The sequence below is a fragment of the Rhipicephalus sanguineus genome, chromosome 11 (genome assembly GCF_013339695.2).
Source record: "Rhipicephalus sanguineus isolate Rsan-2018 chromosome 11, BIME_Rsan_1.4, whole genome shotgun sequence".
Taxonomy (NCBI): Eukaryota; Metazoa; Arthropoda; class Arachnida; order Ixodida; family Ixodidae; genus Rhipicephalus; species Rhipicephalus sanguineus.
Genome location: NC_051186.1, coordinates 15,324,732 through 15,396,820, shown reverse-complemented (window position 1 = coordinate 15,396,820; position 72,089 = coordinate 15,324,732). Strand labels below are relative to the sequence as shown.

General features: G+C 47.2%; 2 long non-coding RNA genes across 3 annotated transcripts in view; both read left to right on the top strand.

The window, feature by feature from the left end:
* The window catches only part of LOC119373930 (uncharacterized), a 22,125-nt gene extending 8,318 nt beyond the window's left edge, over positions 1 to 13,807 (top strand). For both annotated transcript variants that reach the window (XR_005180022.1, XR_005180021.1), the window contains exons 4-5: positions 9,009 to 9,095; positions 13,638 to 13,807. This is a non-coding gene — a long non-coding RNA (uncharacterized LOC119373930). The remainder of the gene's footprint in view (positions 1 to 9,008; positions 9,096 to 13,637) is intronic.
* A 20,934-nt stretch (positions 13,808 to 34,741) lies between these two features.
* LOC119374307 (uncharacterized) lies at positions 34,742 to 47,457 on the top strand. Its single transcript, XR_005180133.2, has 4 exons — positions 34,742 to 34,914; positions 34,983 to 35,050; positions 42,240 to 42,317; positions 47,397 to 47,457. It is a non-coding gene; the product is annotated as an uncharacterized LOC119374307 (long non-coding RNA).
* The last annotated feature ends 24,632 nt before the right edge of the window (positions 47,458 to 72,089 follow it).

Here is a 72,089-nt window from a genome sequence, read left to right as displayed (position 1 = left end):
TCCGGTCTTACGTAACAGAGAGGCCGCATTTTCTGCGGGCCGGGCGCGATCAGTTTCGATTTCGCCAATAAAATTCGGTAATGAGTATCTGGAATTACGGGTAACGTTCGTGATTTCTAAAAAAATGGGTATGCCACAAATTGGCACGCACTACAACTTTCTAATGTAAGCATGCCCCTAAGTCAACAATTAAGAAGTTACTTAACGAGTTTTCGTTAATTAGTCTTGTCAATGTCATTTCAGCCGCGGCAAGGTAGTTCCGCCTCGACATAGAGGTAGTGATGCAGAACTATCGGTAAATTGACTATCGATAGTATCGATAGTTTCTTTGAAACTATCGATAGTGCAGACAAATTATCGATAGTACTACTATCGACAAACTATCGATAGTGCACTCGGTAGAACCATGGTAAGTATTACTAGCGATATTACTGCCACGCGTGTTTATTGCTTTGTTTGGATGTAATCGGGCTTCACCCACAAAAACTGTTAGCAACGTTTGATGCAGACCACGCCGTAATGTTTGAGAGTCTTCACGATTGTTTGAGATCATTCTCTTAAGGTTACGCGCGGGACGCGAATAGTCAAGTTTATTCGAGAGATTACGCGAGCACCTGCGATAACGCTGTAAGGTTTGATGACTGATGTATAAAAGACAACGCTTTCCACCGATGATCAGATTACTCGACGGCCGACGACTGTTCTCGCCAGTATCAGTGCGCAGCCTGTATCGCTTGTATTTTGAGTATTGATTTTCTGGTCACAAGATCGCCCAAATAAAGAGCTCCATATTTCCCAGCCTTGTTGCAGCATTCTTCACCGCCACAACCATGTGACAATACTATCGATAGTGGTGAGAATAAGGATGCTGTTACGGGTCGGCCATATTGGCAAAATATTTGTGATAGCCTACTATCAGCTTCGCTTAATTTATGAGCAATTCTTGGCACAAGAAATAAATTATTTCCGCAGTGAAAAGGGCGGAATATGCACATCAATAAATCAATAAATTCACATCCAAAAGCAACCAGTTACACCTTACAATTAACAAACTTAGTTCACGATATTTTTTGTATTTTGAAATCAAAAAGAGCAATATAAATTTCACGCTGCGCAGCTCCACTACATGTAACCCCTTCCTTTCCGCTACAACTGAATAGTTTGACTTTATGGTCATGTGTCAGCAAAGCACTCAGGCGAAGAACACAAGTATGTCAACTTTCTTGCCCTTCAGCCTCTTCTTCCGGCTCCCCTATGTACCGCGCGCGCGGGGAACCAAGTTTATTCTGCAATGAGTTCGTGCTGTTGTTTTTATACTATCGATAGTACCATCGAATTTCTTACTATCGATAGCGCTATCGATAGTATTCTTTACTATCGATAGTTCGATAGTGACTCAGCTATCGATAGTATCGATAGTGCCATCGATAGTTCTGCATCACTACATAGAGGACGTGCGCGAAAATGTCTGGAGCGTGACTGTCATAGAATTTTATCAAAAATCTGTATTATTAAAAAAAAAACACCCTGTGCACACACGAATATGTACTATGTGCATATATACTGCGCAAACATGACCTGAATACTGTTTCAAATCAATAGATAAGATTTATCTCTAACTTTCAGTGCGTGACGATGCTCCTCGCGGATATTTATATACTGTCGTCTTTTGCTGTTCTTGCGATCAATATAGAGCAAAAAAAATTGGGGGACGCTTAAGCTTCGCCTTTAAGAGTTGAACGCGATAGCGATATTCTGTTCCTAGTGCGCAGTTCCAACACTACGAGTGTTTAACAGAATGCGCGCACTAAGGTGTGTGCTTTATGTAATGGGTAGTACGCTTTAAACCAGGAGCTACTATGCGCGAGAAACTTTTTCGAAGTTGCGATGCACCCACTACATGGTCTTAAGGGAATACGCGCACTAATGTGTGTGCATTTTGTAATGGGTGGCTGTCTTTAAACCACGAAGTCGTTATGATATTGACATGGTGTGACGCCCGATGGCAATGTACACTTGTACCACGCAATATTACTGCGATATTACATGTCGTACTGTGACACCTGTATGCAGGACGCGTATTTTTGGGAAGCATGAAAGTTACTTTCAGTGCAGCTCCAAGCAAAGGCGTGGCTGTGTGTGTGGGAGAAAGACGAAGACGACGTTCCGAACGGTCGTGTTTTTGATGTTCTCCGCACCAATGGAATCATCGGCTTCTAGCCGAGGTACTGCTCAGGCTGCTGCCAGTAGTAATGAATACCGCACCGTACTTCCACGTCTGCCAACCGGTAAGCTCGTCACCGACTCTGTATTTCTTCACGCTGACCTAGCCGGCCGCCCCTATCGAGTTCAAGACTTCAGAGATGCCCTGCGGAATGCTATCGACCTGAAGGAGATAAGTTCAATTGGACAGTTCCAGATGTCGCATGTCTGGATGGTTACCTGCAAGTCGGCGTTAGCAAAGGCCAAACTCGTTGCACTCAGTGAAGTGGATGGTTAAAAACCGCCGCTGCATCGTCATAGACCCGGAGCCGGCGGAGGTCAGATGAAGCTCTTGTGGCTTCCAGAACGATTGGAGGACATCTATATACGTGAAGCACTTCAACCTTTCGGAAAAGTGACTTCAGTAAGCAGAGGAAAGTTGGCGTGTAGCGGACATGGAGGACATGAAGACCCTTAACCGTGACGTTGTGCTTTCGTTAGCCGATGGAGTCACTGTTGCGGAAATTCCACATGTGCTTACTGTCTGCGGCGTACAGAGTCTTCTATTGATTCCTGGGAGGCCACCTCTGTGCCTCCGTTGCAACAGAGTTGGTCACATACGTCGGCATTGCCGGACGCCTCGTTGTGAAAACTGTCGCCGTTTTGGACATTCTGCGGAAGAGTGTGTGGTGTCTTATGCCGATAAGCTAAGGCACCGAACCCGACCTCAAGAGGATGCCGTTAAAGAGCACATAATGGATGCTACGGAGGTCATTGATGCGAAAGGTGACCTTCCAACAGCTAACGCTATGGACATAAGCACAATGAATACGTCGGTACCAGCAGACGCGTCGACAACCAGTGTTACGTTATCCGAGAGCACCTCCGTGTCCGAGAGATGCGAGGCAACTGCGTGTCGGAGTGAGAAGCAGCCACTATGTGCTGATGAGGCGTCTCTGAACGTCAAGTCAGCCAACAACAAGGACATCACGGCAGATGCTGTCGTCGCTACGAGCAGTGCTCCTGACCAGCGACATAGCCAAGGTAATGCTCCCGTACCTGCTCTTGAGGTGTCCACTAAAATGGACACAGCAGTTCCCAAACGCCGCGCCTCCTACGCATCTGTGTCCTCTGAGGAAAATGACATCAGCGTGCCAAAGCAATCACGTGGAAGGCGACTGTCTCAACACAAAGAAAAGCATCGACGATCAAGGTTTAGACGGCCTGGTGGCAGTGCAAGGGAGGGTTCTCCCTCACCCTCCACGCCTGACAGCTTGGAATAGAAAAGCAGCGTGTAGTCACCATGGCGTCCATGCAGCTCACCTTCGCGACCTTAAATCTACGAGGGCTTAGGTCTCGGCAGAAACAAATGCAACTCCGTCGGCTGCTTACAGGCAAGCGTTTCGACTTTGTCGCAGTTCAGGAGACAAAGCTTGAGAGTGATGACGAGACTGAAAGGGCCCTAAGGCTCTTTCAGCATGATTATAACATATGTGTGTCACATTCTGTGGGTTTGTCGGCAGGTTGTCTTTTGTTACTTAAGAATAATCTCCCTTATTCCGCCTTCAGCTATGAGGTTGACACTGAAGGACGGTTTATACGTTGTGATTTTGTGCTCCATGGTGTTGCATGGCGTTTGGTGAATATTTACGCCTCGAATGACATAGGTAGACGCGTTGCTTTCTTTGAAAGTATGGCCCCCCTGCTAGATTGTGGTAGAGAGACAGTGCTTATGGGCGACTTTAACTGTGTTTGTGATGATAATGACCGTGTAGGGCCCAGTTCTCGCAGGGACAAGAGCGGTGAGGTGTTGGCTGAGATTACTGAAATTGCGGGACTTGTGGATATTGGAGCCTCACACAGAGGGAGTTGTTCGTACACGCACATTCAAGGACTTTCTCATGCACGTCTCGATAGAATTTACATCTCTTCAACCATTCTTTCGCGTGGGTGGTCATGTGTTACTGAACCGGTATCGTTTTCAGACCATTGCATCGTCATTGCTCAACTAGGAAAAAATTCCAATGTAAAGTTCCGTCCTCGTTGGGCTCTTTGGAAATTTAATTCCACCCTTTTAAGCGATAAAGCATTTACTACTGAGGTGTGTAAAACTATGACCACTTGTTTTAACGCTGATTTACCTTTATTTGCTGCATGGGAGTTGTTCAAGCAAGAGGTGCGCGCACTCGCTATAGAACAAAGTTCTGTAAAATCGTTCTATAAGAAAAACGAAGAAAAGATGTTAGAGAATAGCCTCAGAAGCCTTTATGAGATAGAGTGTGAAGCACCTGGTTCATGTGTTGAAGAAATTGCTAGTATCAAATGTGAAATTCAACATTTTAATGCAGAACGCTACAGAGGTGCGCGTATTCGCTCGCGCAATAATCGAGCACTAAATTCCGAGAAACCAACTCGTCAGGCTCTGCTTGACGAGCATCGAAACGCAATGTCAAAAATGATATGGGAAGTATACTCTAATGGTACTTTGGTGACCAATCCAGATGATATCATGGCAGAATTTGAGAACAACTACCGAACATTGTTTAGTGCTAGTACTTCTGCTCAGAATGTTCAACTTCTCGATCAATTCGTGTCCCTCATTAAGCCATTAACAGATGAAGATTGTTCACTTGTAAGCGGTCCTGTTACTCAGAAAGAGCTAGAACTTGCCATCGATCAATTGCCTTTATCGAAAACACCAGGCCCTGATGGAATATCAGGTGAATTTTATAAGGCTTTTAAGGGACGTCTATGTCCCATTCTAATGAGAATTTTCTCAGAGGCGTTAGAGATCGAGGCTTTTCCACAGTCTTTCACAAAAAGTCACACAATTTTGATTCCAAAGAGTGCTGATAAAGAAAAATTACGTCATGCTGATGGTTACAGGCCCATAACGTTATGTAACGTAGACTATAAGATTTTTGCCAAGATTTTAGCTAATCGGTTGCAGTTTGTAATGTCGATTGTTGTTGGACCCCATCAAACATGTGGACTGAAAGGCCGTTCTATACAGACTAACATCCACATCGCTCGTACTATTCTAGATTTTTGCTCAAATTCTTTTGACCAACTTGCATTACTGCAAGTTGACCTCGCAAAGGCATTTGATCGTGTTTCTCACTCGTTTCTGTTTTCCCTTTTAAAGCAAGCTAATGTGGGCTCAACATTGTTAAAAGGAGTGAAACTTTGTTATAATAATTGCTCTACCCGCCTAATAGTGAACGGTCATCTCTCGCAGCCTATATCTATCAGCTCTTCTGTTAAGCAGGGATGTCCTATGTCGCCGCTCCTTTTTTCTCTATACTTAGAACCGATGTGCTTGCATATTATTCAGTCTCACAATATTCATGGCTTCAGACTGCTAGAGAATGAAGTTAAAGTTTTAGCATATGCAGATGACATTGCCTTTTTTTGTACTGACAAACCCAGTATTGAAAGGATTGTTGATGCAGTAGAGCAATTTGGTAGCGTCTCAGGCGCACAGGTAAACTATTCTAAGAGTTCAGGTTTGTGGTTTGGGTCATGGGGATCTACACCTGATCAGTTTGCCGGTATTGAGTGGTCTGTGGTGCCACCAAAATATCTTGGTGTTCCACTAAGTGCACACAAGTCAAGCGCACAGTACTGGAAAGATAGGGTGGCAGGCCTTGAGCGTTATGCTAAATCTTTTATACCACATAACCTTTCAATTTTCGGTAAAGCGGAAACGTGCAACAAGTTTTTGGCTACAAAACTTTTCTATGTACTACAAGTGCTGCATTGTGCTAGAGCGCATATTCAGAGCTTTCATCGTAAATTTGCAACATTTATATGGTCATCAACATATGAATCCATGAGACGAGACAATCTATTCAGACCAGTTAGTGCAGGTGGGCTAGGTCTAGTACATCTGTACGTGTGGCAAATTGTATCTCGCTACTTCTTTTTCCGCGACGCTTCTCACCCTATTATTCGAGCATTCTTGCAGGTAAACCTGGTTAATGTGCTACCTGATCTAGTAGTTTCATCCGATTCTTCTCCACGACCATGTTTATGGGGATTTATGCGAGAAGTTTATTTCTCTGTTCGTTTTTTAACAGTTAGGTTTTCAAATGAATATTTGTACTGTGTATCACGCAAAAATCTTTACAGAGATTTAATAGCGATGCTGTTTCCGCCACCACTTTATCGTGCAAAATACTTGGGACTGCCAGGACATGATGTCTTAGATCGAATACGTAAAATGCCGCTGACACCATCGACAAAAACGTTCTTTTTTAAATTACATTCAGAGACTTTGCCTGTGAAGACTTGGCTTCGTTCAAGAGACATTTTTGTGTCGTCCGTTGATTGTCCTCTGTGTGATGTGCCAGAAACAATTGAACATTGTTTTATAGACTGCAGAGATGCAATCTTATTTTGGGATGTGCTCCAACGAACTCTTCAAAAAGACTTTGTGCTAAATTCCCATTCCGTGCGATATCTCTTGCCAGCGAGTTGTAATGACGTACCATTCGACATGTTTCTCCTCATTGGAATGCATAGCCTGTGGAAGACGCGCATGTTGCAGAGAAACGCAGAGCCGATAGTTTCCTCAACAGCCCACTTCATTAGGTTGGTCACTCAGCTAAGAGATGTCTACGAGCAAATGGAATATCAACCAGAATGGTATACGGCATTGGTGAGGTGCTTATCCTTACCGCTGTTCTAGCACACAATTGAAAAATCAGTTATGTGATGTATCCGCTATAGAGGTGATTGCGAATTCTGTAGTGCCTTCTGTTCGTCATTGTGTTGCGATAAGAGCATAATCAACATATTAGTTCTTTGTCTGTATTCAATTGCTTTCAAGTGATATCCTATGTTGAATAAATACCATGAAAGAAAAAAAAAAAAAAGAGGCGTGGCTGTGTGGTAGAACACCTGCTTGCCACGCAGACGGCCTGGGTTCGATTCTCACTCGGACCCGAACATTTTTATTATTTATTTTATTTGCAGCTTTTTCGATTTTTCGGTCACGGACAAGATGATTTTTCGCTCACAAGCAACGGCCCCGACGCCGACGGCGGAATTTCTGTGATACGAGCTCTTTAACGCTATCGCGTTAAATAATTTATACGATTGTGAAATGGCACCAGCAATGAAATCATTAAAACGTTTTGACGTGCTTGAAATGGTATAGCGCATTACGGGGAAGAAGAAACGGCCTAGCAGACCGACACAAGAGGACAGAGCGCTATGTCCTCTTGTGTCGGTCTGCTAGGCCGTTTCTTCTTCCCCGTAATGCGCTATACCATTTCAAGTACGACGAACCAACTCGCCCAATCTTCAACACTTGTTTTGACGTGGCTTTTTCACGTAGCTCTATAGCTACGCTACCAAAGAAGCAAATAGGAATAATCTGCCCAAACTGAGATTTCAATGAAGAGCCTTGTGGAAAGCTGGGAACATGTAGCTACTAGCGCGAAAACGCTTAAAGCTAGAAAATGTGGGACAGTACATAACGCCATGCTTCAGCGGTTGAAGTAACAGCAATTATGTGCAAGTAACTAGTAAACTGCATGTCACACAAGAGGCATCAGGACAATTAATCCAACATTCTTTGTTACTTAGCTTGCTCAAAAGCATGTGAAGCAGCAATCTTCGTGTTATCTTAGAATTCGAACACACTCTAAGCAAAAAAAAAAGAGTATACGTGACTCTTTTCGGAGAGTTCTGACTTGCCACGTATACGACTTTCCTTAAAGGGGACCCTAAAGAGCAAAACGATTTTTCTCGCATTAGTAAAGTAGTCTTCTACGATACCAAAAACACCACGCTTTCTGCGCGAAGACGCTTAATAGGCGAGAAAACGCGCAGAAAGAAAATACAGGTGGCGACGCCACCTAGGAATTCCCGCACCATTTGCCATGACGTCACATATTTTTGACGGCGCCAGCTTGGGCCTACGTAGTTCCTAATCGGTTAAATCGAAGTACATTTTCCTCTGAGGGGGCCAGAGACTTGACATAACGAGTTTGTGGAAATTTCGTCGAGCCAGCGGCGCCAAAATACGTTAAATGATCTTTGAAGTCTCTTACGTCACGAATTACAAAGTTCGGCGCGAAATTTAAAAATGAAACTTTGAACTTGGTTTTCTCCTCTAATAACAAACCTATGGTGGTGAAATAAACTGCACAAGAGTTCTCCGAGCACACTTTGTCAATCTAAACCAACTCATTGTTTCTCTTTAGTGTCCCTTTAAGAGGCACAGTGACTCTATTGGTGGGTCGGAGTCGGCGCGCTCTGGGAGAGTACCCTCACCCTCTAGGAAGAGTGGAATGACTCTTATCGGAAGGATCGCATTACCACGTATGAGGGAATCAGACGACTCTTACCGGTAACACTCTTACGGGGGCCAAATGACGCCCACTGAAGCGTTAGGCGACTCCACAACTATTCTAAGTTACTCAATTGTACGGCGTATACGGGGGCGCCTTCATCACGGAAGGCAACCGAAACGTTCTTCACGAGAGTGTCATGACTCCTGAAGAAGTGCTAACTCTCTTTTTCTCCTTCTACCTTCCAAAAGGGGTCAAATGGATACCCGAAGATGGTCACGGTGCCGTGACCCTCTTTTTACTCTTTTTCTCAGAATGTACATCCGTTCTCCTAACCCATTTAGTACTAATTTGGTTGTTGCAAGCAGTGGTTGTTACAAGCAGGGTTCACAGCCGTGCAGGAGACAAGGTGGGGCTGGAAAACATTATAATTGAAGCATTTGATCCTGTCAGTGATAGTACCTACATTTGGTCATAACACTTGACACGTTTTTCTTCTTTCCCTAGAGATAATCTTCACCGACACCGAACAACAACAGTATGAAAGTCATGATGGCACATGCGGAATGTTTTTGGTGTCTTCCATCTCTGGCGGTGCGTATGTTTCACTAGCATAAGGCCTCACATGTTTCCGCGGCCTATCACAAGGTCAAGCTGCACCAAACTGCACCAGCTGGCTGCCGCCACTGCTCAAAACCACTCGGAACCATGACCAATACGTTTTCTGGTACCATATGCGCATCGTTTCAAGGCGAAGTTATAACTGTTGTATAGCGATTACGACATAAATGGAAAATAATTCAAGTGCATGAAACATTTACATTCCGCAGGCAGGGACCGAACGGAAAACCTTCGGAGAGCGCGTCTGATGCTCTACCGATTGAGCTACATTGGCGATCGCTTTCCACATCCCGTTTATTGAGTATTCATGTTTGTCTATTCCTGGGAGTTTTAGGCAGCGCCGTTTGCAGCCGTGACGGCGACTGTGTAACCCTCTTTTGTTACCAGCTATTGTGTTAACAAACAAATAAGACGCTTGTAAAACTGCAGAAAGCTTCAGTAATTGTGCACGAAATGAAACGGCTGTTCCCATACCGCACGAAATGAAACGGCTGTCCTGCTGTTCCCATACCCGCTAGTAGAATTGATTTAGTTTGGGTAGCACTGTTGTAAGATGGGCTAGCCTTCTTAGCTAGCAGGACATTACGGTGAACGCCAACATATCCCCAGAGCCAGCGGTCGATGATACAGCCAAATTTTTCCGGATGCGATTATGATTGTTTAACACTGGATATCGTCCTAATATGTGCGGTGACGTAAAGCAGATTTGATGCATTGAAGAGGTCGTTATGGGTCACGGAACAAAATGACATTTTTAGCCGGTTGGTCGGAAGCATAGTTGGGCACTGTTATTTTCGTGTTCTGCCGCTATATCCGTGGTTGCCTATTTTATTTTTTCTTTATTCGTGGTCAGATCTGCTGGAACTACAAGAGCGGCTGCTGACGTGGTAGGCAACCCATAGATTCCCAAGCTTCTGTAGAAATCCGCATGCAGTTTCTGCATGTTTCATTTTGTACAAGAGCAGTGTCGTCTGCTACAAAGCCAGATATAATTATTTCCTTACTTGATGAATAATCAGGTGCGCATTAGACTCGCTGAAACACCAAAGTAGAGACACCTTGCCTGAGGCGTTTGAACAGTTTGTTTACTCTCCAGGCCAATGGTGAGACGTAGCGAAAAACTAGCACGTGATTGTTGTTATAACACAGAAACTATGTGATGGTGTCCTTGCAAGACGGAGAATGTACGCTATGAGTGAGTAGGTTGCTGCTTCCGTTGGGAGAAGATGGTATCTGGCATGGGGGTGGGGCTAGGGGCCGCCCCCTCCCCGAACTTTTGGTGAAGTAGGTGTTTTTACCAAAAATAAATAATGAAAATAAGTGTTTCGCTGAAATAGTCAAGGTTTTCAGGAAGTGGGCCCCCCCGAAAAAAATTCCTGGCTACGGGCCTGTGACGTACGTCATGTGCGTAAAGCGTCACTTCGAGTGGTCTGGGGAACGTGGGTGTTCCTCTTGCATGCATGCTTAATAAGACTGTGAGTGTGACAGACGTGCCAAGAACGATGCTTTCTTTGAGTGCAACGTGCAGGTGCACCCGAAGGTTTACAGCGATATTTGTTTAGGTATATTTGTTTTGGTATACTTTGTTTTGTTCAGATATTTTGTTTAGGTATATCAAGTGGAAGCTCCATAAAATGTTACTGTGTAAGATGACCGGATGAGCAAATCAGAATTGTGCCATGTTAGTGGCACAGTGAATAAGTTACTCACTTTTGTGAACCTAGCTTAGAAGCACATTCACCTGAGGTTCACTTAAACAGAATGCTAGATGTGCAGAACGTAATTCAGCCGGTTGATGGGGCTGCTAAGGCATGCGCATTGTGGAAGGGGACGTCCTGTAGTGAAGGGTGAGTGATCTCATGTTTCCACATGGTTTACGGGAGTACTTTGCTAGCAACGGGATAAATCAATACGGTCTTCTCTATAAAGGCGACCTGCTGGCCCTTCATAGTAGGAGAGAGATGGAGCACCGTGATGGGAACTATAGGATGCAAACTATACTTTTTATAAGAGGTGGTGTTAGCTTGTGTTTAACGGTGATGTTATCGCCTATAGTCCGTGACAGCCTAAGAATAATAAGGAAAATGTACCGCTGTCCATGTGCACTATGCGCGTGCAATTGTGGCCGCTCTTTTCTATAACGTAAAGGTTAAGAAGAACCAAAACAAGAACAACCTTGTCGTCGCCGACGACCCCTTGCTTCTCGGTCGGTGTCGTCTCACGGCGTGCGTCGTTCGTACTTCATAGACCTCCTAGGACCTCTCTCGTCCCGCCCTTCTTCGCTGAGCAGCATTGGGCACATTAGCCTCTCTCTGGCTGCTGCTGTCATCCTTTTCCGGTCGTTTCCGCTGTTCTCGGTCACTGTCGTCATAGCTGCTGCTCTTCGCGGACATGGCAGGCGTTGCTCGAGGTACGCGCCACGTCTGGCGCCTTCGAGCAGCCCTGGATGAGTCTTGATTTGCCTGGAGGATGCACCGGAAGCAGTGGCTTCATTCTGCAGCCCCTTCTCGCTGACTAACGCATCCTTGACATGCAACTCGGCTTTCTCATTTTGCTGCATGACGAAACTGTTGTTAACGAAATTAACGAAATTGTTGCCCTCGTCTTTCTCTTCGGTCGGCCCACTTCCGCCAACGCCTGTGTCCTCCTCCTTACTGCCCGCCTCCTTCTTTTCTTTCTTCTCTTCCTCACCTCTGTTCTTCTCACCGTCCTCGCTGGGGTTACGTTCTGCATGTGCGGCTGTATCGCCGCTGATGCCTCCATCCTGCGTGGTCCCGTCTTCTTTGTCCTCGGCTTTGCCGTCAGCTGCTCCTTCCTAGCTTTCAGCGCCGCCTTCATATCCTGCGTTCTCTTCGGATTTATCCAGTGGCACCGTCCTTTGGGCAGCGAATAAACGAGACAGCGTCGCACGTGAAGCCACGGCTCGCGTTCCCCGCTGGCGTCGATTCGAGTTCAGCCGTCTCTTTCCTTCTCTCCTGTGGCAAAAGCCTACAACCCTCTTCAACGACCTCCTCTTGACGATCCAGGGACTTCCGGGCCATTTCATCACCATGCTGCGGCTCTGCCTCCTGTTCGCAATGCCGAGACTCACCGACCTCTTTTTCAACCATCTCCTCGTGCACCTCGGTGCCCTCCCAACGCTCCTTGCCGTCGTCAGGTTCCGCCTTGTCACACACGTTCTCCGCGTCAGCAGCGCCGCCCGCGTTCTCCTCAATGTCCTCCTCGGCAGTCTCAGAAGGCATGGGATCTGCCTCAGCAGCGTTGTTGCGACTCTCGTGCTCTATCCTGTAGTCGCCAGCAGGCGCCAGCGTGCGTAGTTGCCCCGCCGGCCACGGCCCGCCAGTCGGGACTCCCGTGGCCTCGAGGAAACCGACGGTCGTCGCGTCGAACCATTGTAAGTGCCTGGAGCAGTCGTGCCCACTTGGGATCCATCCGTCCCGGGGGGATCACGTTGGGCCCCATTGTGGCAGAGGCGCAATTTGTCACGCGTAGCCAGAAGAGGAAACACTTTTATTGCCCCAGCCCCAGGTGCCAACCGCCCACTCTTCCGCCGAGCTCGAGCGCCTCTTCTCCCTAGCGCCTCTTTGGCGTCCTCTTCTCCCTGGCGGCCGCCAGCGCCCCCACATTGACCTCTTCAGCGGGGTCATACGCTCTTCAGATAAAAGTAATCATTGCACACTGCACAAACACTCCTCATGTACGCAAACTACAGGTGCGCGGGCCTTCGTTGGGAGCCTTCCACCCACAGATTGTGCTCCGTGTTTCTAGTACTTTCTAAAACCGTAGCCCGGCCGCGCAAACGTGAACTTTGACGCAATCTTGAATTAGTGACGAAATTATGGAAACGCAAATTTTCTGTATTTAATGGTACAAATAAATATATTTTAGTTTTATGTCTGCTTCACTGCAAGTGACGAAGGCAGCGACCGGGCAAATGCTGTTTTTGTATAATAACGTCTTTTATGCATCACAAGAACACATTCAGTGGGACTGGCCAGGGACAAGGAAGATTACAAACACGAAACACTGAATTTCTAAGAAAGATAGTGATGTGTGTCTGTCATCCTGTCTGCCCCAGACAATCAGCGCTACACCATGTCGTTATGAATTCTAACCAAACTAGAGAGTCTACGTGGGTAAGCTAAAAGTTACCAGTCAAAAGAGGACAACTTATCTCAGATATTTTCAACATCGATGCGTTCATTTGCGAGGAAAGCATCGTGAGAGCATACCGTAAATTTACTTCGATAATGTTCATATGAGCTCTGATTAGCTCTGAGCTTGCCATAAAATAAAGGCTACGCGAATATATTTCAGCCATTCAAAACAGCGTGCATATTATATGAAAGGTTAGTCGCTGAATAAAACGACGGAATAAAATGAATAAAACGTCGGCTAAAGCCAGGAAATCTTATCAAGTGAAAGTTATGACAGCCGTGCTAGATATTTCTAGAAGCTCAAATTTTTGTGCCAGCCGCCAAAAAAGCTAAGGCAAGTTAATGTTTTCTTTTTCAGATAAACATTACGAGGTCCGTGTGTGGAATGTTTCTGTTCGCCATCTCGATAGAAAATGTTTGGAATATTTTCATTATGTTGCGTCGCAGAAGCGACTGCTGTACAAAGTAGTATACAAGGACTCCTGCCAACAAATATTGCGAAAATAAACACTACAACTTCGTGTCACATCCTGCATCTGAATCTATGGGCTGATTCCTTGCTGAAGTTCCTTAAGTCATCTTATCGACTACGAGTAATTTTGGGATTACATATGTTATGAAAATGTAAATTTTTGGTCACTGAAAAGCATGCTCAATGTTTTGAATCAGAAAACCACTTGAGTGCATACACAAGTGTCGTTGTTAAGGGGACTGACAACCGATTTTTTTATAGACCCACTTTTTTACGGCGCAACAAAAAGCCCCCTCCCCCCCCTCATTACTGGTTAAACCTGGAACGCTGGATTCCGAAAAGCGCGTTGCTACTTTGTAAACAGAATTCCTCGATCTGAGACACCACTAAAGAAGTTACAGTCCCTCTTCCAGCAACGCTGAGAATGAATAGCGATGGCGATAGCCCTCCTCGCAAGCAGTTCATAATGCTCAACGTTCTGCTTAGAAAATATTATAAGGAAAAAAGTCTACTGCATTCATCTTGGTTGAAACAGCGCTCACTGAAACGACGACGAAGTAAATGATGAACGCATACCAACTCGCTCAAGCTTCCATTCTTATGAAGTGTACTGCATTTCAGCACTAGTATACAGACCATTAACCACGTACACCAGTAAAAGACAACGTGATTGGCTTCTTATGCATCTTCCCTTTTTTGCCGAGTGGGGCAGCCAAAAGTCATTTACCACAACTTTAGCGAAGAAATCAAATTATATATCCGTGTATAAGGAAAAAAATAACATGGTTGATCCCTCCGTCATAGGAATCGGTATAACACGAAAGTCAAACGTGTCTTTGCAAAAGTAGTTGAGTATTCATTGTACTACGTTGATAAATAAGGGCCTGCACAGTGTCTGTTCGCGTTTGGCGGTTATAGCACCGTTTGATGTGGACGCACCTACGTAGATCCTAGTGGCACATCTTAATCCGGGCGACTAACGTCAGTGATCATTACTAAACCTTTGTTGGTAGCTGAAGAAGTTAACATAAACCCGGACACAGTGTATGGTGAATCCCGCGCAAAGATGGTACCAAGAAGCACATGATCACTCTTACTCGATATGCGCTCACGAAAAGCGTCGTCATTTGAGGCGAGTAACGGCAAGGTGTGCGCTCTCCAGCAATCCGGTAACCTACACCTCTGCTCATGCATACAGTACCACACAGCGCTTCAGGAACGCGAGAGGCCGACCTCGTAGCTGCAGCCCACTGGCGTGTCTCTCACTGCAAGGAAGAGCTCACAGAAAATGTTATGAAACGAAACAAAGTTGGAATCAAATGGGGAGCCAGCCTCCGGTGCGCTGAGAATACCGAGTGAGAATACCGAGTGTCGTTAGTGTCATGATGCAGTACTTCACTTGATCTCTCCAAGACGGCGACGCCGCCCCACGCGAACCAAGGTCACCGTGAAAGGCAGGAGGTGGGAAGTATATAAGGCGCATTTGTAAAGGCGCATGCATTAACATCTCTATTAGTCTTTCTATTAGCCTTTCTTTGTCATCTGTTCGCTAGCATTTCACGACGTCACATCCGTGACGGAAATGATATCAGTGAAGTCTTGGTGGACCCCGGCATAAAACACTTTGGTGTGAAAACAGGGCTCGTTTTAGCCGATATGAGAGGCAATGTTTCCATTAGTAGGAATTATCCCTATTCCTGCTCTGAGCGGTTGCCTGTCACTATAGCGAAAAAAAAGTCACAGTTTCGCCTCAAGGGCGAAGCAATGAATGCGAAAGCAAGGAATGAATAAATGCGAAAGCAGGAAGAATGCGAAATGAATGCAATGAATGCGAAAGCAGAAAGAACGGAAAGCAGCTAGAAACTTGCTGCGCGCTGCTCAAGCACAAAGAACGCAGGAAAAGAAAACACACAAGGCGAGTGCGAACTAACAACTCTCACAACCGGACACTTGCATCTCGCTGCTCAAACACAAGGAAGGAGGCACGAAAAGAAAGCACAGGTATACAGAGGACGAGCGCGAACTGTCACAGTTGTTACTTGAACTAACCCCTACTTTGGCTCTTCTAGCTAGTAGATCACTCCTTTCGCAAACGCGGCCGCTGCAGCGAGCGAAGGGACCTTCGTGCGGTCTATATCTTCAACGCAAACTTTGCGGTGAAAGCACAAAACGTACAAAACTCCTCCTCAAGAGATAATCGTGCGAGCACGGTGGACCACGCCCTGTATGCCAAAGTAGAAATCGAAGGCGCACATCCCAACTCCGGTGAGACACTAGACAGTTTTAGAATTGGGGACCCAAGAGATTTCGAGGTGCCAGGACACGTGCGCAGAACGCAAGCCACTCTCGGACTCTTGCGCACGCGTTATTCCAAGACCCTGCAGCGCCTTCCTTTGGGCGGCAAACAAAACCGCAGAGCGCGCGACCTCAAGAGAAGATAATAATGAAGGGGCTTGGACGTGGCACGCGAAGTCAGGGCTCGCGTTCCCTGTGGCGCGTCGATTAAAACTTCATTTGGGTCTGGTTGGTACAGATTCCTGAGGCTAAAATTACAGCGCAAACGCACTTCTTTGTCCTTCTTACTTCTTTATCCCTGCACCCATGTGAATATAATTTCATACCTTCGCGTATCTAATACACTATCATCTTACGCGTTTTTGTTGAGAGCTATTGTTTTGTGCGCATGTGCGGTAAGCTTCCCTTGGGCTTATATATCAAGTGGCGTATAAAAGAATAAAGTAGTTGATGGTCAGCGCTTGTGTCGTACATTTCTTTTCTTCGTGTGTATCTTGGGCGTTTGCGCAGTAATTCTGGTCGCGTTGTAACATATATGCTGGTCTTCTGGTTCAGCCGTCTCGTTTTTTTCCTCCTGTGGCATAAGTTTACAAGAGCCAAAGCGTTCCCACTAGCTCGCGCAACCACGAGCCACGGGACGCTCTTCTTTTTCCCTGGCCGACTGGTCACGAGTGGCGTGGTGCTACAACCCCAAAATGAAAAACTAGCGTGGGTCGCCAGCGATACGACGAAAACGCAGCGCGGGCAACGACGCAGCATGGCCCGCTTCTCGCATATTTTAATTTCGCCACGTGTGGCGCCCGGTGCGTTTAACCCAACGCCGCGCTCGTTTGTATTTTGCCGTTAGTGCCCTGCACAACGACTAAGGCATGGTGTAATTGTCTAAGGCAGCTAGCTCCAGAGCAAGGGGTCACAGGTTCGAGCCCCCGGTCGAGCGCTTCGGAATCTTTTTTCTTCTGAACTTTTTTTGGCTTTTACTTATATATACATATACATATCCGGGACATGAAGGCGACGGCAAAAAACCGCCGAGAGTGTCCACATAATTGCTATCGCAATGAAAATTCACGCGAACAGTGGCACAAAGAAGACAGCACCATCACTAAATGAGACAGAGTAAAGGCGAAAGCTTTTGTAAAGTCCTGTGGCAAAGAAGAAGAAGTTCTGCTCATGAATTGGTTAGTGCGGACACGGCTTGATGTGGCTGCAACCTTTTGTAGCGTCAGCTACACTGGCATAGCCGAGCCAGTTTCGCGTGGCTCCTGAAGAGCCGTGCTGCGCATGCGCGAGGATCAGTGATGTCACGCACCGGAGCCGGCACCTCCGGCGCACTCCGCCGCCGCCGCCGGTCTGCGCTTTCCGGAGGAGTGACGTAGCCGTGACAGGCGTATTGGCGCCGGCGCGCGCGCATCTATTCGCCTTCGCTGTGCAGTGGCCGTCTGACACTGCGCTGGAGCCGCTTGACAGCGCCTCTGACTAGCGTTTGCCAGTGTGGTTTAGCCATGGAGGACAGCGCAAATGCTGCTCAACGGCGCAGAAAAGCGGAGGAGCTTAACTCATAGGATTCCGAAGTATTTGCCTGGCAAAATAAATATATATGTGCCACATAATACATATACCGTGTGTGTGTCATTGGAGCAGCAGTAAGCATGATAATCAAGCTAATCCTAGACAATCAGGAAAGCTAAAAATAATCAGCTGAACCCTTGCTAACGCTACGTTATCCTGGCATAGCCAAGCTAAGCCACTGCAACATTTTTTTTTATTTTGTTTATGTTACATTGCAGGTGCCAGTAAAGGTCCAAATAGAAGGACCCTAAGTACCAGACAAAATGATGTTATTGGACAGCCTCGTGAACAAAATCGGGTCGGTGCTTCACCCGTCTGGGTGTCATGTAAGGGTACGAATAAGACGAATAGTACTTAAAAGAACACGGAGGCATTGAACTTCGCGAGCTAACCACCGTCGCGTCAGCCGCTATAGTTCTTGCAAATATTCTGTAAGTAACGTCGCTCTTCGTGTATCAGTGCATTTGCGCATACCTTTGCGCCATCGCTGTCTAGCATGTCCATACGTCAAAGCCTCACTAGTCTGCAAGTAATGCCCATGTTACACAGGCAAAGCAAGCGCGGTTACGACCAACCACGGTTGACCGCGTTGAACAGCGGTTAGCGCCAACCACGGTTCGCCGATGTTACACAGCGCGAAAGCATCCTCGGTTATAAAGCCCCTTGATCTAGGAAAGTAACGACACTCTCCTCCGCGCGCGCGTTTCCTCCTCGATTCTCCTCGCCCGCCGCCGGCGCGCGCTGCGCACGGCACCATTTTTCGCCGGCGCTCCCGCGGGCGCGCCGTAGAGATCAATGGAGGCGCGTGATGTCGGGCCACTTTCGCGCCCCGGTGCTGAAGAAAACTTTGAAAAATGGTGATAGCAAGATCGAGAGCACTGAAATGAACGTTTATTAAAAAATTATTAGTTTCTTTCGAAAGCCGTGTAAATGGGGCATGCTAATTTAAAAGGAGCTTTATGCAGCGTTCCATCATGCAGCCGTTTTTTCTGCCACATGATAACACGCTTTACATTTACAAGATCTGATATAATTTAGCTTGCGCCATATCCGCCTGTGTCTGGATTTTTTGTCTCTTTCCTGTGCGTGCATGTGTATCAAAGGTACTGACAGCGTGGCATCTTGAAATGACTTCGTGGATAATACATTGTCCATCCGTGTGTTGTCTGACGTGAAAGTAGACATGCGCGGTGGTCTCCAAACTGAACAAGACGCTTGCGCAGTGTCAGTACGATCAAGCGGCGCCAACAGTAACTCATCTACCGCAATAACAGAAGCGCCGGAGAAAGATTTTTCAGAATAGTCTTTTGGCGTTCGTGTCAAAGAAACTAGCACTAGGTTTATCTGTGAGAGCAGACACTCCGTACGAATGTCACAACACATCGTTGCGATGATTTTGGTTCGTGTTACATGAACAGAAAGAAGCTCTCCACAAAACCGCGGAAGGGTGATTTGAAGCCATTTGCTATCAGAGCGAGAAGTTTTGGCCCCTGGCTCGAAGCCGATATCGACAGCAAGCGAGCGCGATCAGTATAACACCCCCTTCACGTCTTCTCCGCGAGAAAACCAAATTGTAATCGTATCCCAGTCATGCGTGCGTGGCATTCAAATTCAAAAGCAAGCTGAGCTGACGTAATAGAAAAAAATCAATGTTAGCTAGGTGGCGCTGCTCATCTACAATACCTAGGGTGCCTTGATGCGCGTTTTGTTGCGCACACATCGAGGCACACTAACAATACCGCTATAAGAATGTTATTTTTTTTTGTGCGTTGTGCTTGTGTTTATTTTGTTCTTGCGACTGATCGCATTTGTGTCACGATTTTTATCTGAGAATTCTCTCCCCCCCCCCCCAAAAAAAAAAAAAAAATCCTTCATTTGGGAACCAGCGCCAGTAGGTGTCATCTCTATTCGTCCATTCGTTTGCTTTTTACACCAAACGTTCACAATAAACGGAATCTAACAATCACGACAAGCGCGATCGAGAAGCTGTATCATCGCGCGTAATTGTTCGCAGCGGAAAGCGGATCCTATAGTTGTGCACTTTAGACTGAATAACAGTTGCCGACGTGCGAGGTGATGGACTCTCAGCTGAATAATCAGCATATTGAGGACAACCCAATTTTTTAGCAACGTGCAAATAGCCTAGGAAAAAAAGACGTTGATGAGCAGGCCGGAACGATATTTAAAAATTGGGGGACGCTTAAGCTTCGCCTTTAAGAGTTGAACGCGATAGCAATATCCGGCCCCTAGTGCGCATTTCGAACACTACGAGTGTTCAACAGAATGCGCGCAATAAGGTGTGTGCATATGTAATGGGTAGCATGCCTTAAACCAGGAGCAATTATGCTCGAGAACCTTTTTCGAAGCTGCGATGCACCCACTACGTGGTCTTAAGGGAATACGCGCAGTAATGTGTGTGCCTTTTGTAATGGGTGGCTGTCTTTAAACCACCAAGTCGTTATGATATTGACGTGGTGTGACGCCCGATGGCAATGTACGCTTGTGCCACGCAATATTACTGCCATATTACATCTCGTACTGTGACACCTGTATACAGGACGCGTATTTTTGGGAAGCATTAAAGTTACTTTCAGTGCAGCTCCAAGCAGAGGCATGGCTGTGTGGTAGAACACCTGCTTGCCACGCAGGCGACCTGGGTTCGATTCTCACTCGAACCCAACATTTTTATTATTTATTTTATTTGCAGCTTTTTTCGATTTTTCGGTCACGGACAAGATGATGATTTTTCGCTCACAACCAACGGTGCCGACGCCGACGACGGAATTTCTGCGATACGAGCTCTTTAACGCTATCGCGTTAAAATGTAGCATTCGGCGATGCTTTGATACGAGCAATAGGACAGGCGTCTTACCTCGCAAAGAACGCTGTTCTTTGTCGCAACGAAGTTTCTTTGGTCGATGTTTTGCAGCCACTTCTTCTTGCGCAAGCCACCACGCTTACCTTGGGGAATCGTAAAAAGTGCATACCCGTTTTGCGCTCTCGTTATTGCAGTTATAGGCGCAACAGCACGGCATAGCGCCTACACAAGGCACAGAAAAGAAAGCGCGCGCAACGTTCGCTACGCGGAGCCCCGGCGTAAAATGGCGCGAGCGAAAAAGAAAAATATCAGCAAAACTCAAGATCCACGCGTCTCCGAGGGCAACGGCGAAGGAGACCAATCGTTGGCGCGGAAAAGCGGCGGAGAACGGGAGGACGCTAAAGGGGCAAGGAGGGAGAGAGGAGGACGCGCGCGCGGCGGCGAGTACAATGAATGGCGGTACTTTCCCAAGATCAAGGGGCTTTACTCGGTTAAGGTGGCTAACGCCATCAGGCGTAGAACAAACTAACTGACGCACTAATCAATAGAGCGACGTTTTGTTTACAAATATGCCACTTATTTCTTGCATAATGTTCTTCAAACGTATAATTATGCTTTGGCGTCAATTGGTCTGCGTCGGGCGGAAGTTCGGCGTTTAACTCGGCTGTAATTGCCGCGTACACCTTTGCATTGCGTGACGTGCTCCGCAGATCACGCAAATGATTTTCCCACAACCTTATCAGGCTTTCCGTGGTCCGTGTCGTCCAGTTCGTTCGTTTTTCACGCGCGCTCGCCAGCATGCACTCATCGGTGGTGGGCGCCGCCATTTTCTCGGTTATCTGCCTAACCGAGGTTGCCAAGCTCGGTTTCTTAAAACCGCGGTTAGCGGCATAACCGCGGTTTCGTGTGCCGTGTAACATCAGCGAACCGCGGTTAACGTAACCGCGGTTAGCGTAACCGCGGTTTAGGCTGCCTGTGTAACAAGGGTATAAGACGAATGTCCGCTAATCGACTACCCGTCAATGGTGCTAGCGTAGTATGGCAATACTTCATAACAGGAAACAGCGCGGGCGAACGGGACAAGAAAGACTGACAGGAGTTGGCGCTGGCTATCAACATGAGCGTTTATTTCGTAGGTACGAATATATACGCTTCTTGGGAAAGGGAAATAAGAAAACTTGGAGGACGCTTGAGCTTCGCCTTCAGGAGTAGAACGCGATAACGTAATCGGGCCCCGTGCGCATCGCCTTCTCATTTGCTGGTCAAGGGCGAGAAGGGTTTAGTGGTGCCTACTGCGCGCAATGCGGCTGGTGTACCTTCTTCGATGGGACCCGTATCTTAGCTAGACGTTGCAGTGATAACACAAGAATCACATTGTAGGAGCAGCAATTACGGAAGGCAACTCAGCAAGCGATTAGGTACATTAACAGGCAAAGAACTAGCGTTCTTGAAATCGTGCATTAACTCTTGTTCGTGTTTCGATGATGGTTGTGTTTCGCTGAATTTTGTTTGATAATGGTCACACTGATATCGGCTATAGTGTTTTGGCTTGGGGCATTCACTAACTTTCTTGTAAGTAGTTATTTATGCTCGTTTCTTCGAAATGAAAAATATCCCCTGAAAGCACGTATGCTTGGGCATGTTGGTAATCCATGTTCACCTTTACAGCGGACTTAATGAACACGGGCGGAAAAGTAGGCGCTACGTCTGCGTCGTTCTTTTCCGTCCTTCTTTGTTCCGTGCACAATAAAAGTAAACATAAAGATGTCAGTTTGAGGTCAGCGCTAGTCTTTGTCGTTCTCAGTGTCCTTTCGCCTTTCTCTGCGCTGTACGCAAATTTACAATGCAGGAAAAAGACTGCTGACTATGACAGCCTCTGTGTAAATAAATAAGAAAAACAGCTCAATTCTGGATGTTTGCCTGTACACCTCGAAGCTCTCTATAACATGGGCTTCCTCGTGATTCCTTGGATTCGTCATGACTTTCGCCTTAATTATAAATCAAGATTATGAAACGGCGCCACGAAAAGGCACGAAACATCGACGATGAAGAAGACACGAAGACAACGTCAGTGTTTCATCGGCAGTGTCTCGTGTCTTTTCGTTGCACCGTCTCATAATCATGAACCCTTACCAACTCGCCCAACTATCAGTGCTAATATATCAAGCGTCTGCACAATACAGTGGCGAAGGCAGAACTGTGTCTCGGGGGGAGGGGGGGGGGCGCCCTCGATCAAACATGGGGTCCGGGGGTCATTGTTTGGTCGAGTGTCATTTTGTGGTCCGTACCCCGTGGGAGACAAAAATTCAAGGGGGAAAAGAAGGGGGGGCATGGGCCCGGTGCTGCACACCCTGATTACGCAACTGGTAAAATCTATTTAGCTGGTTATTTGAGATAAGTTACTTTGTTTCCGAAATTTCTCCAGCTCTCGAAGGATATTAGCAGCACCGTCGTCGCACCAAGTTTATTACTTTGCGGAATATTCGTCTGCGAATATTGCTAATGAAATGCAATATCTTTGCATGTCACAATTTTCAAAAAAACGCAAGCCTCAGAAAAAAGGGAAAACAAGCTGCACTATGACAATGCACAAAAGAATTTAAAGCGACGCACTTTGTGTGTGCCAGGCACATGTACTCCGTACCTTTCTGTGCTTGGAGCGCTGCAGTCGTGCGCTGTGAGCAATCATTTCCAGTGAAAATAAGCAGTCGCTTCGGAAATCCACTATAGTTCAATTTCATGTCGGATGTACTGCCGTGACTTCAAAAAATGGCAAGACAGCTTCTTGTGTCTCTTCTGCTTACCGCAACTATAGTTATGTTGGAGTGCAAATTGCCATCGCTGAAAAGGAAAACCTGGAATATAAGAACTGTAATGTATCACCTCTTTACAACTGAAATATCTATTTTAAGCAATGAATGTAAGTTCTCTAACGAATGTTTGTCTCTAACAAACCCGTGCGAAGGTCAATCACGAGCTGTGCGGCTCTTCTGTATTATCTACCGGTGGGGTGCTTTGTATACAGCTCATTCGAAACAAACTTTGGTTTCGTTTAATAGACATTTTAGAAGACCGCTTTCAGAAAAAAATGAAATAAAAAGAGGACAGCACCCACTTACATTACGAAAATGCTTTTTGTTCGCGTGTAGCATAGCAGCGGTTGTAAGGCTCAATGTGAAGTAAATAATGCGCAGAGTACACAGTACACTCTTACGGCGATAGAAATTGAATATTTGGAAATTTCAGGGAATCACTAGCGATTGCATGTGATGCTTACATGTGAAGACTCCACAACATCTCTTATTTTCCGGCGCAAAATAGAGAGCACCAAGCGACAATATGGTCACGCAGTAGACATCACACTGTGCGATTCCCAAGTAATGTAGCATTGACACTACGAATGGCTAAGAGAAAATATTATCGAAGATTATCTCACAAAGTTACAGTTTTCAGATAGTATTGACCTGTTCAGCGACTCTCTAGAATAATTTCTAGAACACTAATGAGACTCTTATCAAAGGTACGGCAAATGCATGCCTGAAATTGTTATTCAAGGTTAATGCTCATAAATAAAATTCATGATTTGAAGGCCTCTTGGCATAGTACGTATTTGCTTGACATAGTACGTATGTCGTACTTCACGAGCCAAGATGCACTTTTTGTAAAGAATATGGATAGACCACACAATGAACGAAACTAACTAAAGAACGGCGCAGTGGTATGTCAATATCGTGTCAACGAACAATGCTTTCTTCGCAAGCGCCTTACGCGAACTGAATTTTTGTGTCCGCACTCATTTACGGAATACTGAGAACTATTACCGTTATCGCCGACTAAATGCAACACTGTCTAGGAGAGCACGGTAAATTGCGTACGAAATTAAACATGGGTATACCAGTTGCATCCACCTCGCTGTATCATTCCTAATTATTTTTTCGGCGTTAAGAAGTTGTGCTGAAAAACGCTAACAAGGACGCGAAGTGGGCGCGTAATGCAGAGTTACCAGATGCTACCGAGCCAACAAGCAAATGATGATCACGAAACAAGCCCATGAAAAGTGTCGCGACTTTCGCGAAGAAGCCCAAAAACAGCGGAAATTTAATGAAGCCGCCCATTCTTGAAAATATTTTTAATTATAAACGAAATGTCATTCAAACACAAAGCAAAGTTTTAAAAAATCACTTTAATTATTCTCTAGAGCGAAAATAATGCCCAACAATGCACGAAAGTACGTGTTTACTTTTTAACATTGTCTGCAGGGTAGTCTCTGTTAGGTTGAATGCACGTTGGCCAGTGCATCATTAACGTTACTTGTTGGTTCCATCGACATATGTTTGACTTCAGCACTCAACTACTCAAAGTCATCGACATACGCGTTATTGGTGAACTTGATGGTTACAATAATAATTATATTTGCTGGACAAATGCAAATAAGCGCAAAAAAACGCGACAAGTGACTGGAAAATTGTACAAGCGACTCGGCGAAAAAGGAAGCCCAAATGCGCCTATTATACGCGGAACTGGCAAATCTGGCGTGATAGTACAGTGCTTTTAAAAGTTGTTTTAAAAAAACTAAATACACTCATTGCCTTACTTGAAAATCCTGAAACTTTGACAAGATTAAACTATTAGGTAACACTACAGATGAGCAGCATTGCGGTGATTCGTTTGTGTATGCGCAGTCAACACATTATTGTTAACGAGCGAGCACTTTCTTGCAGTACATCGCTTTCAGATTCAGCGTCGGCGGCGTGCCTTTTAAAAATTCTGTATTGCATTGTGCTGCGCAGAAGAAAAACAACTGATTTATATTTCTTCCTTCCACCGAGCACTTACGATAGTCGGCCTAAGCACCGCACGAGTGTGACTGTGACAGTGTTACGCGACTTTTTGATCGAAGCGGCGAACAGCTGCTCTACTGCCTTCTATGTTTGTCGCGGCTCTCTTGCCGTCTAACACGGAGCACTAAGAAAAAATCAAAGCATATCCACGGAGTGAACGATGATGAGTGGGCGAAGCTGCGGAGGTTCATCGGTAAACCGTGAATCTTCCGTGAATTCTGCCCAGTACATCATCACCGACGTGAGATCGGGCGCATTTATACTAAAGGTTCGATGAGAGTTATGACGACTTGCAGCTCACTTTAATTTTACGTGTACGCTGTGAATTTTCATTGTTTAGAAAACCATTGCTTTAGAAAACATCTGGCGTCTTTCGTTAAGCAGCTGGCGTCTTTTCGTTTTGCTTTAGAAACATCTGGCGTTCTTTCGTTTTGCTTTTAGAAAACATCTGGCGTCTTTCGTTGGTTTATTTCATCAATCAACGGCGTTTTGAACAAAATTTTTATTGTTTAATCACGCACAGGAGAAATCTCACCAGGCACTACCTTGGAGGTAAACAATGGCTGCTAATGGGAATGAGAGACAGAAGAAGTCGGCTTTTAGCTAACACTTACACTTCTACTTCTACTAACGTTTCCTACTGGAACATGCCAATGGCTGCTAATGGGGAATGAGAGACAGAAGAATTCGGCTTTTAGTTAACGCGCACGCTGCGAATTTTTTATTGTTCAACAACGCACAGGAAAAATCTCCCACCGGCACCACCTTGGAGGTCAAGATCTGGTACTAGCGTTGCGACTGGTTACGCACTACTACGACTACGAGGGACGAACGGGTGCCGCCTTAAGGAGCTTCGTCCCTAAAACCTCCCTTGAGTGCGATGCTATCACGCCAGGCCGAAGAGCGGGCGGGAGCTCAGTTCGCAACGTCTTTCGCGTTCTGACATAGAAGTTTTGAAGCACAGAAAACCACATCGCAAGAAAGGATAGCTGCAAAAAATCTCGCATTGAGCTGTAGAATGGTCATGCACAAGACAGCGCGCGATCTTATGCACTTATCGATGTCGCGACGTGATCTTGCAACGACCTTTTTACGCCAACAACCGTACCGAGTTGCTGAACCTATGCTGAACAGCATATTATCAACGAGCAAGTCGATGACACGCTTAAGCGCGGCGTTCCAGAGCCTCTGGTGATATCCTGCCGTACTTCTGCACAAAATTAATGGATGCACGGGAACTTATGCTGACTATCACCTCCCCAGTGAGATAACAAGAAAGGATGTGCACCCGTTTCCGAGCATTTATGGTGCTCTCCGTTGCTTGCAAGGGACAGAATAGCTCTCTAGATGTACGCTCGGGTCAGTGGCCTCTGCCGGTGGCCGACACCGATCATTCGAAGACTGATTTAGTCACTACTGATTGGCTGCGTCAATTTAACCTCATGGCCCCCGTATTGTGCAACTCTTCAGCCACAGTCGCACGGACTATCGATAACATCATTCCCGGCTGCAAGCACACTGTCTGCCTCTGCTAACATGGCGACATTGTTCTCGTTTTTCGAAATTTTTTCTACTCCCCTTATTCCTGTTCCTGGTATACTGCTGTGCCGCACATCTGCTCGCCTTCAACTGAGCGTAAACAATTGGTGCCACTGTAGCAAACCGCACGCGAATATCTGATTAACCTGCCGGACTTTGTCTTCTCTCTCTCTCTTGATGCGCGCCAGCTGGCGATAGTGGGCCTCGTCGTCGGCAAGGAAGGCGTTCTTCCGACGCAAGTGTTCCATGAGGACGCTCCGAAATTTCATTGGGCACTGCTCGTATCTCCGACGATTATTGAGGGAGTTTGGTTTTATCATCGCTTCTCTTAGCAATCTTCTGACTACCTGAAGTCTTGGCCACGAATGTCCGACGAATCTTTTTTTGACGCTACGGCGCTTACTAACGTTGCCTTCAATACTTGATAGTCAAAATCAGATTTAGCTACAGTAATATCAAGTTAGTTATTTATTTTTTCATTAATTCATGGCACCTTACAGTGCCTAATAGGGCATTCAGTAAGGCAGCCAGTACAAAGCAAATATCAGAGAAAAATACATTAATAATTACACGGAAGCAAATAAAAAAAGAAGGGTACAGTGCAGTTAAAGAAAACATTTTTGTTCTTTTTCCCTCCATTTTATTTTTTTAAACGCGGCAAAAAAGAGCAAACAATACAGACTCATATATATATATATATATATATAGTGCGCAGCATTTTAACGAAGAGGAACATCATTTCTTCTTCCATGAAAGAAAAATGTTCGCCAATCACACATACTCGCAAAAGAAAAATTGCAGGAAGATTTCGCTACTTCTAATAATAATAAAATAATGGTGCCGACATGTTGGTATTTCAAGAAATGCTTATGCAATAGATCAAGAAATGATATATGGTTACTGAGAGATGCAATACTGTTGGGAAGATCATTCCATAGAACAATGGCTCGGGCAAGTGCTTATGAATTGAAAGCGTTAGTTCGTCCACTTATGCCTTTTAATGCTATATTGATTATGCAAGCGGCGTGATATGCGTGAAGGTTAGAAGATATGTATGTGGGTAAATCGTTAGTGTATATTAGGAACAATAAAGGACCAAGGACACTGCCCTGAGGCACACCTGATGTTACGTCCCAGAGAGAGGAGGTAAAAATTTTGATTATGTAAACTGCTGACGGAAAGAAAGAAACTTACGAAGCCATCCTAATGGTAAAGAATCCAGACAGAGAGCTGATAATTTCGAGAATAAACGTGAGTGTGGCACGCAGTCAAAGGCTTTAGCAAAATCTAAAATCAGAACACAGGAGGAGGTCCCAGAGTCAGATACTAAGTTGGGACCTCCTGTACACGGTAAACATTAAAGAAAATTGGACGTAGTATAGCATCGACTGGAAGGGAGGAAAATGACGATTTCCATCTTGAGATAAGTGAGCATGCACAGTTCAGACACATAATATAAAAACATGGAAACACGTGATGTATTCACCAATAGCTAAAAGAGAAGATTTGCATACTAGACTATATAAAAATGTGAGTTTACTTTAGCAGTTATGTAAAAGAAATCTTATGTAATGTTATATCAGTCATTGAGGAAATTTCTTAATTCTTTCGCAAATGAGCTTAGTATCATTGATTTTAAGACGGATGGCAGTGAATTCTATATGAAAAATACGCTAAAATGAGCGATTTCATTACCGGAGTTAGTGCGGATTTTTGGCAAGATGAAGATTTTTTTTTTGTGTGTGTGAAAAGCAAATCTAGTATTGTTAGAGTTAAGAAGGGAAGAAGACGGGATGATGGTAATGGGGAATTCATTACTGATACAGTATAAATCGACCATTGCGTTCCCGAGTGATGCATTTTCCGGGCTGTTACGTCGTCTTCGGCCGGCCCCAGGCATATATCCCATTGGATGCAATGCACTGGGAAGCCCACTATTACGACGCAGCTGTGGGACCATTCCGGCCTTGCACGTTGCGAACCGGCTTTCGAGGCGGCCCAGGCGGCCATGCCAGCTTTTCACGTGATGGATTTTCACGTGGTGGTTTGACAATAGAATTGGCCGCCAGAGGGCAACATCTATCATGCATTTTCAAGCCCCGCCACCAGAAACACAGCCTTCGAGATCTACATTTTTATCTAAACAGGGCGCCTACGACGCGTTTGGCTTGATGCATTCAACAAAGGTACGAACTTCGAGATTATTTTTTGTTGCCCGAAGTCGTCCTGTTTACGTGGAGTCATCCTGTTTGCGCCATCCGCGCGATTTTGTTCGTCGATGATGTCCTGGCCGAGAATACCGATGCGTGCGTCAGTGAAGACGAAATTGAGAAGGTAGAGCAGGTGCCAAAGCAGTTGCCGGAGCCAACGGCTTCATCAGCCGTCATGGCACGGGACTTGTTGCGTATGTTTGCGCCTAGTGACGACGCCAAAAGCCGCATGGCACTGCAGGTGCTTGAGAGACGTCCTGTACTGATCGGGCGTGAGAAAATGGGTCGGGCGACGCTGCACGATTTCTTCAAGTGAAAGGTTTGAGATGAAGTTGTGTGCTTATCACCACTAATTTTTCATTTTTTTTCCCGTTTCTGGGCTCTTATGTTCTTTTTTTACGGTCCAGCGGGGTTCTACTGTATAATTAACTAACCAGATGGTTAGATTGAATTCAACTATATCGTGAGCTCTAAAGTACTATATAGGTGTAGAATAATTGTTTGGAATTGGTGTCATATGAGCTAGAACTTAGTATTATAATTACTTTGTTTTGATCAGTTTGTAACGCTGCAAAGCGAATATTGCAAGTTTTATCCCATGTAAATATTCAGTAGTTGATATGCAAATGAACAAATGCGTAGTATAGTGACGAGAGAATGGAACGTGAAAAAAAAGGGCGAGATCGAATGAGGATACGTACACCATAAAACATCTTCCTTTTAACTTGGTCACATTGAACCTAATGCCCCTACGATTATCCACACTGGAGCCATGGATATCAGCCTTGGTGCAGTATCCGCTCAGGCAAAACCAGGATACGAAAAATACGCGGCTTCTTACGCAAGTCGAACTCTCAAGCCAGCCGAGTTTAATTGTTCTGTCGCTGAGAAAGAGTGCTCCGCCAAAACATCGGCTTTGTCTAGATTTTGAACGAACGTACGTTTATGGCTGCCCTTTCTAAGTTGTCCCGGGCCAATGCACCTATGTTGGCTCTCATCGCTAAAAGATTGATTAGAACACCTCGGTCATTGGGAGCTTCGCCTTCAAGAACACTGCATTTACTATGTAGCGTTCCGATGCAATCTGAAGCACACGGGCGGCGATGCACTGTCCCGCTCGCGGCTTGCATCTCACACACCTTCTCCGTCAGAGCAGGTCGTTGGGTCAAGCTAGTTGGTGTTCCATACTACGAACTTTTTAATAGCGAAGCTGTTTAGCAAATCGTTCCTTGCGAGTCGATCGCAGAACACTATCATCATCATGACGGGCATGTGCGGCTACCTGAGAACAAGTACAGATATAGAGAGAGACAGAGAGTAGAAAAATTCCTGCGGAAAAAAGTTTTCACGAGGCTGAATTCGAAGCCGCGTACCCGCGATGCGAAGGCGAGCGTCCGAACCACTCGGCTATCCAAGAGCGCTAGCCGAGTATAGCATAACCTTGTATAGCATAGTATAGCAAGTGCGGTGGGAAAGGGAAATGAGCGTAAGGAGGAGAGATGTGAGGGTGAGGAGGAGGGGAGAGAGTAAAGCGTTGCACAGAAAGAATGAGAAACAGTAATACCGAAAAAGAAATGCAGAGAGACAGAGAGAAGATCAACGAAAGAGAGGAAAAGGAGTAGAAAGAGAAAATAAGATAGAATGAAAGTGGAAGCAAGGATCGCGCCATCTAGCGACGGGATACAGCACCGTCTGAAAAAGCCGCGCATGCGCAGTAGCTCAGCCACGCCCACCGACGGAGACATGGCGCGCAACTTCCGCTCTATAGTGCACAGCCTGGCTACGTACTCCCGAGGAGGAAGCCGCGAGTCTAGAAGCTAGACGCGCTGGTCGACGGGGAGTACGAGCGGTGACGGGTCCTTGCTTCGCCGTGCCAAGCTTTGCGTGACTTGATGCAATCTGCCCACATTTTTTTAGCGCAGAAATTGCTTCTTCACAAAATCCGAAGAAACTAGTCATCACTGAAGCTGACGAAGTCAGCGGTGACACTGAAGCTTCTTCAACTTCTTTGTCGCCACTGACTTAGCTGAAGCGCAGTCAGAGCTACGCAAGCATGTGTGCAACACTTTGGCTTCCCGAGTGATCCATCAGCTTCACAACTCGAGAAATCTCTATTGTGAAGGTTCTCATTTCGCTACTCGATTGATAGCCGTAAGTGGCTGCTAGTGATACCTTGCAGCTTCACCAAGTGCTACGTGATTTACTGACACGTGCACGACTCGGAACATCAAGGGCGATCGTCAAAGAACGCCGAGTGTAAAGCCGCCAACATCGGGGCAAGACCTAGGCTCGTGTCGTGTGGCTACAGAAACGTGACGCGGTCCTTTATCTATTTGCCTAAGACAACTGGATGGCAAAAGGCGTCTTCTTATTATTCCGATAGCAATTATATGGACTAAATCGGCGGGATTTTGCCAACGCCATCGCCGTCATTTTTCGTGCAAAGTCCGAATTGATAACATAATGCCCCGCGACGTGTATTGTACCCGCGAGCAAAAGCTTGCGAGCGCTGGAGCTGCTGAGGCGGAGATGAAATGAGCCGGCCGTCCCCGTCGCACAGAAGACGCATGCAATAATCATCCCACGTGCGTGGCCTGCCGTTGATTGCTCATGAAGCAGAGAGGAAACGCTACGTGCGTCTTTCGTAAGGAGCATCAAGGGACGCCGAGGGAGTGGAGGGGGTAGGGGGCTGCAACGCTCCAAGGGCACGGTCGCTGGCTCGCGCGCTATCTCGACAAGTATTAGGAGACGGCTCATAAACTTGCTGTGCTCTCACCGGTTAGTTCGCGTTTAGAGAATTGGCAGCACGAAACCCACGTCGGGCCCTGGAGTGGCCGTATTCTCCTAAAGCAGCGTTTTATTGAGTTACGCGAGATCCTATCCAAAAGGGTTAGCTGCTAGCCTTACTTCGTATAGCATTACAATCTGTTGCTATCGCATTCATTCCTTAGCCCTTAATCGACACTGTGATGTTTTTCTCCTTCCCTTTTCGCCTGAGTCTATTTTATTGAACATACCTCTCCGCATGAAAGCTTGCTGCGCTTAGAGTGGATTTGCACTGCCTTCGGCATCTGATCCACTGGAAACATTCCGCACCTCACACCCATCTTTGACCAAGCGACGGTGTCGTTCGATGGCGTCATATGTGACGACTTGTCGTGACGTCATGATGATGTCGCAAAAACTGGCGATCTGTGACGTCATAGAGCCGTATTGTTATACTGAGTCCATATGATTTTGATACACCGATGGCACACACAGAATCACTTGACTATCCCGTGACTTTTGACCGAATTTCATTTGTTTTTTCGTATCCCTCACGTCGCTGCCGACGCCGCCGACACGTTCTCGCTATGTATCGTCAGGTGTCATGAAATCTCGAAAACATCTTGGCTCATCAGACATATCTTCTCATATCGCTAACATATGTGCTTCTTCTTTTCGCAAACTTTGTACACGAACTAAAGCAGGCGCCCTCAGAAACTAAACTTCAGGAGTATAAAGAACTCCTTAGGCATAAATTTGAATACTCATGCACCGTCTGAGATCTCCACACTAGCCATAAGAATAATGCGCTTCAAAGGGTTCAGCTCAACGCTGCCAGATTTATTTTTTCTAAATTCCCTAACATCCACTCACCAACAGCCATCATGCATACTCGTGGAATACAAACTTTAAAATTACGACGAAAAATACTAAGGCTTAAGTTTCTTTTGCTCCTAAGAAAATTACACATCTTCTCCCTCTACGGGCAACCATGGTGGGATGCGAAGGCATCGCGGGGGTGCGCTTCAAGTTTTCATTTCTCTTATGTGACTTATGAGACCGTGGTTGGCGAGGAGTTTGAATTACCGGTTGCCGACGCTGACGTTTACGTTCGGCTTCCTGAGCCTTCTACTGCTCCGCGGCGGTGGCGCTGCCGCTGCAACTAGCGCCGACGTTGACGTTGTACATGGCGTTTCACACACCGTTGCACAGAGAGAGAATGACGGAAGCACAGCGAACGCGCGCTTTCGCAGCCTCGCAGCTTCGAGATTCGCCTGCCGGCGTTGCCGTTTCCCTTCAGCTTCGCGAGGGTCCATAGCGCCGTTACGAAGGAGAGTGCAACGCTTGCCGGCGTTGCCGTTTACGTTCAGCTTCGCGAGCGTCCATAGCGCCGTTGCCAAGGAGAGTGCAACGAGAGCGAGCGCGCGCCGCATTAAACACGAGCGCACAGCTGTGGCGAAGAGAGAGAAACGGGAGAGGAGAAACGAAGCGGAGGCAGTACTCACGCCACCTCCTCCCACCTTCGCGCGCTCGCACGAGGAGGTGGGAGATGCTGACGCCGCAGAACGGACACAGCCCGGAGCATAAGATGCTTTCGCATCTAAAATAACAAACTCTCTTTCCTTGCTGTTCCATATCTACGCCTGTTCACAACAAGACTAAGAGTTGTAGGTCGGCGTTTGTGGTTTCCTCACTTTTCTTTTGTCCGTGTTTGCACGGCCTATCTTTTTGGAATGAAGACTAACCAGGCATTTTCACCCTGCATCCTTAGCTCCATATCAAACAAGAACACGTTCAAATTTTCTGTTTTTCCTCGTACCATTGACGAATGGTGCGCAGTACCATTATCATTGATTAAATCAGTCGACTCGATTGGCCTGATCAATTTTTTATACATTAACTTTGCAACTGAGATGTTAGTGTTTGTTTATTTTTCGCCTTTCGGAATTCTTTCTTTTCTCTTGTAATTTTACCTCTTCTGCCTGGGCCCATGTAGGCCTGCAGTATGTACCAGACAAATAAATAAATAAATAAATAAATAAATAAATAAATAAATAAATAAATACGGCTTTCGCCTTAACACTCTGGCTTGTTTGCTCCGTCGTCTTCTCCTCTTCTTCGCTACAAAGTGCATAATTAGTGATTTAAGCAACGTGTTTCGGAATTTGAAGATTAGGGCTTCCCAAAATATTCATTCGTTGACCACGCAGGCCAATAAAACACGGTGCGTGGCATCGTTGTACCTCAGCACGTGTACTTTTAAATTCTTGAGCCGGGTTAGCTTGGACTCTATGCAGAGCACTGTTTTTGCCAGCAGTCTTTTTGTCGCACGTTCTTCAATTAGAAGGGTGACAATCAGCGCAAGAACCTGAGAAGGCAGGAACATAAGCAGAGCGCTAGTGTTCTTTCTTTATTTACTCCTTCTCACAATCTAGCGCTATTCATAATTATTTACTGTGGTGCGCCAAGATGTTCAGTTTGCTGCGGGAGCGAACCTCCTGTGAACCCATGAAATCATATGAATGTGTTTTTCCTTTTCGAAAATTATAATCTGTGTAATCGACGTGACGTTTATAAAGCCATTGACCGATTTGACTACGATGTTCGGCTATGTGTCAGAGGCTACGTAGAGCCACATTCTTGGCAATATGACAGGTCTAACTTAGACATCTGCGGTCAGCGTTTTGTTATGGCACGCATGCACAGCAAAGTTCTTGTTAGCTTACGCTGTTTAGATGCCCAGGTAGACAAGTTTTCGAAGTACAGACAAGTTTTTTAAGACTTCTAATTTAATGTGACGATTGACACCTGAAGATTTCTTTGAATGGGTCCCCCGCCTATTTCAGCTACTTTTTTATGGTAAACGATTTTGACTAGTGTATCCTCTGCCCAATACACTGATGAATTGCCATCACAGCAAGGTGGTGTTTAGAGTACGAATCCTGTTTAAAATAGCAGTGACTGATTTCCTGTTTACGCTCATTTCAGTTCGTAGATACGACAGAGAACATCTGGACATATAACACAAGTGAGAGTACGAACGTTATATGTAAAGTGGACAAAGCACAGTTTGCGACCAAGGCATCACTCTTCTTCCATCGGCTATACATAATAGCGGCGGATAAGTAATGCACATATTTCGCACAGGCTCAAAATTAACAACGCACTGAACACTTCTTTTATTTACTTACAGGTTTCACATGTGCTTCATCGCAAAGTTTGATACCCAGCGAAAAGAATGTATGCTTGTCGCTAATCAAGGTAATGCCACTCCAGGGGTCTATCGCGTGTTCCATAGGTCGACATGCCTTTGCAGTAGTGTGAAGTTTGACTTGTTGGTGCTGCGTAATCTATGTTCACGTGGCGCAAAAATCTTTTATGTGTTTTCCTTGTGATAGCGCCCGTCCTCGTCCCTTCTCTTCTGATGTGTCAAAATTTTTGCGCTGCGTGAACAGAGACGATGCATGCGTCCCGAAGGGGAAGCACCATCTCGATTACCGCCGCCAGCGGACGTCATTTCTCGCGAGCGGCGTTTCTGGAGCATGATCATTGTTCTCGCCATTCTGTGACGCCGTCTTATAATGATGGGTCGGTTTAAGCGGCGTGTAAATAATTGCACCGCAATTTCAAATCGGGCACTGCCAACAGTTTCGCCTTCTTATAGGCGCCGCTTCCTGTCGCCGACATAGGAGAAGACAGCCACGGTAGATAAGGGGTTCAGTGCTGTCATCGTGTCAGGAGGTGGCAGGTACAGCATAAAAAAACACAGAAAGAAAAGAAAGAAAGAAAGAAAGAAAGAAAGAAAGAAGGAAAGAAAGAAAGAAAGAAAGAAAGAAAGAAAGAAAGAAAGAAAGAAAGAAAGAAAGAAAGAAAGAAAGAAAGAAAGAAAGAAAAGAAGCGACAGTGGCTGCGAGTTTTCAGCTAACTGCAGAAGCACGGCTAGCCGTGATAATCAAGTTGGGTGGACACCATGTTGTAAGACGCGTGGCTCCACCTATAGGACGTCAAACACGCGAATACCAGCTTCGTGACGCTGCTAATGCTGCACATCCTCTGCAAGAGAAGCACTTCTCTGAAAACTTGTTTCACCAGGTCCGCATTGAGGATCCGCAAAGTTATGTCGAACTTCCAAACGGTATTAATTAGGGGTGTGCGAATATTCGAGAGTTTCAAATATTCGTCGAATATTACATTCGAAATATTCGTATTCGATTCGAAAATCGTGTATTCGAATTGTTTCGAATATTCGATAACTTCGAATTTTCGAAAAATTCGAATATGCGATTCGGTTATCATGCATAAAATAACTCTTAGAATAACAGAGAGTTGAGCTAGTTGGTACGTATTCATTCTAAAAAGAGACAGGGCGTGCAAACACGGACACAAGAAAGAGATCAGGACACCACAAACGCCGACTAACAACTGAAGAGACGCACAACGGCTGAAAAGAAAGAAGGCACGAAAACTTATCTGCGCATGCCCATGCAACCGGCGAACCTATCAATCCGGCACGCGTGGCGGTCTACGTAGAAGATAACTGTTAAGGCATTTGAGTTCATCTTTATGCAAGTTAATCGACGGTTGGCTCACGCATGCGCTACCACTATTCTCGATATGCCATGCTTCAATCATCATTTTGTGTCCGTGTTTGCACGCCCTGTCTCTTTTTAGAATAAAATAACTCGTCTTCCACATTTCTGCTGCGTTCGTATAGCTAAAAACGTTGCCGAGAGGAGCGATAAACATTGTAAGTACGCGGAGGCACGATATCTGCCTGCGACGAGCACCCCAATACGTATGATTTATTGCTGGTGCATCTCCGACGTGCAGCGCTGTTGGCGATCATGTAACCATACATTTTCAATATTATGCGGCCCCGTAACGTGCCGCACTACCACTCGTTCACTATGCGGGAGCAATTCTGAAGAAAGACAGTGTCCAATGTGACTGGTGGCGGACTGTAGGCACCTTCAGATACTCCAGTCTGGCAAAGCTTTGCCCATGTACGTCCCTATACCAGCCAATTCTGTTCCAAGCGAGCGTGCCTTTTCAGTGGCAGGGGGGGGGGGGGTTGGCTCCGTTAGAAGGGAGCGCCTTCTGCCTGATCATGTGGAGCAACTAATATTTCTTCATGATAGCATCTAGTCATTACTTTCATTGTGCCGTGATATTTGCTTGTGTTGTGATGTGCATTGTGCTAGCCTGGACATTGTGTTCTGGAGATAGCAGTGTATGTTGTGTTGCCAGTCAGGCTGTTAATGTTATTTTTTTTTTTCAAATAGCTACATGGTAAATAAAATATTGTTACTGTGGAGGCATTTTTTCTTTGATATTCGATATTCGATTCGATATTCGAAGGTGGATATTCGTATTCGATTCGTATTCGAAAAAATTGATATTCGCACACCCCTAGTATTAATAGTTTGAGGGCCTCAGCCTTCACTTAGGGGTGTCCGTAAGCCGCAACCGGTACAACGTAGCCAGCAACGCAAGAAACAAGTGCCGTTTTAATTTCTAATCCGAACAACCGCCGTCGCAACCATTTCGTTCCTTCACTCACTATCTTGGGGAACGCCAGTGAAACTTCGCGCAAGAGGTCGCGGGCGTGCACTTGGGTTTTGAAAGTAAGCCACTTGTCTCTCTCAGTCAACAACAGAAGCCGACATACTAACGCAAATACAGCGTGTTCCACAATATTCAAAAAAAAAAAAAATGCCAGGCCTGCGCTGAAACCGCAGCACAGTCACAGCGAAAGATGGAAGAGCGGCGTTTCTAGAGCCCGTTAAGCTCTCTTAGGGCTACAATACAAGTACACTAGAAAGGTACCCACTACGCCATAAATCACAATTTTTGCGAACTTAGGAAGCACCTACTAAGCCATTATTCGTCATTCTGCGGAGAAGCGAGGCACCAGCTACACGTCTGTAAGGCATTATGTGCACTTTGCTGACGCGACGACTGATGACGATGAAGAATTATGGCTCAGCACTTTGTAATGGGTTGGAATCTTTAAACGGCCCACCAGTTATGTTTTTTGCATTGGGTGACGCCCGATCGCTATTTCCCTCTCCCGTCATGCTGTATAACATACGTTGACGTGGGAGAGAGACGGGGCGGGGGGGGGGGGTAGTCGCGAAGAACTTTACTGAGACCCCGAGGAAATGGATCATGCGCTTATGGGCTTCCTTGGCAACCAATACAAGTGCATTTGCGAGGAACCCACTACGCTATAAATCAGTGTAATTTTACTGAGACCCCGAGGAAGTGGATCATGCGCTTATGGGCTTCCTTGGCAACCAATTCAAGTGCACTTGCGAGGAACCCACTACGCTATAAATCATTGTAGTTTTTGAGAAGTAGGGCAGCAGGCACTGTGCCATTTTTCGTCATTCTACGGAGAGCGTTGGTACCTGCTAAACCCATGTCAGGCATTTTGCACACTTTGTTGATGCTGTGCCTGATGACGATGAAGAATTATGGCAGAGTCTTTTGTAATGGGTTAGAAGCAATCAACAACCTACTCAACAATTCGCATTGTGTGACGCCTGGTTACAGAATTCGCGTTGTGCGACGCTTGGTGCTTATTTTACTCTTCTACCACGCTATATTGCATATGCTAATGTGGTTCCTTCCCGACATGAAGCCTGTATGGGACCTTTTTGCAAAGCAGTTTCAAGCACCGGCATGGCTCAGAGGTTGAATGCTGGGCTCCCACGCAGAGGGCCCAGGCTCGAACCTCGTTCCATCCTGGCATTTTTTTCTTATTTCGTTTTTTTTCTTATTTCGAGCGATACTGGTTACGGGCACCTGTGGCGGCGGCGGCGGCGGACAACTACGGCGCCAAACACGGCCGGTGAAATGATCTCATAACAGCTTTCGCTGTAAAACCAACCGAAGCAAGAGCAACGTAGGACATGGTAAATAGACGTGAAGGGCAAACAAACAAGCGAATGCTACCAACAGGAAACAAACAAAAAAACTCGCTTTGATAGACGCTCCATACTTCGGTTGCCCTCGCTCCGCCGCCTGTCAAGGAGAAAACGCTCCGTGCGACGCGTCACCATGCACATCTCTTGTGAAACCCAGAATCCAACAGCCACCGGCGTCGCATCACCTGCCTTCTTCTCATGGGCAGCCTCCATCCGAGCCACCGTCTTGCCGACTTTTATACGTCATTCTGTGTCATTCTGTGGCTCGTATGATGGATGGTAATGTGGCGCGCGCCTCAAAGAGGTTTCGGCCTGTACGTGCTGCAGAGGAGGGCCCAAAGGCCCGATGCTCAAGCACTATTAAAGGTACCAAACGCGCCTAAGCTCAGATGACACGTACACAAAGGCATGCGCCTTTCGCCAACAGTGCCTAGCGAGGAGTCAAGTATGTCCACACCAAAGGAACAGCAGCGCACACTAACTCAAGGCTAGCCAGTCAACAAACCCCATGGCAGATATCTAGTAAACTGTTGAAACTGAAATAATGCGTACGTTCATATCGATATGGTAGAAGCATGTATAAGTAATTTACACTAAATTTATTTCCCCTCGCGCCGCTCTTTTCACAAATGCGAATTCTGTTTTCACTCACGCTGTACATAATGCAGCAAATCAAAGTTCAAGTTTCCAATAGCGACATTCATGCATTCATCGCAGCGTTGGCGGTGGTGCAAAACATTTATTTGGACTATGTACGAGTGATAGGCCTTAAGGGCCGACCCTGTACAAACTCTAGGAGGAGTCCCTATTCTGGGACCCATGTGGCTTCCACGGCAGCACGCGCCCTGGCCACGAGGGCTCCTTGGCCCTCCAAGGCCGAGCAGCCGAGCAGGGAAGCCTCCCAGCTTCCTCGGGGAGGGGGGTGATTGGGGGGAACCCCGGATTAGATGGGCATGCCTACACCATCTGGAAAGTATCCGCAAGCGGATGATCACAGTGCGGGCATTCCCCGGAGAAGGCCTGATTGAAATGCTTAAGTATCGCCGGGCACAATACTGTGTTGGTGTATAGATGTAAGAGCCAGCACTCGTCAGCCTTACCAGTCAGACGCAGCGAACGTACCATGGAAACTGTCGGCTGCATTTCTTCAAGTTCTTCATTCTGTGTGGGAAGATACTGGCAAGTTATCGTTTCTTTATTTTGCAGAGGCGTAATTTTTCAGCCTGCTTGAAAGTGCTGACATTTATATTGCTTTGGCTTTCTTTTCGTGCTCCTATTTCCGTTTAATTCAGTGAATCAATAAATGTGTGAATGTCCATGTAATTTATTAGTGATCAAGAAAAAATGACAGTTTTGCCGCAATGGCGAAGCAATGAATACTATAGCAACAAATTGTAATGTAATACGAAGAAACTGTAGGAGCTTGACAAGTGTTGATGACGGGGCGAGTTCACTTGTCGTATTCGAACTAGTACAGTGCATCGCAGAAAATGAAGAAACGCTGGAACCGGCCGAACGAAAGGGCAGAGCGCTATGCTTTCGCTCCCCAGGGCTGTGTCCCCTCTCCTTTGCCCGTCTCGACCGTTCCTTTATTTTCCGCGTTGCGCTGTACCAGTTGAAGCTATAGCAGCTGACTGATTTAGCAAACATGCCCGCTGCAGCGAGCGAAGTGTTCTTCGTCTAGTCTATAGCTTCAGCGCAAACTTTGCGATGAAAGCACAACACGTAAGAAGCTACGAGCCGTCTGTTGAGCCCATCCCAACACATAAGCGCGCGAGCACGGTTGGCCATACCATGTAGTTCAAGCAAGAGGACCGGACGCGCGCAGCCCTTGAAAGCCCGCACTTTGGCCCTTTGCTCCATCTGGCGGGTGATAGTGAATAAGCATCAGCCACGCTGAAGCACTTCAGTGCCCACCACTAACGGTAAATGGTTCATATATATAGCTCGCCATTTGTGTGGTAGAGGGTGTACTCCTTTGTGTGTTCTATATATATATATATATATATATATATTATATATATATATATATATATATATATATATATATATATACACGCCGAGGCAAAAACCCACCGAGACGACAGTGCCCATATAATCGCTGTCCCAATAGGAGATGGAAAATTAAATTTTTCACGCAAGAACACGTCGAGCTTGGCTTTCCCCCACTGCCCCGGTAGCAGATGGGTGCTGATTGTATTTTTTAATAGCGAAGCTGTTCTAGCTCGGCGTAAAATGCGTGGCCGTACCCGATAACCATCATTATCATGAACGGGTATGTGCCACAGAATTTGGGCAAATCCCACTACTCACCTCTGCAGCGTGGCCTGTAATAACCCTGATGGGTGAGAGAACGAATACAGGGGAAGAAAGAAAGAAAGAAAGAAAGAAAGAAAGAAATACAGAAACAGTGACACAAAAAAAGGTAACAAAGAAAGCAAGAGAGAGAGAAATTCCCGCCGGAAAGGAAATCTTCACGAGGCGGGATTCGAACCCGCGAACCCTCGATCCCAAGGCAAGCGTCCTAACCACTCGACTACCTGGGCACGCTAGGAGAGCATAGCATAGCCTTGTATACTATAGTGTAGCAATGGGGGTAGGAAAGAAAAGTGAGCATGGGGAGGAGAGATCTGATGATGAGCAGGAGGGAAAGAAGGAGGGAAGAGAGTAAAGTGTAGCACAGAGCGAATCAGAAAGAGAGAAATAGAGAGAAAGAAATGCAGAAAGGAAAAGAGATAAGATGAACGAAAGAGAAAGAGAGAAATGGAGAGAGAGGAAAAAATATAGAAATAAAGAGAAAGCGAGCATCGCGCCGCCTGGCGACCAGATACCCCACCACCTGGCCAAGCCGCGCATGCGCTGCAGCTAAGCCACGCCCACTGACGGAGACATCGCGTGCAACCTCCGCTCTATTGAGAACTCAAGTTGAAGCTTGGGCGCGACGTTCGCGCGGCTGAGCTATGCGTTATTGGGGGTAAACGATGCCCGCGAAAGCGGTTTGTCGCAGGATTTGCGAGCGGCGGCGGCGGCGGCGGCAAGGATACTTTTGCGCATGCGCTACTCATTCGGGCCAGAGCACTGTTAGTCAGTTATAGTTACATTGTGACGCACCACAGCTGTAATCCGAGAGCTCCGCGCGTGCGCGGGAGTGGGGGCGGCAGTCTTGTGGCCGTGGATGCCCCCAGTTGCAATAAGAGCAGTGGCGCCGCTCGACGTTGCTTAGAAAGCCTATAGTGCATAGCGTGGCTGCGCCCGATCGTGTCCAGGGAGTCATGGGGCGTTCTAAGAGAGTGCGTGCTCCAGAGGAAGAAGCCGCGCGTCTCGAAGCTAGACGTGTCGGTCGACAGGGAGTGCGAGCGGCGACGGCTCCGCGCTTCGCTGTGCCAACCTTAGCGTGACTTAATGCAAACAGCCCGCTTTTTTTTCATTTCATTATAGAATTTTCACCTTGATGTACAGAAATGTGTGAGTACCGCAGACAAGAATTTCAATTCTTCTATTCTTCACCCCTTCCATTTCAGGCAGGGAGCACAAGGAGTGTATGGTTTATTACAATAGACGTTTTGGATGTGCAGTTATTAGTGTGAAACTCCAAAACGGTGGGTTCGCGAGTTTTCATTTATTTCGCACGTTCCTCTGATATAACAGGTATTTACTAAATGTGTCGTTTTATGCATCATCCGCGTATGCGCATTTTTACTGAGCACGTGGCGACATGTTTACATATGCGGCTTTGATGGCCAGAATGAACTGTAGTCGGAGTGCTAGAACTCACGCAAGCTTGCAATTCAGCACAAAGCTCCATGTGATTTACCACTACCATTATAAGCGCACGTTATATATCGAAACCAAGCTGTTTCTGTGCTTCCTGGGCGATGCTGTGCTGCCTTCCTCCGCTCATACATTTAAGCCGCGGGCTGTACGCTTCGCGAGTGCGTGTGTCAGCTGTTTTTGAATGAAGCAAGGCGTGAACGAACGAATGGTGCGCCGTTAACCCAACAAAGAAGAAGCTGATCGTGTGTTTCAGCTGGATACAATCAGTACATGATGCTATTTGACTACGCACTAGTCACGTACAATCTTTCTGTTCGCACGTTAACATATTGACGGAAGGTGTGAGGCACTCACGCATGGCGGATCTCCGGAGCGGCCGCCAAGTCACCACTCCAGTTGTGTCTAATGCCAAGGATATTGCGTCAGCCTCCTCACCCACGGCTCCTGAAGAACAGTAAACAGTCCTGCTATTTGGGAGGTGCTGCTTTAGGCTAGTGGGTACGACAAACGGCTTATGGGCGTATGATCTTGCGTTGCAAAGTCACTACCGCCTGCGTTTTTCCGTTCACATTTGTTTTCCATGTATACATTAAATTTCGCTATGGCGATTATGGAGACGAAGTTAGGACGCAAATGAGACTTGCGCGGACAAGTGGCGCGAGGATAACACAGGCTTTCGAGAGCGGGGGGACGTGGCGTTGCTGGGTCATCCTCATTCTACTCACGCAACAGGTGCTGCGCCAACGCGAGAGCAAGTGCACTGTTCGCTTCACTCTGTTCCGTTGAGATGCGCGCGTTAGATGGCTTCACTGCGAAGGAACAGTTAGGTGCCGTTTACTTGGGACAGATCCCGAGTTTTTCGCTCTATGAGCCACATGACGCTTACGAGCCTCAACAGCTAACTGGTGGACCCGCCCTCCCGCGTGTGATACAGCAACAGTGAGTATGCTAATACAGTGAAACCTCGGTGATACGAATCTCACGGGACCACCAAAAATATTCGTATCACCCGAAATAAGTATCACCAGCAAGCATGGCAAATTAGCATGCGACAAAAGAAAGCTGGCGTACATTATAATTTATTATTTTTCAGGGCCGCAGCAACGTCAGGAAGAACCCTGAATGATTGTCAGTTAACCCTTTAGATGTCGGCAATCATACCAGCACTCGTAAATATACGGCCCGTACGCGCGTATTCAATTAATGAAACAGGTGCGTTGTGACCCACGACAGCAGTAGCCCCTTCCAAATTTTAGTACGCTTTTTTGCATGACACCGTAGTACTGCAGCGGAAGTAACAGAAGAAGCGCTTCGACTCGAGGGATCAAGGCTACAAAATTAGAGAACCACGGTCCTGTGTTATGATTTTGGTATCGCGGAGGTGCTGGGGATGTTTTTTGGGAGATTTATGGACGTGCCCGCACAAGTGCGACCTCAGCGGTCGTGCGTGTTGACGTTGTCAGGCCTGACTCCTTCGCCAAGACCGTCCTCGCCTTCTTTCGGTCCTCGTCCACCTTTCATAGGATGTGTGATGCACGAGGCTGGTACGTGTAAACACAGCACAACGAAAGCAGCCCACGTCGACGCGTTAGGAAAAAAAAAGCATGCCGTTAATGTCATCTGTGATCTAAACGCGAAGGCACACGGAGGCACATAAGAGCCTCAAAGATTCACGCACACAATCTCGGAGGCCGTGACGCGTCTTGAAGGTTTATTCTGACCGTAACAAAAGTGTTTTCCTTAAATCGTGATTCTCACGATATGGAGGGGCGGCGCGCATGCCCACGCTTACGTTCCCGCGCTCGCACGTGCTTGGCGCGTCTCCCGCGACAGCGCGGACAGCACCTCTTCGTACCTGGGCGAGCGTACGTTCGTATCAAACGTCGCTGGGTGAAAATCGATTCGCAAAAACCGTACTCCATTACAATGCAGGCCAATGGGCCTTGGCCGGTACCAACGAAAAATTCGTATCATCCGGAATTTCGTATGAGCTGTGATCGTATCACCGAGGTTTCACTGTAATGATTACGAATGTCAGCGCGGAGGATAAGAAGTATGCATGAGTGCGGGACATTGGAATGGGGGCCCTGGGATTTCTGGTGCGTGCACCCCCGAAAGAAAGGGTGCAGTTAAGCGTGCATCTCCTCTAGTGAGCGCGGCCGTGAAGTTTTCACTACGTTCCATCGCGGCTCTTCGCATAGGCGGCGTGTGTGCCCTATCTTATATGTAATAAGTGGTGGCTTCTAGGCGGAGTTACATATAAAGGATTGTATGCGTTGTGTTCCCGTTAGACTGACGCCAGATGTCACGCGATATCAAGGTTTTGGAGGCGCTTTGACGGCAGAGGCAATGCGATGCGTTAGCTAAGCCACGTCTGCGCCCTTCATGTTGCTGCCGTTGTGATAGGAAATGTGTAATCGTGTGCGGATCATTGCTGTGGTACGTGCCCCCGGTAAGCGTTGTGGGGAACCCTTCATAACAACCCGATCACCACCCTCGCCCATGACCGCGATAGAAGTGATAAGACCCAGCAGCGAATGTCACTGCGCTGCACCCGGATCGAGACATGCTTCATAAGCTGGCACGGCGAGCGGCCAAAGGGGAATGGTCGGCGAACTTGCTTGAGGTGCGCGTTGTGCGCGGCGTGCGGTCCGCCAGGGCCAAGGTTAACGGCACCGGCACGGAAGTGTTCGGGGAAGTTTGCGTTTATGTATTTTCATTTGTTGTCTCAACAGGTTTAAAGCTTGCTTAATAAATGGTTTTCGAGTTACCCCAACGTCGACGAGCGGCCCATTTCTTTGGAGTAGACGGCGAACCCCACAGCGTAGAAACGTTACTTCGTACAGTTGTGTAATACATCTATGTCGCTATGAATGCGTTGCCTTTTCAGAAAAAGTGCGACTATTTTTTTGTGTATGGGAGCTCAGTGTTGTTACCCTGAAGTAATCATTGGTTATAGCTTATCTAGTCATCACTTTTCTCAGAAATTCCAAAGATATAAATTAATTAATAAATAAATAATAATTAAATAAATAATTAGTAAATAATAAATAAATGTAGTCGGAAGTATTCTCGCTGACCCAGAAGAAATATTTGCAAATGAAGATACGCGCATCGAAGAAACAAAAACAACTGATAATTGATTAACTAAAGCTACGGCCGGTGGACTGGCCTTCGCCAGAGGATATATTGTTACACTGTGCCGTCATTTTTAATCCATTGGACGCGATATATATATATATATATATATATATATATATATATATATATATATATATATATATATATATCATCATCATCATCATCATCATCAGCCTGTCTACGCCCACTGCAGGGCAAAGGCCTCTCCCATGTTCCGCCAATCAACCCGGTCCTGTGCTTTCTGTTGCCACGTTATACCTGCAAACTTCTTAATCTCATCTACCCACCTAATTTTCTGTCTTCCCCTCACGCGTTTGCCCTCTCTTGGAATCCAGTCAGTTACCCTTAATGACCACCGGTTATCCTGCCGACGTGCTACGTGGCCGGCCCATATCCATTTCTTCTTCTTAATTTCAACTATGATATCCTTAATCCCTGTTTGTTCCCTGACCCACTCTGCTCTCTTCCTGTCTCTTAAGGTTACACCTATCATTTTCCTTTCCATCGCTCGCTGCGTCGTCCTCAATTTAAGTTGAACCCTCTTTGTTAGTCTCCAGGTTTCTGCTCCGTAGGTAAGTACCGGTAAGATGCAGCTGTTATATACCTTCCTCTTGAGAGATAGTGGTAGACTACCATTCATGATTTGATAATGCTTGCCGAATGAGCCCCATCCCATCCTTATTCTTCTAGTTATTTCACTCTCATGGTTCGGCTCCGCGGTTACTACCTGTCCTAAGTAGACGTACTCCTTTACAACTTCCAGCGTCTCGCCACCTATCGCGAAGCGCTGTTCTCTGCCAAGATTGTTCCACATTACTTTAGTTTTATGCATATTAATTTTCAGACCTACTCTTCTACTTTCCGTATCCAGTTCAGTAATCATGAGCTGTAATTCGTCTCCCGCGTTACTCATCAATGCAATGTCATCAGCGAAGCGCAGGTTACTGTGATACTCTCCATTAACTCTTATCCCTAATTCTTCCCAATCTAGGGCCCTGAAAACCTCCTGTAAACACGCGGTGAATAGCATTGGGGAGATCGTGTCTCCCTGTCGTACGCCCTTCTTTATTGGGATTCTGTCGCTTTCTTTATGAAGGACTATAGTGGCTGTGGATGCGCTGTAGATTTCTTCCATTATGTTTATATAGGCTTCGTCGATGCCCTGATTCCGCAGTGCTTGCATGACTGCTGATGTCTCCACCGAATCAAATGCCTTCTCGTAATCTATGAAGGCTATGTATAGGGGTTCGTTGTATTCCGCGCATTTCTCTATCACCTGATTGATGGTATGAATATGGTCTATTGTTGAGAAGCCTGTACGAAATCCTGCCTGGTCCCTTGGTTGATTAAACTCTAATGTCGTATTAATTCTGTTAGCAATTACTTTTGTGAATAGCTTGTAGACAACGGACAGTAAGCTGGGACAGTAAGCTATATATATATATAGCTGGGGTTTAACGTCCCAAAACAACGATATGATTATGAGAGACGCCGTAGTGGAGGGCTCCGGAAATTTCGACCACCTGGGGTACACAGGCCTAAAACATTTTCGCCTCCATCAAAAATGCAGCCGCCGTGGTCGGGATTCGATTCCGTGGCCTTCAGGTCAGCAGTCGAGCGCCATAACCATTAGACCACCTTGGTGGGGCACAAACACACACATATATATGAATAAGTTTATAAAATAGTAAGTTTAAGTTCATGTAAGTTTTTAAGAACCGTGGACATCGTGAGAACTTCACTTTTCGTCCTTTTATTTCTAGGTAAAGGCCGCTATTACGACCTTCGGATTCAGACTTCCTTCATAAGGGCAGGCCCAAGCCCGGAATGCGTGCTAATGTTTGAGAAGCACACGAAACATGGGCGGAATATATATGAACCGCAATGCCCGGCAATACTCAGACGCAACCGAATGCCATCGTTTCGTACGGCGCCAACGTGTCATCCTTCTAAACGGTCATGAATCAGCAATATACCTTGACGAGGTTCAAGCATTGTGCTTGCGTTGAAGATTTTTTTTAAAAACATTCGCAGATCCCACAAGGTAAATGTAAATCGTAGCGAAGCTTCCATAGAAGCCCATACGTTCAGAAAATGGCGGCTCATCAGCTGCTCATGGGGCTTAGCGCCATCTGTGTGAGGAGGGAACACTTCCGGCGGAACAAAAAATAAAGCGGATGTGATGCAATATCCGGTAAAAAGTGACGTCATTTTGTAACTAGCGCGAAATTTGACCTCAAAAAATATTTTTCTTAGGCCCCTTATCGCTAAGGGCTCGTGCTACGGCGAGCCGGCAACCCCTTGGCGAGGGCGCTTGAAGCCAACGCTAGCTAAACTAATATCGACCCGTGACTAAACAGCGGTGTTTAAGTGTACCGCCGTTCAATTCGCCTTGGCTTTGCTAGGAAGCCTTATTTTTGGAGCTTTTATTCTGCGTTCCTGTCATGTTCCATAGAGTGAATAAAGTAGACAGCAGCGTACCTCTCATGTTTGCAACGTTGCTGATGTTCTTCGCGCATGCGCAGGGGACTTAAGAGCGCATTGCATGTGTGCTTCAGTTCTAACGAGAAGTAATGACGCCTGGTCACGCCAAAATAATGATATTTCAGTTTTATTCAATGGTCACAATAACGCAATTTTATCACACCCTACACAATGCGCAACAAATGTCGTAATAAGTACAAAAAGTGCGTACACTACATGCACTATGTTTTGCCTTAGGTTCCGATAAATTACCTTACGTGCAACGTATCAAGACATGCGAGTTGTAGCGCGACAGATAACTTAGCGATCTGCTCACCGATAGCAGGAAATAAAGTAGGCACTGCGTGTTCACGAAGGAAACCGGGCAGCAGGAATACTGATCCATGAAAATCCACCAAGCACACTACTCCGAACCGTTGCCCCGGTGTCTTATCTAGAAGACAAGGCTCGCCAGGCATACGCGTGTTGCTATTGCATCCTTGGAACATCACATCGTTTCCGCGAGTACCGAGGAAAGCGTTCGGCGTGAAATGTTAGCCGCGTCGTGCCGTTGCCCGTTGAACAACGCAGCCAACACGTTCACCAACGATGAAACGCACCTCGCAACTTCGCGAACACCAAAACTCAAATTCTCACCACAATAATTCACATAACGCATGCAAGTGCGAAACACCAGAACACGTGAGGGGGCGTGTCGTTGCAGACGAGTTTACGAGCGCGCCTTTCCATGCCCCGCAAGGGCTGCATTGAATAACAATGACGTGCGCCTCTCTACAGGGGGTGCTAAGAAAAAGGTTTTTCGTAATAATTAAACACTATCTTACATTCTTGGCACATTGCGCATACATAATATTGTTCACGAAATAAATGTAATTTGTAAAACATAAAGATTGCTTTACGTTTGAATAAAACTTGGTTTTTCGCTATTAGTGTTTGTTCCCTCCAAACATAGTCGCGCTTCAATCGCAGCACCCATAACTCCCCTTGCTGGTGTCGTTGGCAATAGGTTTTGAACCGTTTATCGCCCGAAGCTTCGCGACCTATTTGAATCGACCTTGTAACGTCTATCGAAGAGAAGAAAAAAATACAATAAATTAGATGGGGAAATATCAATGGTGGGAGAATTCAAGAGAAACAAAGAAGACATAGACATAAATAGACACAAAAGAGAAAATTAAAGACAGTGATTAAGAAAGAAAGAGAAAAAACATGGCGGATTCCTCCGTCGTCAGAATCGGTAATCCACGAAGTGAATGCACAAAGGTAGCTGAGCGTTTATTGTGCACTGTTTCGCCGCAAGGGCGAGGCAATGAATCTGATACCAACAAATTGAAATGTCACGCGAGGAACGGCAAGCAGCTCGAAATTTTCAGCGTGCTGCTCAAGCACAAAGGACGCACGAAACGAACACACACACAGGACGAGCGCCAACTAACAACTGTCACAGTTGTCATTTCTTTGTGTTTGAGCAGAGCGCTCCTTTAGCAAACGCAGCCGCTGCAGCGAGCGCTCTGTAACTTCAGCGTAAGCTTGCGGTGAATGTACAAGACTCAAGCAAGACGTGCAAACCACGTTATCACGAGATAGGCGCACGCGCACAGGCGATCACGCCCTGTAGGGTCGAGTACAATTGGGTGCGCGCGCGCATCGCGCCGAGCGGGGCGACGACCTTTAGAGCCTTTACTTTAGAGCGCGCCCTTCGCGCCATCTCGCTTGTGATAACGAAAATAACTGCTTCCGAGCTGTGCGTACCGTCAGGCGGTAAATCGTGTATGTAAACAGCTCGGGGTTAGTACGTTGAAGAGCGTAGGCTTTGTGGCCGAGTCGTTTCGCGCCGCGCTGCGGAGCGGGGGGTCGTGAGTTCGATTCCCGGCGACGGAACTTTTTCTTTCAGTTTCTTCTTTGTCACCTGTTGGTGTACATATTACAACGCCATATCCATAAAACATTTTCGTGTTAAAACAACAAGAACCGCTTCGCACTGCCTTCAGGTTTGGCACCCCTAGTGCGAAGTTGACTTCGTTTCTTTTTGCTACAGTAGCCACCCACGTGTCATCACCGCCGGATGAGACGACTCCGAGAAAGGCGGCGTTTTAAAGGAAATGTGGAGTCCTTCTGAAAAAAAAAATCACGCCATATCCACGAAGTGAATGATGATGAGTGGGCGAAGCTCCGCAGGTAATCTGGTAAACCGCCAACCCCGTAAATTTTGCCCACTCGATCATCATACAAAGACCTGACACACAAACGCGGGGGTCCTCATATATGACGTTAAGCTCAGGAGAACGTTTGTTGTCGACGTTGCCGTTTTGCCTTTCGAGGGCGAGAGCGCCTTCACGATTGTTTTCATCCATGGCAGAAAGAGAATGTGTGGTCTGCAACACGCTTATACTTCATGGTCATCAGCGTCATCGTTATCACGTGTAGTGGGTACATTCCACTATACTGGAACGCGCATATTCTTCATGGTCATCAGTAGTCATCGTCATGGAACGCGCTTATACTTCATGGTCATCAGCGTCATCGTCATCGTTATCACGTGTAGTGGGTACATTCCACTATACTGGAACGCGCTTATTCTTCATGGTCTTCAGTGGTCATCGTCATCTTTATCACATGGAGTGGATACATCCCACTATGCGTGGCTACATACTACATACTACAAAGGAGGGACAGGCCCACACCCTGAGGAGCTTCGCCCCTAAAAACTCACGTAAGAAGACTGAAGACAGTGCCATTTTTGTACCAGCGCAAGAAACTTCGCCATCCTGAACAAAATGATTGCCAAAGTGAACCATATACAAATTAATCGCAGCAAATATGATTGTGAGGGTGTAATGTGGGCCCAGGATCCGAAATAATTCAACCGGCAGTCAGGTGATTCTGTACACACAACACAGACTTTAACACAACCGACAACTGACGATTTACACACAACACACTACAGCATTCCTTACGTACATTTTAAACGTCCTACGCCCCTCGGCACACAAACTGTCCTACTCGCCTTTATGAACTGTTGCCGCTGCGGCGAGGTCGGTCGTCACCGGTACTCCTTGGGCAGTCAAGTCACGCTGCCTTGACCGTGGCGAGGTGGTAGTGGTGGTGATGATGGCACTGCAAGCCGGTAGATCACCAGGCCACTGCAGTGCAGGTTAACTGCCCGTCGCCAACCTGAGCCGCGGCCACCTCGTGACACCACTCGGGCCCCAGGACCTCAGGCCAGGAACAGACTAGGCTGCCGATCTCCGTGTCAGCACCGGGCACAGAGCGGGAATCAGGCTCACCAGGTCCGCAAGGCTGCCGGACGCCTGGTTAAGCGATGTCGCGACACGAACCGCCGACCAGCGGCTGCCGTTCCAACCGTGTCGCGCTCCAACTCCTCGAGCCGCACGCCCCGCTCGCGCTTCCTTTTCGTCGTATTCTCCTCCAAGGCGTACCGCAGAGCAGAACTGTCGTTCCCTCTTCGCCCCGTCACGGGCCACACAATCCACATCATCACACCACCCCCCCCACTTAAGATAGTTGCGAGCAACTATTCCACTCCACGTCAGGCGGTGAGTAGGCAAAAGTGCAGGCGCGTTTGTAAAGTGGGAACAAGTTCACACGAGTCCGAATGTTCGTGTTCCACACAGCACGTAATGAAGAAAAAAACACACACATGACAAATACACAACTGCAGAAATATTCGAGCAATTCAATTGCGACTTAAGTAGTCTGCTCCTACATTGTCTGAGTTTTTTTCTTCTTACTGGTTGCGGGTGGGTTCGTGAAGTTTCTCAAGTGCTGGGGATTCCTATTGAAACATGCCTTTCCGTATCGGCACACTCGCTCGTCATCCCGATCCCGCTTCCCGTTGCCTACATTGTCGCTCTTGCCTTCCAGCGGCGTGGTACTCCTTGCCAGCGGAAGCGCCGGAGAATCGATTGTTCGTTGTTTGCCATGATGGCTACTGCTTGCGATGTTTCTGCCATCGGCATGGTCTATGGGTTCTTTCTCGTCTCTGGCCTCATCATCTCCTAAGGAACCTTCGTAGAATGTGACCTTGGGGCGACTAAACTGCTTCAGGTGCTGTGCGTTTCTTCTGAAACACTTCCCGCCATACTTGCATTCCTGTCGCTTTTCTGGCTGCCGCCTCTGTCCTCCTCCTACCATTGCTGAATTGTTTTTAGTCTTGCTGCATGTCGCCGTCGTCGTCACTCTTGTAGCACTGCCTAGCAGCCGTTGTGTCGTTGTGCGGCGCGACGACGACTTCCTCTCGCCATCATCGCCCTTGTTCGCGAGGGCACCAGCACCCTTCTCCACCATGTCTTTTCTGGCCCCACATTGCTGACAGCACTTGCTGAGGTTGCTTGGAGAGCTTAGGTCTCTGTTCGTCCGCGTAACGACTGAAACTCTCGAAGACCTTTTTCTACATGACGGCGCATGGCTTGCGGCATTGGCTTTGGTTGACCAGTCCGGATATTCCCAGTCAGGATCTGGCTCGTGCGGCTCCCTGGCTCCTGGGATGTTGCCTAGCACGAGGTCGTATATTGGGTTGCTCATGCATAGTGCAGTTACTTCTCCTATGAAGTACGGCGTATGAATCCAGATGCGCGCTTCGGCCAGTTTCTTGCAGCTGCCGTCTAACAGCACAATTTTCCTGGTATTTCCAGTTAGACATCGCCTGGGTACCAAATCACACCGTACGATCGTGGTGTTGCTGCCCGTGTCTCTCAGGACGTGTGCTACCTGTCCGAGTACTCGTCCTTGGACAACTGGCATGCAGTCAACTGCTGACCTTGGCGGCTTTTCCCTCCTGCGGCATTCAATTGCAGCGCAAGTCTTCCTCGTAGGCTCAGCGAGAGATCTGGAATCTCGCGTTCCCTCACTCTCTACTATGACGCAGGACACCTGTTGTACAGCCTGGTTCTTGCAATCAGACGTTCTGTGTCCAAGGCGCCCGCATGACTTGCATTTCTCGGAATTTGTGAATGTTTCTCGACACTCAGATGCCTTGTGCCCTTTGCGGTTGCAAATGAAGCAAATCGATTGATGCTTGTCCTGTGACACGGCACCGGGTTTATTTGCATCCTTTGCATCGTCTGCAACTCTACCAATGTTAATAACGCCCTGGGCTTCGAGAAAGCGGTCGGTGCACTCTGAAAGGGATGCAAGGGTTTTGCATTCTCTCTCTTTCAGGAAGATGGCCAGCTTTGGATTACAACAACGTAAGAATTGCTCAGCTATGACATGATCACGAAGACCCTCAAATGTTTTCGGCACGTCAGCCATCTCAATCCAGTTGTCAAAGTAACTTGCGATCCTTGCTGCTAGCTGTTTTCCTGTTTCACCATCTTCCGGCCTGGCTTTCCGAAATTTGTCCTTATATCCTTGTGCCGTGAATATGAAGCGCTGAAGTAGAGCTTTTTTCACTTTATCGTAGTCGAGGGCCTCGTCAGCAGTCATTCGGCCAATGACAGTGAGTGCCTCACCAGTTAAGCACATGCTTACGGCTACTCCCCATTTATCTCTTGGCCATTCTTGCCCCATAGCTACGCGTTCAAACCTCTGCAAATACGCATGCAGGTCATCACGTCGCTCGTCAAATAGCGGTAGCAACTTCTGCGGATTCAGGCATGATGGGTTTGCCGACGGTGCGAGTGCTGTCGCCGCAGATGGCTCACTCTGCGCACCTTCCTGAAGCCTGAGCTTAAGTTGGAGGATTTTCAGCTGCCTCTCGTCCGCTAGCCGTTGCCTCTCGTCCGCTAACCGTTGCCTCTCTGCTGCTTCTTTGGCCTCTTCTCTCTCAGCTGCGCGCTCATCTCTCTGTCTAACTTGCTCTCGCTCAATCCATTCGCGAAGTTCCGCGCCAGACAAGCCTAACTGAGCTGCTACAGCCGCTAACTTATCGAGATCCATGTCTCTCGTCTTGTGCTGCGTGCACACACCTGACTGGCGATTTCCGCGTTCGAGATGTTACTGGCGGATCCTGGCAGGCTCGCCAAGTTTGTGAGGGTGTAATGTGGGCCCAGGAGCCGAAATAATTCAACCGGCAGTCAGGTGATTCTGTACACACAACACAGACTTTAACACAACCGATAACTGACGATTTACACACAACACACTACAGCATTCCTTATGTACAGGGTCGACCACATCTAAGCTGAACACCTCATTAGTATTCAAACCGGTAAAACTAGAACGTTTCTTATACTGCCCGTTATAGAACGTCTAATCATGGTGTCTACAAACACAGTAATGATTTTCCGAATTATGTATTAAACAACAGCTTCAATGAGGTGTTGAATACTAATGAGGTGTTCAGCTTAGATGTGGTCGACCCTGTACATTTTAAACGTCCTACGCGCCTCGGCACACAAACTGTCCTCGCCGTTATGAACTGTTGCCGCTGCGGCGAGGTCGGTCGTCACCGGTACTCCTTGGGCAGTCAAGTCACGCTGCCTTGACCGTGGCGAGGTGGTAGTGGTGGTGATGATGGCACTGCAAGCCGGTAGATCACCAGGCCACTGCAGTGCAGGTTAACTGCCCGTCGCCAACCTGAGCCGCGGCCACCTCGTGACACCACTCGGGCCCCAGGACCTCAGGCCAGGAACAGACTAGGCTGCCGGTCTCCGTGTCAGCACCGGGCACAGAGCGGGAATCAGGCTCACCAGATCCGCAAGGCTGCCGGACGCCTGGTTAAGCGATGTCGCGACACGAACCGCCGACCAGCGGCTGCCGTTCCAACCGTGTCGCGCTCCAACTCCTCGAGCCGCACGCCCCGCTCGCGCTTCCTTTTCGTCGTCTTCTCCTCCAGGGCGTACCGCAGAGCAGAACTGTCGTTCCCTCTTCGCCCCGTCACGGGCCACACAATCCACATCATCACAATGATTTTGAAGAATTGTTTCTGTACACACTTACATTTACACCGAAATGTTCTTCCATTTAGTCATTGAAATAAAAACATCGTGGCTGTTTTCACACACGCGCGGCTACTTTTGACTTCTTTTACTCTCCTTGGTTCAAGTTGGCTACTTTCTGGCTTGTTTTTCGAATTTCCTGGCAATTGTTTTTTCTCTTGGAGCTGCCAACCTTGGCTGGTATGTCTGTGCCTTATATATTTGTTTGAATTTAATAAAGGTAGTGAATAGAGACAAAGCGGCCTAGTGTTCAAAGAACTCGCTTTCGTCCCGGGGTGAACTCGGTTTCAAACCCCCATGCCAGAAAGACATTTTTTTCTGTTTATTCATTATTTCTCTGGTGCGCGCCATCGGTGTGTAATGCGGGTTTTTTGGAACACTACTATCATGACCTACACAGGTCACTCAATATAAGCTTCGTTGAAAACGAAAAAAAGCAAATCACATTATCTGTGGTTAAATTATTGAACTATTGCTTGGTGTCAACGCATGTCTCCCTAGCTTCCATAGCGCCACACGTGATATACGAAATGGAGTATAGCGTACAATAAAGCATAAGCCGTCGCTCTGCGATAGCGTGCCAGGTTGTCGCCTTGGTTTATTGCGATTAGAGACCGCAGCACTTTTGATTTTGTGGCGTGCGACGCTTTGCGCTCTCATCGAAGAAATTGGAAAACCAGTGGTTCGGTTAGCGAATATGCATAACTTTGGGGCTGCATCTATTCTTAAACACCGGATACGGGTGTGAATATTTCGCTGCGGCAGCACGACGTCGCGATCACGGGAACACAGGTTCAAGAAAATTCATTTTCTTTTTTAAGTTGTATTTAAGTTATTATTTCTTACAGTACCCTTTCTACGTTTCTTTTTCGCGTTAGCTTTTCGTATTCCCGTTTCATTCGTGTATTGTCGCTTGTGTTTATGTCCAGACACCATATGGCGTATCTACGAACTGAAACAAGAATAAACAGAATTCAGTCACAGTTATTCTTAGCGGGATTACAGCTATAGTTTCTGGCATAATGTGATAATATCGCACAGTATTAAATCACGAATCGCATATACAGTACACACATTGTAGAACTCAGGACGTGAAATGGTTCGAAAAGGACGACAGATAATATAACACAAAGGACGACGCACTTACGCAACTAAATTGCAAATACCATAACGGGCAGAAAATGAGATAAATACGTGCACATATTACCAATTTCGCGGAGCTCTCAGCATGGATTGGTCAGTGCAATCGTCACCGCGCAATGGAATACTTAATTGCGACAGACTAAATAGCATCCTCGTGAATATTGAAGGAGCGTTTTTTATTACTTCGTGGAATGAAAAGCAGTGTGAGGTGTGTCGTATATATATATAGAGAAATATATGAAACGGAAACGCAGGGAGGTTAACCTGGAGCGACTGAACGGTTTGCTACCCCGCACAGGGGTGGGGAAATAAGGGTAACAAAGAGGACAGAGACAGATATAAAATGAAAACGAAAAATAAAACACATTCATGAGGGCGACGTTGCTGCTTGCCTATCACGCATTCAATTTTTAAGTGTGTATGAAGGTCAATTAACTGGCACAAAAAGATTGGGAGTCCTGACAAAAAAAGACAACAACAACAAAACAAAAAAACGCGATACTGCATCTATATGCTGACAAAACGGAGAAGAGCACGTCTGTGCCGTTCGTAGTACAGTACTCTGTAGTATTTTCACAGAGAAACGGTCAGCCATATATTGAACTGTCGGCTGGAGTTGCCTCAGGGATCTTGAACCGTATTCCTTTCCATGTCGTTGTGCTCCATTTAAAGAAAAATTGAAGATATGGTGCCGCACGTGTGTTCGGTGATGGCGAATCCAGAAATCTGGCCATTCGCATCTAAAGTAGGAGTCGCGATAAAGAGGCGCAAAGTGCAGCGCAAAAATAACATACGTAAAAAAATATGTAAACGAGATGGCTGACTCACTCGCGAGAGTATCCCTTGAAGGCCCAGTTTTGTCAGTTATGCCTCTTACAGCTTATGTCACAGCGGCGAGGTTCAGAAAATTTTCTGTTATTGAAGACTCAGAAAAGATTAAAATAACAAATTCAGAATATTCGCACTTGTATTTTGCATGGGATAATAAATGGTGTCCCACGCGTAAATTGGAAGTATCCGTCACTAAATTAGGATGTCGTATTCCACCGCTTAATTTCTACTTAAACAGGTCTGGTCTGGTCCCATTCCCTTTGTGTCCCAACTGTAACGAACCCGAAAATATCGACCATTATCTACTAAGATGCCACCGTTTTAAAAACCAAAAGAAAAAATGTTTTGAAATTTTATTTAAAAAATTAGGAATACCGCTAAGTACTCTAGATATCCTCTCCTTTGGAATTCATTAAAGAAACGTCTTCATTGGAGTTCAGTAAAGAAACGTCTGCGGGGCCCTCTGCGAATTCCTGATTGACAGGATGAGATTACCTTTCTAATCCATTGTTTATCAAGTTATTGTTTCCCATCCCTTTCCCCGAAAACAAAATCTTTTTTATATCGTTATTTCCTTTTCTCGTATCACGAGAATCGCCTTATTCTACTTGAAGAAAGCCACTTTTCCCTTTCCCTAACATTTTTTTTCAACCCAATGTTCCAATTGACTGTAACCGCCGGCTTCTTGGCCAATCCCCCTTTGTGGGTGTGAGCCAAATACAACGAACAAGCAAGCAAGCAAGCAAGCAAGCAAGCAAGCAAGCAAGCAAGCAAGCAAGAAGGCGCCGCCTGCTGTGGTGTTGTTGGCTGAGTATTGAGTGGTTTTAGCTTTTGTGTCTCTAGTCGATTATCTGCTTTTGATTTTACCTCAATCTTCGGTGCCGATGTCGACCAATTCTCCTGGTCAGGCGCGATCCGCCTGGTCAGCGTAACTGCCGACTAATGACTTACCGCTAGACTTGTTTTTCCGCTGTGGTGTCAGCAGCATTCCTGTTGCACTGGTGCCCACAAATGGAGGTTTCATCAGGCCCACTAACCCCCAGGCTGTCCAGAAGAAGCTTAAAGCCACGTCAAACCATTTTCAGACCATCACCGACGTGCGCCAATTCGGGCGAGGAGGCATAGTGTGTAGGTCACCGGACCAGACCTGTGTGCAGGATCTGCTTAAGTGCACCTCGTTTGCTTCAACCCCGGTGAGTGCTTTCATTCCGCCTCACCTTGCGTGTACTAAGGGCCTCGTACGGGGCGTCGGCTCCAAGTTAAGCCCAGCCGAGACACTAGACAGGCTTTCTGGAGCAGGCGTAATTTCCGTTTACCGATGTAATCGCATTGTTAACAACGAGAGGATCCCAACTGAATCTGTCATTGCGGCATTTGTGGGCACAACATGCCCGTCCGAAATAAAGTTACGGCCTCTCATCTTTCGCGTAGAGCCCCTCGCTTCTCGTCCATTTCAGTGTAAAAACTGCTGGAGGTTCGGCTACAGTGCGGGAGGATGCAAATCAAGCCTTCGTTGCCGTGCCTGCGTAGAGAGCCATTCTTCAAGCGACTGCTCCGCAACATCAGAAAAGTGTTGTCTCTGTGGCGGGAGTCACTCTGCCGACTACTCCGACTGCTCTGCTCGTGTTCAGGAAGTACGCGTGCTAGAAATCATTGACCGCCGCCGCTCTTTTCGAAGGGAAGCTGTTGATATGGTTAAAGACAGGGCCTTCGGATATTCTGGTGTTGCAGCACGTCACACTTCAAATCTAGATTCTAATCTATCGCAGGCAATTGAGCCTGCTGTGGAGAAGGCAATGACTAAGGCTATGGATAAACTAATGTCCAACCTATCCGAATGTTTCATGCAAGTCATTTCAAATCAGATGACGCAAGGAATCCAGGTTACTACAGCGCCTGAGTCAACTGTCACCATTGACACCGCTGAACTACATAGTCTAGTGCTGGACAAACTTTCTACATCTGCAGATAAGGCTAAGCAGTCTGTATCACAAGTGCAATCAGACCGTTCTACGCCTCAGCCAAGCACAAGTGATGCCACAGGCATGGAAATTGATGCTCGAGCTCATAAACGTGCAAGATCCCCTATTTCTGCTGCTCTCAAGTCAAAAACTAAAAAGGCTAAATCGTTGCTTACGAGTAAAGATAACGGCAAGGAAGCGGCAAGCGCCTCTGCGGTGCACTCACCACCATTGGTCAGTTAAGGGTACTTCAGTGGAACTGCCGATCTATATTCTCAGCCTCAACCGACTTAAATTACCTTTGTAATCAACTTAACCCTGAAATTGTAATTCTCCAAGAAACCTGGCTTACACCGGATAAAAATTTCTATCTCGCAGGTTTTCGTTCTTTTCGATTAGATGGCCAAACACGTGGCGGTAGTTTAATGATTCTTGTATCAAGTAAAATATGTCATAGGGCGCAAATTTCTTTCAGAATGTTGGACTCTGATTGTGAAATTATAGCATTAGATTTGTGTCTTCCAGGCTACCACCCTTTTGCTATTTCTTGTTATTATTGTTATTGGGGAATTGTTATTTCCCCACCGGTGTACAAAGTACGAGCCACCTCTACAGCGTTTTGACAGCCTGTAGAAAGGAAATTGTACTACTTCAATTCACATCACTTGTCTTGGGGGCTTAGAACAGATTTGTGTGGAAGGCGACCATGGGAGTGGACCATTGACAAAAATCTTTCGTGTATGAATAAAGGGCAGGTGCCATTTGTTCGAGGTCAGACTCGCTCAGTGTTGGATTTAACGCTCTGCACAAAAGCGATCAATATTTTGTCATGGTCCGTGGTTGACACGGCAACTAACAGCGATCACCTTCCTGAAGATTTTGATATTACTTGCCCAATAATAACCTTAGATCAGCCAACATGCATATATGTCAATCACAAGAAATTTCAAAGCTGTCAGCGTTCTGCTCTTTTAAAACTTCAAAATGCCAGTGGTCAGGAAATTGCGTCTAAGATCGGCTCAATACTAGACGGATCTCGGAAAAACTCCGAGTTCGTTACCCCATCGAGTAAACGATCCTCTTCTCGTTGGTGGAATGATGAATGTACGCGCGATTACAGAAGACAAAAAGCTGCCTGGAAAAAGCTTCTACATAATCAATGCCCAACAAACTGGAAAGACTATCAGTTTCTCGATGGCGTATTTAAGCGCACTGTTAACCGCGCAAAAGAAGAATATGTCATTAGACATTACGATTACCTTTCCAAGTCAAACAATAAGCGTGCTTTGTTTGCGTACCTTCGAACAAGAAAAGTACTGCCAACGCCTTTAACATTGAAATCTTGTATCTTGACGCCGCAAGAAATGAGCACTTCACTGGAAGAGATAGCCAAAGGTTTAGAACGCCGCTTTACCACTAACCTATCGGCTCTTCGCAACACGTCGGTATCTTCGCATGATTTTCCGGAAATTTCTTTATATGAATTGACTCAGACTGTACTATGTCTACCGAACACTGCTCCTGGACCAGACGGTATTACGAATTCAATGCTAGAAGTTTTACTTCAGGAATCGCCTAATGTTCTTTTAGAACTCGTGAATTATTTCTTAAAGAATGCATGGATACCCTTGTATGGAAAATTGCTAAAATTATACTGCTGCTTAAGAAACAAGATGGAGGGTATATTGTGGATAACATAAGGCCAATCGCCTTGACGTCAAATCTAGTGAAATTAATTGAGAGAATTATCCATACTCGAATCAATGGTTTCATTGACGAGAGATCAATTCTAAGTCCCTGTCAAATCGGGTTCAGGGCTGGGTGTTCAATTTGGAATGCCCATGTTGATTTAGAAAGTCGTATACACTTAGCACGGCTACGTAATGAATATGCGGCTTTAGTTACTTTAGACATTCCGGCATATATAGTAACGTGGATTCGGAAATTCCTTGTAGACAGAAAATTTTATTGTTTTAAAAGCGGTTTTTCATCGACTACCCATAAACAAACGAGAGGAGTACCGCAAGGCTCAGTGCTTTCCCCGGTGCTATTTAATATACTAATGAGCACCGTTCCACGACACGAGGAAATAACTTATGTGTATGCTGACGATATCGCGTTCTTTGCAACGGCAGATAATATGCAGGCATTATATGAACGGATGCAGACTTACCTTAATACCCTGGAGATCTGGCTCGATCACAATCACTTTTTGCTTAATCCGAGTAAATATGCCCTTCTTGTTTTTCCACTGCAATGCCCTGTGCACATCTCACTGAGTTACCATTATGAGGACATACCACAGGTGGAGTCTACTAAGTACGTTAGGTTAATTTACGATCAATCCCTTAACTGGCGACCCCACATCAAAAAAGAAACAGCCGGCAGATCCCACGCATTGTGGGAATCGATGTAATGCGAAGCAGCCAGCAAAGAGCTGCATACATCGTCTTGTATGTCATTGAGGAAAATGCGTGTCATGGTTTTCATATTAACTCCTATTATTTATGTTCCTCGCACAGTAACGTCGCGCAATACCAACTTCGGGGTAGATCAAGCTAGCGAAACGGCCGCCAGCGCACCATGAGCGTGGCACGTAAGTCATGCTGTACCTGACATGCGTGTCATGATTTTCATGTTAACTCGTATCATATATGTTCGTAACACAGTCACATCGCAAGATACCAATTTTGGTGTATATCAAGCTAGCGAAACGGCCGCCAGCGCACCATAAGTGTGGCATGTAAATCATGCTGTACATGTCATGCGTGTCACGATTTTCATGTTATGACTTGTCACTTATGTTCGTCATATAGTCATGTTACAGCATACCAATTTTGGTGTACATTCGATTAACCAAGCGACCAGGAGAGCACAAAGTCGTAGGCGGCTAGATAGATAGATAGATAGATAGATAGATAGATAGATAGATAGATAGATAGATAGATAGATAGATAGATAGATAGATAGATAGATAGATAGATAGATAGATAGATAGATAGATAGATAGATAGATAGATAGATGGATAGATAGATAGATAGATAGATAGATAGATAGATAGATAGATAGATAGATAGATAGATACGCTCAAAGTCGCAGAAGTTCGCTAAGAAATGCTTCGCATTTAATATACAGCTGGAAAAGGTGCGCGTGCTGTTGGCATGTTGCGTAGGCTCAGCAACTACCGCACAGGTTTGAGAAGAGACACACTATTAATGATCTATCGCATGTACGTTCGCCCTATCTTGGAATTTGGCTGCGCACTATTCTCTGGTGCTCCGGCCTACAAGATACGGCCTTTAATTCTTTTGGGAAGAGAAGCGCTGCGCTCATGCCTCGGCCTTCCTAAAACTGTTTCTGACAACGTTCTGTATCTAGAATCGAGGGTTCCTTCTCTTTCGTGCCGGTTTCGCCTTCTGACTGTTCAGACATTCTTAAGAATTTACGAGTCACCACTACGACAATCAGAAACAGCTTTTATTTCCAATCCGGAATTATTTTTTTGGGGCTAGATGGCCGCTATTTCACACATCCCAAATTATATTTGTACAACGTTTACTGGACCCTCTGAACGTACGTATCTGCGATATAACCCCGCCCCGCGATAATTCGTACCCTGTGGATATTCAATTTGATGATATTTTTCCTAATAATGCAAAATTACTCCCCCATCATACTTCAGACGGTTTATTACAAGAACACCTGCTGAGCATTAGCACTAACATTATTATTTCTACAGATGCATCACAGTGTGACGAAAAGTCAGGAGTAGCCCGAATTTGGACTGGTCTTATTCCCTTCGACTACCCGATTTCATACCCGTTTTTGTGGCAGAATTTCTGGCAGCAGTGCTCGCATTGCGCAAGTTAAACTCGACAATTACATCTGCCGTTATAATCACAGATTCTCCATCCCTCTGTGCTGCACTTTCTGCTACACTGCAAAAAATCTGGCCCCTAAACACGGACAAAGCTGAAGGTATAGCGGTGCCGAGCACTTTTCCGCGATCCGAATTAAACGATTTCTCTAAAAAGGAGTCTTCTTACGAAGTGCTTTCGTTACCACAGATAAAACAAAGCACTCCGTCGCTTTGTTTGAATGAGAGCACTGTTCCGTGACCAGAATAAAACAATTTCCTTCAAAGAAGGTCTTCTTACGTGCCTCGTACGTTAAGATACTAAAGACTGGTCTGCCCGTACTGTCCAATATAATACGGCACATTTGCCTTAATGCAAAATAACTGTTTTGTACCACAACTGCACCATAAAATCCCATAGAAGCTTTGCCACCTATGCAGGTGGCAGTCTCGGTATACGCTGGCAACAAGTGAGCGGAGGTCGACCAGTCCACTAGCCACATACGTCCACGTACACGTTCGGTATGGGTCTGTGGTTGTTGTTTCAAGCAGATACTTCATGACGCATGAACCATAATTCCAATAGTTTTCCTCCACCTTCGTTCCTGAGCCAGCATCGTCGCATTGCTAAGGTCGAAGCTATAACCTGTCGTCTTGCAGTATTCAACAAGCTGTCTTAAAATGCGCTCCATGGGTGGCTTTAGCAACATTCCCACTTTGTGTTCTTTGAACGTCTTTGGCATTTTCCTGCCCAATTTGCCGATGTAAGTGGTGTCATGAACCCCACAACGTACTCTGTAGAATACCCTGCTCTAATCATCCGCAGGTGTGCGGTCTTTGGGCTTTGTGAACACATGTCCTAAGGACAAGGTATACACAAACACCGCCGAAGATTAGAGCGGGATCATCTACGAAGTACAATGTGGGGATTGCGACACAACTCAAAGGCACTGCGGTCGTAAAACTGCGAGTCAGTCGAACACCAAAGATGTCGTTCAGCTGTTCTCCTCTTCTTTTTCCACCGAGAGGCACACGAGCGCGTGGCGCATGCGAGCCGGGTCCGGCCAGGCGCTCGTGCCACGATGGTCGCTGCGCGGCACTACGATAGGGCGCGCAGTGTCGGGTATGCATGTTGACGGCGCGCTATTTGAATGCGGCCAATATGTCGCGGCATTATCCCCTTCCTCAACGCATCGACCCGATGCGTCAGACAGGGAAAGGAGTCGTGCGAACTCTCACTCGTTTTTCGATGATCTGTCATAGTAGGGCTTCATGCGGACTACGTGTACCACCTCTGTGGGATTGCGGCGTCTTGAGGTCTCGTGTCCAGCAGATTTGACTTCGTAAGTAACGTCGCTTATACGACGGAGTACTTCGTAAGGGCCGAAGTATCGGCAGAGAAGCTTTTCAGAGAGTCCACGGCGGCGCACTGGGGTCCATATCCACACTTTGTCACCGGGCTCATAAACCGCTTCAGTACGTCGCTGGTTGTACCGACTGGAATCAACGCGCTGTTGGCGGCGTATTCTGTATCTTGCCATCTGTCGTGCTTCCTCAGCTCTTTGCAAGAAATCGTCTAGGTCAGGTGGATAGCTGCTGTTACGTGAGTGACGAGTCGCTTTTACAAGTCGCTATTCACAAGATATATTTGCAAGAGCGGCTGCAGCGCTGACCAGACCGGCTCCGACGAGCTCGAGCAGCTAGCGACCTTCGTCCTCTTCGTCGGGCACACACGCGCGTCGACCATATGAATTCCGGCAGCCTACATGTAGCATAACCCCCGGCGGCAAAGGCGCCGTCTCGGCGCATCTAGACGTCAACGTCATTGGGCGAGTGGTACTGCTTCAGGCGTGCGACGTGTACGATGTCGCTGGCATGCGGGGTGGATGAAGACGACGAGGCAGCAGGAGCGATTTCATAGGTGACGGGAGTCACCGCACGAAGCACTCGGTATGGCCCTGTGTACCGAGAGAGCAGTTTGTCGGACAGGCCAACGTGCCGGGTCGGAGACCACAGCAGAACCAAAGAACCGGGTGAAAAGTGTACGTCGCGGTGTCGTTGATCATACCGACGGCGTTGGTTCTCTTGGGAGGTCAGAAGGCGAGTACGAGCGGCTTCGCGTGCATGAGCGGCCCGGCTGATAGCGTCCAGGGCGTATTCAGAGGTCGGAGCTGCTGGCAACGGAATGACTGTATCGAGGGGCAATGTGGGTTCGCGGCCGAACAGCAGGAAAAATGGGGAGTAACCAGCCGTGTCATGGCGCGAGGAATTGTAGGCAAATGTCACGTACGGTAGAGCAAGGTCCCAGTCGGAGTGGTCTGAGGAGACATACTTTGAAAGCATGTCGGTTAGGGTTCGATTCAGACGCTCCGTGTGGCCATTCGTTTGCGGATGGTACGACGTAGTGAGCTTGTGCCGCGTTTCACATGAACGCAGGATGTCCGCTATGACTCTCGATAGAAATGTGCGGCCACGGTCCGTGAGCAGCTGGCGTGGAGCACCGTGTTGCAAGATCACGTCGCGCAGAAGGAAATCGGCGACATCTGTGGCGCAACTTGTTGGAAGAGCTCGTGTGATGGCGTAGCGTGTGGCGTAGTCTGTGGCCACAGCTATCCACCTGTTGCCAGCAGAAGACAGGGGAAAAGGGCCGAGTAGGTCCAAGCCGACGCGAAAGAAGGGTTCAGACGAAATGTCGAGGGGTTGAAGGCACCCAGCCGGAAGCGTCGACGGTGTTTTGCGGCGTTGACATTTCTCACACGCCGCGACGTATCGTCTGACGGAGCGTGCGAGACCTGGCCAATAGAAGCGACGGCGGATTCGGTCGTATGTGCGGGACACACCAAGGTGACCGGCAGTTGGAACGTCGTGAAGTTCGTGGAGTACAGCCGAGCGGAGGTGTTTGGGTACAACAAGCAGCAGAAATGGTCCGTCTGGATGAAAGTTGTGGCGGTATAGTGTACCATTCTGGAGTACGAACGAGCGATGAGATCGGTCCGAAGGTGAGGATTCGAGGCACTCGATGATAGCCCGTAAGGATGCATCACGGCGTTGCTCGTCGGCTATGTGGGTCAGTTGGGAAACGGTGCACACGCAAGCGTCCGTGTCAGGGACGGTGCGCGACTCGCCAACCGGATAGCGAGATAGGCAGTCGGCGTCCTGATGCAGGCGTCCAGACTTGTACGTCACTGCAAAAATGTACTCTTGCAGTCGCAGAGCCCAGCGACCAAGTCGACCTGTGGGATCCCTTAATGATGAAAGCCAGCAGAGCGCGTGGTGGTCGGTGACTACGGAGAAGTGAGTGCCATATAAATATGGAGGGAACTTGGAGACCGCCCACACAAGAGCAAGGCATTCTCGTTCGGTGATCGAATAGTTGCGCTCTGCAGGTGTAAGGAGGCGACTAGCGTAGGCGATAACGCGGTCGTGTCCCTGCTGACGTTGGGCGAGGACGGCTCCGATCCCGTGACCACTGGCATCAGTTCGGACCTCAGTCGGGGCGGATGGGTCAAAGTGGGCCAATATAGGTGGCGTCGTCAAAATTGTGATGAGGCGAGAGAAGGCGGCAGCTTGAGTGGACCCCCACGAAAATGGGACGTCTTTCTTCAGAAGATCAGTAAGTGGTCGAGCGATCGCTGCAAAGTCTTTCACGAACCGCCGGAAATAGGAACAGAGTCCCACAAAACTCCGAACATCTTTGGCGGATTGGGGTACTGGGAAACTGGTGACGGCACGAATTTTCTCAGGGTCCGGCCGCACACCAGAAGCATCAACGAGGTGGCCCAACACTGTAATCTGTTGGCGGCCGAAGTGACACTTCGACGAGTTCAACTGGAGGCCAGCATTGCGGAAGACGTCGAGAATAGCCGACAGACGCTCAAGGTGGGTCTCAAATGTAGGTGAAAATACGAGGACGTCGTCTAGGTAACAAAGGCATGTTGACCATTTGAACCCTTGTAGCAGAGAGTCCATCATGCGCTCGAACGTGGCTGGGGCGTTGCATAGCCCGAAGGGCATAACCTTGAATTGGTACAGGCCATCGGGAGTGACGAAGGCGGTCTTTTCTTGGTCTTTCTCGTCCACGGCAATCTGCCAATAACCGGAGCGAAGGTCTATAGATGAAAAGTAGCGTGCGCCATGGAGACAATCGAGAGCGTCATCAATGCGGGGCAAAGGATACACGTCCTTTTTCGTAATTCGATTTAGATGCCGGTAATCGATGCAGAAACGCCACGTGTTGTCTTTCTTTTTAACCAGGACGACGGGTGACGCCCAAGGGCTTGATGAGGGCTCAATAATGCCTTTAGCTAACATCTTGTTTACTTCTTCTTGAATAATCTGGCGCTCCGATACGGACACCCGATACGGTCGACGGTGAATGGGAACAGCATCACCTGTGTTGATACGGTGCTGCACAAGAGAAGTTTGGCCGAGTGGTCGATTGTCAAGGTCGAAGATCTCGCGGTAAGAAGCCAAAAGGCGGATGAGGGCGGCTGATTGCGCTGGGGGGAGGTCTGGGGCAATCATGGGGCGCAATGCCATGTCGAGGCTTGTGGCATCGGGTGGGCGACAAGGAAGATTGGAGCATACGTCTGCTGCAAAAGAGGTGACGTGGTCATCGGCTAAGGACCGCAACGTGGCGATTAAGATGCCTTGAGGGAGGACTTGCTTCGTGAAGCCGAAATTTATGACGGGGAGATGTACCCGATTAGCGGCTATAGTAATGACGCAGTGAGGCACAGTGATGTCACGTGCCAGAAGTACATCAGTAATCGGCGTGACGACGTAGTGCCCATCCAACACGGATGAAGTCGTTGTGAATTCGGCGAATGTTAGGGCTTTAGGCGGTAGGCGGATGAAATCCGTGGTGCAGAGGCTGTGTGGAAGGTCGGGGTGAATATCTGGCTGAAGAGGAAGGTCCAAGCAAAGAGTACCAGCGGAACAGTCTATCAGGGCAGAATGGGTCGATAGGAAGTCCATCCCTAGGATGAGGTCATGAGGACAATTATGGAGCACCGTGAATAGGACAGGAACGTAACGGTCGGCGATGCTTATGCGAGCTGTACACATTCCAGTGACAGGAACAGTTCCGCCATCGGCGACGCGTACAGCTTTTGTAGTAGCAGGCGTGAGGACTTTTTTCAGTCGGCGACAAAGGCGAGCACTGATTATGGACACGTGAGCTCCAGTATCGACTAGAGCCGTCAAAGAAATATCGTCCACATGCACATCGATGAGGTTCTTGTTCGTAGGAAGCGTCAACGGAGGATTTGGTTCAGAAGGAGATGATGCAGCACTGCTTTCGTCACCTAGTGGCAACATGGCATCCAATGGAGTGGTTACTCTTCGGCCGAATACAAGTTCGAATGGCGCAACTCGAGTTGTTTCTTGAACGGCTGTATTATATGCAAAGGTTATGTAGGGCAATATTTCATCCCACAGTTTATGTTCAACATCGACATACATTGAAAGCATGTCGGTCAGAGTTCTGTTCAGGCGTTCCGTTAAGCCATTTGATTGGGGGTGGTACGCCGTGGTTCTTCTATGACCGGTATGTGTCATTCGCATCAGGCACTGCATTAGGTCTGCAGTAAAGGCCGTTCCACGATCCGTGATAACGACGATGGGCGCACCATGTCTGAGGACTATGCTGTTGACAAAGAACTTGGCGACTTCGACTGCTGTTGCGCTGTACAGAGAGTCAGTCTCAGCATAACGGGTCAGATAGTCTGTGGCTACCACTATCCACTTCTTGCCTGTAGAAGATGTGGGGAAAGGTCCTAGGAGGTCCATGCCGACTTGTTGGAATGGGGCGTCCGGAGGGTCTATTGGCTGGAGAAGACCTGCAGGTTTTACGGATGGAGTTTTGCGTCTTTGACATTCGCGACAGGTTTTGACGTAGCGCTGCACTGATGCGAGCAACTTAGGCCTGTAGTACTTCAGACGAATCCTGGCGAATGTACGGCTCACACCCATATGTCCAGATGTCGGTTCGTCGTGGCATGCGTGCAGAATTTCTTCTTGCATAGCTTTTGGTACGACTAGTAAAAACTTTTCGCCGTTGGGCTCGAAGTTCCGCTTGTAAAGGACTTTTCCTCGAAGACAGAACGAAGGGAGTCCTCTCGAGAATACGCGCGGGACTTGAACATCGAGACCCTGCAGGCGTTGTACAAGCGGCAGCAAATCCGGGTCATCAAGTTGTCGTTGAGCGATTTCCGATGCGTCGACAACGCCTAAAAACGGGAAGTCATCTTCTTCAGACACACTTGGACCGACTGGTGCGCGTGACAGGCAGTCGGCATCGCTGTGTTTTCTCCCGGATTTGTATACTACAGTAATGTCATACTCCTGCAGCCTAAGGCTCCATCTTGCTAGTCGCCCTGACGGATCCTTGAGATTTGCCAACCAGCATAGCGAATGGTGGTCACTGACTGCCCTGAACGGTCTACCATAAAGGTATGGTCGAAACTTGCTTATTGCCCAAATGACTGCGAGACACTCTTTTTCGGTTGCAGAGTAGTTAGCCTCAGCTTTCGACAGTTTGCGGCTAGCATAGGCTAACACTTTCTCTTGACCATTTTGCCACTGGACTAGTACAGCGCCGAGGCCGATATTACTGGCATCGGTATGAACGTCAGTGTCGGCTGTCTCATCAAAATGGGCAAGGATTGGTGAAGCTTGCAGGCGTTCTCTTAATTCGTCAAAGGCGTCCTGTTGTTCGCTTTCCCATATGAAGGGCACGTCGTCTCTTGTTATTTTTGTAAGGGGTTCCGCAATGTTTGAAAAGTTTTCCACAAACCGCCTATAGTATGCACATAAACCCAAAAAGCGACGCACTGACTTTTTGTCTCTGGGTGTCGGGAACATCGCAACAGCGGTTGTCTTTTCGGGATCTGGGCGAACGCCTTCAGAACTAATGACATGCCCAAGGAATCCCAGCTCTTCAAAGCCGAAGTGGCATTTTTCCGGTTTAATTGTCAAGTCTGCTGAGCGGATGGCTTCCAGTACTATGCGCAGTCGCTCTAGATGTTGGTCAAATGTTGCGGAGAATACGACCACATCATCCAAATACACTAGGCATGACTGCCATTTCAATCCCGCGAGGACAGTGTCCATCATTCGCTGGAACGTCGCTGGTGCGGAACACAGGCCGAATGGAAGCGCTTTAAATTCGTAGAGGCCATCTGGTGTTACGAATGCTGTCTTTTCACGGTCCCGCTCGTCCACCTCTATTTGCCAATATCCACTCTTGAGATCCAAGGAGGAGAAAAACTTTGCACATCGCAGCCGATCTAGCGTATCATCGATACGTGGCAGAGGGTATACATCTCGTTTAGTTACACTGTTCAGTTTCCGGTAGTCGACACAGAATCGAAGCGTGTTATCTTTCTTCTTAACGAGCACTACGGGGGACGCCCATGGACTGTTGGAAGGCTGGATGACGTCATCTGACAGCATCTCGTCCACTTGCTTCTTGATAATTTCTCTTTCCTTTTGCGACACTCGATATGGGTGCTGGCATATAGGTCTCGTGGCGTCTTCTGTTATAATTCTGTGCTTTGCAATAGACGTGCGCCGGACCTTCGAGGTAGTGGAGAAGCAGTCGGAGAATTCCTTTACCAGGGCATATATCTGTTTCTTGTGACTGTCGGGGAGGTTCTGGTTGATGGTTACTGATGTGTCGACGTTGCAGGCCCCTCGTCCAGTGGTTGACGTTGTCGTTAAGCTGCATAGTTCGGTCGCCATACAGAACTCATGGAAATAGGCGATAGCCGTACCTTGGGCGATGTGTTGAAATTCATTCCCGAAATTCGTCAGTAGGACATCTGCACGGCCATTGGTTAAATGAACAAGACCTCGAGCCACGCAAGTTCCTTTGTTCAAAACAGCCCTACGTTTTCATCTGCTATACCTTCACGGTCATAAAATGCCTCATTCTCCACAAGCACCATTATACTGCAGCGTGGCGGCACAGTTACGTCATTCGCAACGACGCGCAGAGCAGTAAGGCGCCGCTCTTCCGATTCCTCCACAGGCATAGCTTGTTCGGTCGAGAATGATACACTGGGCCTACGCAGGTTAATTATGGCGCCGTTAGCTTGTAGAAAATCCATCCCTAATATGAGTTCCCTCGAACATTCGGGCAGTACAATGAAGTCGGCAACGTAAGTAAAGCCTCTTATTTCGAGCCTTGCAGTGCATCTACCAAGGGGCGCAATAATGTGTCCACCTGCCGTGCGTATCTGCGATCCGCTCCATTTCGTTACAACTTTTTTCAGTTTCTTCGTCATTTGGTGGCTTATTACGGAATAATCAGCGCCGGTGTCGACTAAAGCATTCAGCTCGCATCCGTCTATCTTCAACCACAAATCTGAAGTAATCTTTTCGCTGCTGCACCTATTTACGGGAAATATAGCGTCGTCACCCTTAACCCATGATGGAGGATCTTCGTAACTGTGGTTTTCAGCGGCCTCACCTCCACAGGTCGCTTGCTTCAGTTTTCCGGGTGTGGGCTTGGAGAACGACGTCCAGGCAGTCTTGTAGAGGCACGTGGGCTGGGCGATCGGTAGCGCATGGGCGACGGTGACCTTGGCTGATGCTGGCGTGGAGCGAGTGGGCTCTGGCGTGTGGATAAGTATTCTTCAATCTCTGTTGGTCGTTCACCATTTCGAGGGCATGGTGCGTACAATGGAAAGCCCCGTAATCCAGCCTGTCGGTAAGGGCAGAACCTATACAGGTGACCCGCTTCTCCGCAATGGAAACACAAAGGCCTGCGATCGTGGTCACGCCAGATGTCACTTTTCTGGGGCCATTGCTCCACATAGCGAGCTACGCTACGCGCTGGAGGCTGGTAGCTAGCCGTTGGTTCCGGCGGATGTGGCGCACTGCGCACTGTCGGCGGGTAAGGCGCCGCCATCGCAACTGCTGCATTGTTGTGCACCACGGGTTGCCTCAGTACCTCGGAGTACGTTGGGATGCGTCGAGTTGACTGTGGCTCACGCTCCGGCTCCCGCATGAGCTGCCTCAGTTCGTCTCGCACTACGTCGACGACAGACAGTGCAGTTGTGGTCTGAGGTGCTTGGAACTTGCTGAGTTCTTCCCTGATTACTGATCGGATTAGCTCTCGCAGGGTTTCCATGTCATTCCGTACGCCTCCAGAGAAGACAGTGGCAGGTGAACAGTTTATGTCCCGGTTGTATTGCCGAGCCCGCTGTTCCAGCGTTTTTTCGATGGCTGTCGCTTCGGAATGAAACTCGGCAACTGTTCTCGGTGGATTTCGG